The sequence below is a fragment of the Arvicanthis niloticus genome, chromosome 23 (genome assembly GCF_011762505.2).
Source record: "Arvicanthis niloticus isolate mArvNil1 chromosome 23, mArvNil1.pat.X, whole genome shotgun sequence".
In the NCBI taxonomy this organism is placed as follows: domain Eukaryota; kingdom Metazoa; phylum Chordata; class Mammalia; order Rodentia; family Muridae; genus Arvicanthis; species Arvicanthis niloticus.
Window position 1 is genome coordinate 30,933,215 of NC_133430.1, and position 70,957 is coordinate 31,004,171.

General features: G+C 46.7%; 1 protein-coding gene and 4 long non-coding RNA genes across 6 annotated transcripts; 1 reads left to right on the plus strand and 4 right to left on the minus strand.

Moving 5' to 3' along the window:
- Positions 1 to 5,176: 5,176 nt before the first annotated feature.
- On the minus strand, positions 5,177 to 9,387 carry LOC143436949 (uncharacterized). Of its 2 annotated transcripts, none has more exons than XR_013106686.1 (3): positions 9,185 to 9,387; positions 8,157 to 8,325; positions 5,177 to 7,379 (listed from the first exon to the last, which is right to left on the minus strand). It is a non-coding gene; the product is annotated as an uncharacterized LOC143436949 (long non-coding RNA). The 2 variants fall into 2 exon arrangements; XR_013106687.1 differs by lacking the exon at positions 9,185 to 9,387 and adding an exon at positions 8,744 to 8,834.
- Positions 9,388 to 18,457: 9,070 nt separating this feature from the next.
- On the minus strand, positions 18,458 to 20,435 carry LOC143436950 (uncharacterized). Its single transcript, XR_013106688.1, has 2 exons — positions 19,704 to 20,435; positions 18,458 to 18,878 (listed from the first exon to the last, which is right to left on the minus strand). It is a non-coding gene; the product is annotated as an uncharacterized LOC143436950 (long non-coding RNA).
- Positions 20,436 to 20,598: 163 nt separating this feature from the next.
- On the plus strand, positions 20,599 to 28,018 carry LOC143436952 (uncharacterized). Its single transcript, XR_013106689.1, has 3 exons — positions 20,599 to 20,995; positions 24,915 to 25,042; positions 27,853 to 28,018. It is a non-coding gene; the product is annotated as an uncharacterized LOC143436952 (long non-coding RNA).
- Positions 28,019 to 30,054: 2,036 nt separating this feature from the next.
- On the minus strand, positions 30,055 to 33,434 carry Fos (Fos proto-oncogene, AP-1 transcription factor subunit). The gene is made up of 4 exons (XM_076921630.1): positions 33,144 to 33,434; positions 32,149 to 32,400; positions 31,632 to 31,739; positions 30,055 to 31,514 (listed from the first exon to the last, which is right to left on the minus strand). The coding sequence occupies exons 1-4, from the start codon at positions 33,282 to 33,284 to the stop codon at positions 30,873 to 30,875; spliced, it is 1,143 nt and encodes a 380-aa protein (XP_076777745.1). The 5' UTR covers positions 33,285 to 33,434; the 3' UTR covers positions 30,055 to 30,872.
- A 1,744-nt stretch (positions 33,435 to 35,178) lies between these two features.
- On the minus strand, positions 35,179 to 48,559 carry LOC143436953 (uncharacterized). The gene is made up of 3 exons (XR_013106690.1): positions 46,943 to 48,559; positions 43,521 to 43,600; positions 35,179 to 35,518 (listed from the first exon to the last, which is right to left on the minus strand). It is a non-coding gene; the product is annotated as an uncharacterized LOC143436953 (long non-coding RNA).
- Positions 48,560 to 70,957: the final 22,398 nt, after the last annotated feature.

The window sequence follows — 70,957 nt, forward strand, 5'->3', positions numbered from 1 at the left end:
AAGCTTGCTATTTTTACACTTTTTTTGTTAGTTTTTACTGGGTATATGTGTGTGTGTTACTGGGTGTTACCAGGGTCTGGTGTATGCTAGGTAAGGACCCATCTTCTGAGCCAACTGACTCTTTTTGTCTTTGTTTATTTCAGTTTGTTTGTTTGTTTGTTTGAGACAGGGTCTCACTGGCTAGCCTGGAACTACCTACGTAAGCCAGGCTGGCCTCAAACTCATAGAGATCCATCCGCCTGTCTCTGCTTTCCAAGCACTGGGATTAAAGCTGAGCGCCACCTGGCCTGTAGAGCACAACAAGCCTTCCGCAAATGCACAGTTCGGAGCCAATACACACATTCACAATCACGATATTGTCTGTCACCGCCTCCGTCGACCTGTAGAACAAACACAAACTTCACATTCATTAAGCACTGACTCCCCCGGGACCCACATATGGTCCCTGATCCCATTCCACTTTCTCCGTCTTCAGACGTGACCCTGAGGAACCGTTGGAAGTGAAGACATGGCATGTGTGTCCTTTCGAGTGACAGACACTTCTGTAGCACAGTGTTTACAGGAAGCACCAAGATGATCTCCTCTGATGCACTGCTTTTGATTGACAGTCTGCAGGGGCCGGAAGGCACATCTCACGTTTGTCCTAAAGTAACCTTTCCCCCACAGACATGAATATTCAAAAGGTCATTCGATGAATTTGTGATCATCATCATAATAAAAATACACATTGGGCATGGTGGCTCATGACCTAGCACCTGGGAGCTGAGGCAGGAGGGCGGTAAGTCTAAGGCCAGCCTCTGGTACATATAGTAAGTCCCAGGCCAGTCCAGGCTACATAGAGAAGCTTTGCCTTAAATAACCACAGACAGACAGACAGACAGACAGACAGACAGACAGACAGAGACTCCTAAAGGGCATAAGGCATTCTGCATTCCACCTCACAGATTCTAAAGTCCACTCTTTCTCTCCCCTATTGGTGTTGTGTATACAGATGTTTTAGTTTTTAAAAATTATTGTGTTCCCACACACATGCACCTGTACACACACACACACACACACACACACACACCCCTTCTGTGATCTACTTCAGTTCATCTTTTGCCCAGAAAGCCAACACAGCTGTGAACCCTTTCTACTAGGAAGGCCTTCCAGCTTCTCCACACGCCTCCTTGGTTCAGTAGCTGCTTCTGGCTCTCCTGCAGGGCCTCCCTCAACCTCCAACCCCTAGGCTTCCCGCCAGCTCCTGTAAGAAGAAGGTGCACTCTCTGAAAGCAGCCAAGCCCTCCCTGTGGTTTCTATTACTTAAAGAAACCCAGTCTCCCCTGGGCACCAGCGCCCCCCCCCAAACTCCCGGGGTTCCCCCAACTGGCTCAGCTGTTCGCTGGTAAACGAACAAACTATCACCAGGCAACAGCCTGGCCTGCAGCCGGATGACGACATGCCTGATGCTCTGCTCAGCCTCACCCAAGTCTGTTTGTTTGGGCTCAGCTGCGTCTGTGAGATTTTCTTTTGCTTGTCAGTTTGTAGGAGATCTTTTGTTGATTGGCTGCAGTAGGGGCGGGGTGGGGCGCTGAGGTCAGAAGCCCTGGATTCTGGGAAGGCAGCTCCCTGCCTGGGCAGGAATTTTTTTGGCACCCTGGAGTATTTCCTCAGCATGGTAATAATATCTCCAAGAGCCCAGTGTGATGACACATGGTAACCCCTCGGGCAAAGTAGAAGCCACGAAGACAGTGAAGCATCAAATAATTGACTAACGGTCTGACCCCACACTCAGCTCCAATCCAGAACCCTACTTACTACTAAGCTGTGTGAGCTTCAAGGATGCCAAAGGCATGACTAAGGACCAAACTGCTGTTTAATTAAACTAAAGAAGCATTTCAGAATTTGGTGAGGGGAATGATGGGTACCAAAGGCTGGAAGAGAAGGGTGATGAACTCTGGCCAACGGAAACTGGGTGAGAGCAAAGAACAGGAAGTTCTGGTGTGCTTGGTTACACAGGACGGAGACTATAGGGAACAGTGGTATTGTGGGACTGGGGATGTAGCTCAGTGGTAGAGCACTTGCTTAACATGCACAAAATTCGCTCCCCAGCGGCATAAATAAATAATAAATAAGTAAATAAAAATTTATAACAAAAAATAAGAATGTAATATAAATGTAATGTAAAATATAATGAAATAAAATACATTTCAAAAGGCTGGAAGAACCTTGAAGATTCTTAACATGAAGAAACGATCAGTGGACCTGACTAGACAGCTCAGCAGGTAAGGGTGCTTGCCACCAAGCCTGACAACTCGAGTTGGAGCCCCAGAACCCACACAATGGAAGGAGCACAAAGCAGATAGCAGGGTTCCTGTCAATCCTTGTCTCGCTGAAGAGCGCCCTCTGCTGGTAATATTTTCCCAGGCAGGTGCCTGCTACCACTTGCAGTTTGTAACTGCAAGATTTGTAGATTTCTGGGGGTTTGCTCTCCATTACAGGCATTCTGAGGGACCTGGCCCTAGAATGGCTGCCTGAATAGACACATGTCTCCCCACTAATGCTGAGTTGACAGACATTTGAACATTTGAGTGCATCAGGGAGAGCTATAAACTGTCTACTGAAGTGACAGGGCGAGATTGCACAGCTCAGGGAAAAGAAGACACCCCCACCCCCCACCCCCCCCACCCCACCCCCCAAAAAAACACTGGCTTAAGCCCAAATACCACACCCTGTCCCCTGCCCTCTGCTTCCAGCCTTGAGTCTCTTCCCTTGGGGTATCTCCTGGTCTCCTAGACAAGCTGTTGTCATCCACACATACAAACCTTATAGTTCCCAAAGTTTTTCCCTAATGATTCATCTCTGCTTGTTACCCTCTCTTCAGAACATTCTCCCCGTCTCCCCTCCCTCCTCCCCAAGACGGGCCAGCCTCCCTGACATCCTGCCCAGCAGGCAGTCCTCATATGGAAGATCACAACACACACCTTAGAACCCAGTGAATCACACTTCCTGTCATAGGACATAGCCTTTGGAAAGATGGGACATGCCACGGGGTCAAGTCTCTGATTTGCCACTACCAGTTGTGGAAAGTGACGTTAACCTCTCAGCTCACAGAGATCGCGGTGCTCTGCAGTTCACAGAACATGTGGGGAGCATGGAATGCATAGAACACCTTCAGCTCACTTAGGTCTTGGTTGTTTACCTGACAGAATGTGGGCGGGGCTTACAGAGCAGACTGTACTCAAAGCATTCAAAGCAGTCTTGGGTGAAGATCGAGGACTTTTTTCAGGAAATTTATACAATAATTGTTTTTATTTCTTTTTAAAATCACAAGAAAAAAAAAACCCAAACTTGTAGTTTTTCTGCCTGTGTGGTGGTGGTGCACACCTTTAATCCCAGCACACCTGAGGCAGAGGCAGGTGGATCTCTGTGAGTTTGAGGCCAGCCTGGTCTACAGAGTGAGTTCCAAGACAGCCAGAGCTACACAGAGAAACCCTGTCTCAATAAATAAATAAATAAATAAATAAATAAATAAATAAATAAATAAATAAAAGAGAAAAATATTTAGCATAGGGCTGGCAAGATGGCTCATTTGTTTAAAAAGCCCTGTGGCCTGCTTTCTGTCTCTGGATGCATGTACAGAGGGAAGAGAATCCACTCCATAAAGTGTCCCCAAGGGCATGCATACCCATACACTACTAACAAGAGTAGTAGTAATGAATTAATTTTAAGAAAAAGCTATTTATTATATAGTATCAACATTTGCCTCTTTATAATAATGTAGACATAAACTATAATTTCAATGTCAAATGCTCTTTGACAAGAGTGATCAGTACACTTGATACAAAGAACAGTCTTACATTGCCCTCACTGGGGAGATAATCCTCCAGGCTGTTATACCTAAAATCTGGAAACTGGGTCAACAACTCAACCCTGTGCTCTCAGGATTCCTTAAGTAGTTAATATGCTTTTTAAAAATATTCTGTATTTTAACAAATGAAAGTCTTTGTAACAATTGGCTCTAGCAAGACAGGATATCCTCATGCAAAGAGCCAAGTTGGACCTTTCTCTAACACTGTATCCTAGGTTAATTCAAAATGGTGTTCTGAATGTAACCCAGTGGAAACACGTGTTTATCATTTGTGAGCCCTGGGTTCAATTCCCAGTACCAAAAGTTTAAAAAAAAAAAAATCACAAAAGAACAAAGACTTAAGCTTAAGACCTAAAACTATATTAGAAGCAAACATAAGGCCAAAGTTGACATTGGGCCCAGCATGGTGGTGCACGCCGTTAGTCCCCAGCACTCAGGAAGCAGATGGATCTCTGTGAGTTTGAAGCCAGCCTGGTTTACCTAGTGAGTTCCAGGCCAGCCAAGGCTACATAGAGACCTACATAGAATTAACTTAGGATATAGTGTTAGAGAAAGGTCCAACTTTGTTTCTGTCTTAAAAACAAAATGACATTCTTAGGACACATGTGTTGCTCCCTGGTAGAGTGTTTGCCAAGCATGTACAAGGTCCTGGGTTTGAGCCCCAGCATTGGGGGGGGGGGGACAAAATAAGATAATAACAAACAGAATGAGAGAAAATATTTAAAAATCACATATGTATCTGCCAAAGGATTAATATCCAAAATATATAAAGAACTAATTAAAAATAACCAGCCAGGTGATAGTGGTACACACCCACGGGGCAAGTGTACCATGTCATCAGACAGAAAAACTGGTAAGGTTGAACCAGCCTAAACCCAGGAAAATCTCAGAATTGAGAATAGTAGGCATGAGGCCAGCTCCCTCTCCTCAAACTACCTGATATGAAACATGTAACCATGATACCCTACTGAGAGGACCATAACAATTGGTCACATAGCATAAAAACCTGGAGTTCTCCATGCTAACGTGGTGTCTAGCTAGGCCCTGAGTGTTTAGTCAATGAGCTTTCCTTCCTGGGCATCCCTTCCTGCAAAAGGTATTTAATCCATGGTTCATTGCACATAAGATGTATGCATTCACATCTGCCATCAAATAAAACAGTTTGGACAAGCAAGGAGCATCTCCATTCATCGAGGATTGCCACTGTGGGCAGTGGAGGAAGGCCTTCATCATAAACCTGAATCTCCAGGAGAGGCCTTCTCTTGTTGGACTCTAAGATCCAAAACCAGGGGACGAGCTCCCCCAGAGACACACACGAACAGAGGATTCGCTGCAACAACATGAGGTTTAGTGATTCTGGTGCACTGGGGCTCTCTTGCATGCAGGCAAGAGAACCCCGAACAAAAGCTGGGAGCAGTTCTTATACAGAGCTTATAAGGGCAACTGCAAAGGACCACAAAGGCTGACCTTCTCAGGCCCAGTCTATAGATGACTCAGATTCACACATTACTTTTATGACAGTGAGTGTCTTCCATTTGCCCAGGTTTATTACATTAAGGGCTCAGTTTCCTGACCCCCTCCCATCCTGGGCCCCTCTCCTGAAATATGTCTCTGTGCTCTGGGCCTTCCCCACCTGCAGGTGTGTTCCCTTCCCTGTGGTCTGAGGAATGTTAATCAGCTCTCTCTTCCTCTTCTGAATGTTAATCCAGCAAGTGTTCTCTGACTAAGGAGTGTACTCTTCCCAGAATGAGTCCTGGGGCAGTGAATTCTAAGTTCAAACCGAGACCTGAATATCTCACATTTGGTTCCTACATTCCCCACTTTTTCTTGTGGGTGATTCCAATCCTGGAATCACAAGCTGTCATTTAACTTTGAGTGTACGAAACCTAAGCCCCACCCTCTAAGGCTGCATGTGGGACACGGTTTAGATTCAAAAGTCTCTTATCTCCAACATTTGGGTAATCTCTATCTCTGTGTTTCTAGGGTGGGGATATCTCAGGAGTCAAGGCCTGCTGCTACTTGGTCTTGCGGAACAGCAGGTGATCTTGAGCTTGAGGGGGTTGTTCAGGTGTCTGGCTGCTCTCCAGTTGGCATCAGGCACAGGTGCTGGTCTGAGTTATGTGAAGTCAGGCAGTTACTCCATCTACTTCAACGGAGGTCAAGATGGTCAGCAGCACCAGGAACAGCCTCTTATTAGTCTGAAAAGTCATTTCTGGGGGGGTGGGGGTAAGTCAAGAGCTGGGGTCGAGAGAGTGGGGGGTCTCACACAAGAGGGGTATTCCGGGCTAGGAACAGGGACAACCACCCAGCCAACACCAGTTTCCAAGGGCAATGTAGTTAAGGTCTCTTTTTAGGGTTCTGTTCATTTTCTCTACCTGCCCTGAGCTCTGGGGACAGTATGAACAATGGAGCTTCCAATTCGTCCCCAATATCTCTGACAATCTCTGACATACCTTAGAAACAAAAGCAGGATCGTCATCTGATTTAATTACCTCGGACACTCCAAACCTCGGGAAGATTTTTTTCTAATATCTTCTTGGTTATCACAGTAGCTGTTTCCTGTTTGGTGGGGAAAGCCCCAACCCATCTAGAGATAGTATCTACAAATATTAGATGGTGTCTATATTTTCCTGGCCTAACTTCTGCAAAATTGGTCTCTCAATATACTCTAGGTTGTTCTCTCTTAGGTATTTTTCCTATTTACTCTAAGCCTCATAAGCCTTTGCTTGCTGGCATACCTTATACTGTTTTATTATCTCTCTGGCCCAAAACCTGAGGTCCATTATATACTTTAGGTCTCCTGACTGTTTGGATGCACTTATCTCTCAAGAGTCCACCTGTGCATTTAGCCTAGTAAGTCTTTTGTTTGCTTTCTGGTAGCATAGTTCTCCCTTCTTGTGTACACCATAGTCTTTTTTTTTTTTTTTTTTCAGGTAATAGTTGGTAGGGTGGCTAGCAATCTGAGTCTTTTCGTTTTCTGTGTGTTTTAAATGAGGCCATCTCTTAATCTAGTACCATTTCTTAGTGGGTGTCTCTTGCAGGCCCATAACCGGGCTAGGCTCCTGCATAGCCATTTCTCAAGCCGCTTGGTCGGTCTGGGTATTGCCTCGGGCCACTGAGTCTCCTCCCTTCTGGTGACCTGGACAACAAATAGTACTCACAGTTCCTGGCTTTATCAGGGCGCCCAAGAGATCTAAGATTTCTTTTGATTCGAGCAGTCTTCTCTCTTGGTATAGAGCCCTGTGGACATGGGCTGTGACAAAGATATACCTGCTGTCCATGTAGATGTTGATTTTCTTGTAAGGATGCTTTCTGCACTGACGAGCCCGGGGGTGGAAAGTAGAAGTTCAGCCCAGATGACATTTGTGCCGTCCACCACAGCAGCACCAGCTTGTCTCTGACCAGCATGGAGAAAACTGCTCCCGTCTGTAAAGCAGGTTGCCTTGGCTCCTGGCAGGGGTCAGTAGGCTTTGGGGGCCAGTTCTTTCCTCCACCTGTGGGTTCTCTTTTTGGGCCAGTTAGTTGTAGCCTGTTGGGCAGAAAGTGTATCTGGGTCCCCATCCTGGGGAATAAGTCTTGACCCAACAGAGGGTAGGGGAAGAGGGTATGGGATGACCATAAATGAATGGGATACCCAGCCCATCTCTTGGTCCACCAATTTTCAGGTCGGCTTGGAGGAGGACCGAGTATTGAGTCCCTGTGACTACCAAGAGTTGGGTGGGTCCAAGCCCCATCCACCCCAATTGCTGTCTTTACTCAGAGCTAATACCTTCACCATTTGGGGGTGTTTTTCCCAAGGCCTAGGACTTCCTGACTCCAGCTTCCATTTGTTAGGGCACTCTCAGTAGCTGGCTCCTTCACTTGCAATGTACACACTGGTCCTTTTCAAGGAGTTTTCTATCTCCCTTTGATTGGAATCTCCTTTCTCTGCTCTCTCTTAGCTACTATAGCCAAGTTTCTCTGGAAATTTTTTCCTGTCACCTGTCTTTTTCTCATCTCTCTTTTATCTTTTTCTTTTCTCTTCCTATGTCTACCTGATATGGTACACCACCTCAGCAACCTACACTAAACCTTTTAATGACTTATTCTGTAGTCCCTCTAGCCTCTGGAGCTTTTTCCTGGTGTCTAATAGCCTTGTCTATACTGACAGAATGCCTCTGTGAGCTAGTCTAGAAAGGCTGTGGGCAACTCATCTGATCCCTGCTTAATCTCACATCCCTTGGTCAAAATTAGGGGGGGGGGGCCTCATGTAGCTTCCTTAAGACCTGCCAATGGAATCTGGCATGGGCTTTCAGGTGTCCCTTACCTTCTGACATGAAGGTGTCAGTCAGATCTGGTCAGAAGCAACCCACTGTTGACCACAGCCTGGCCAATTGATGGTGTCCCCATGTCTGAGGGAACATTCTTTCTTTTCCGGATCTTCTCTTTCTCTTCGGACCTGAAGAGCAGTCCTGACAGCCCGAACCTACAAGGGTCTTGGGGAAGAAAGGCTTTTATAGGGTAAGGGTGTTCTTTTGCTAGATTTATTCGGGTAACTATATAGGGCACTTGGTCTGGGTGCCCGAGGGATCCTGGCCTAAAGACCCTTTCTTCTACTGTTTTGATCACCTGTAGGAAGGTCTCTGTGGGTGGCTACCCTAAGCAGAGGGTAACTAACTTACTCTTTTTTACTATAAATTACTGTCTGTACCAAAACGGAGACCTATTCTTTTGGCTCTCTGACTCAGGACAGCCTGTAAACTTTTACAACAGGCGATCTGCCTGCAAGCAGTTTTGTTGTTTCAGAGTTCTGAAGCTGGAGTCATGTGACTTGTCTCAGCCCTACTCACTTATCATATTTAAAAATAAATAAATAAAAATATATAACTATAACTCTCAGGTGAATAATCTCACCAGGACTGTTTTGTCCAGCTGCCATGGCTCAGGGAAGTTGCCCTTTTCCTCTGCCGGGTTCTTAATCACCTGGGCCCTGCCTATTTTTTTTGTAGATGCCCTCGGATCCCTCAGCACTAGCCTCAAAGGGGGGGGGGGAGCAGTAGCTGCAGTCACTGTGCTCCTCCCCTCCACTGCTGGCAGCCACCAGAAGGGGCCAGAGACCAAGGTCCCCACAGGCGGCAGGTGAGAAGCCACCGGGCTGTTACAGCAGTGATGCCCGAGGTCCCCAGCCCAGCCATGCACACCAGGTTAGGCAGTAGCATGCTGTCCTGCCACCAACAGCAGAGGGACAGAGCTTTCTTTTCTTGGTGGCCAACTTGCATGGCCAGGTGGTTCAAGGGCGCAGCGCTAGGAGAGCTGTGAGCTGTCACCCGCCAAGCGCCCTCCATGCAGTGCTACCTGGAGAACACCCTCCATGCGGTGGGCGGGCTGCCCGAACCTAAACTGGGGTGCCCATACGTCAAAGGACCTGCCTCTTTGCTCTACAGCAACTCTCTTGCACCGGCAGCTCTATCTCCTTCTCTGCCGGTGGCCATGTTACCTCTTTTTAACTCAGGATGTTTAACACAGTAGATTCAGTCCAAAATAACGTCAGTCAAAGTCCAAGAACACAAAGAACAACAACCAACACACAGTTCGCCAAGAAAACAGATAAACAACACAGACAGCTCACCCCTTTCATGGGTGGTGCACAAACCAGGTTATACAAACAGTTTTTGCCCCTGCCACAGGCACAGAAGCCAGGTTACACAATCAAGACATAAAAAAACTGCCCGTGGAATACTCCAATAACCAGACGATGTGGCCAGTCTACACTGGACCTAATTTGACAAATTCAGACGACTTGGCCAGCTTATGCTGGACCAAATCTAACAGATTTCTAACACCACCAGCAATGAACAACTCAAACAGAATTAGACACGGACACACTGCCACGAGAGCACAACAAGCACAGCCCCAGATGGTGGTGGCCAAAGACCACCTTCAAACGGAGAAGGGTCATTCCTGACCCTATCTCCCATACAAACGAACCCCAGGGCATCCCCCAGGGGACCGTGGCCTGCAGTGTGCCTACACATCTGTCCCACTGCTTCCACTACCCAGGAATTCCCTCTCAGAACTCATAACCTGACCCTTATCCCAGGGTTCTGACCCTATCCCAGGGTCCTACTCTCCATGGCTTGCCCAGTTCTTTCCCCTGCCACGAGCACAGAAACCAGGCAACACAGACGGTTGCCCTTGCCACGGGTGCACAGACACTTCATAAACACAGACAGTTGCCCCTGCCATGGGCACAGACACAAACCTGCTCAAGCGAGTGGACCTCCAATCCCTGGAGCTGTGGGGTCTGAGAGAGCAAATCTTGGTGGAACCTCCAAAATGTTGGACTCTAAGATCCAAAACCAGGGGACGAGCTCCCCCAGAGACACACACGGACAGAGGATTCGCTGCAACAACATGAGGTTTAATGATTCCAGTGCACTGGGGCTCTATTGCATGCAGGCAAGAGAACCCCAAACAAAAGCTGGGAGCAGTTCTTATACAGAGCTCACGAGGGCAACCACAAAGGCTGACCTTCTCAGGCCCAGTCTATAGATGACTCAGATCCGCACATTACTTTTATGACAATGAGTGTCTTCCGTTTGCCCAGATTTATTACATTAAGGGCTCAGTTTCCTGACCCCCTCCCATCCTGGGCCCCTCTCCTGGAATGTGTCTCTGTGCTCTGGGCCTTCCTCACCTGCAGGTGGGTTCCCTTCCCTGTGGTCTGAGGAATGTTAATCAGCCTCTCTCTTCCTCTTCTGAATGTTAATCCAGCAAGTGTCCTCTAACTAAGGAGGGTACTCTTCCCAGAATGAGTCCTGGGACAGTGAATTCTAAGTTCAGACTGAGACCTGAATATCTCACATTTGGTTCCTACACTCTGTTCTAGCCCTTCTGTACTCTCAGAACCAAACTGGATTCAGCCCCATTCCAGGCTCTGGCTCGGTCATCCCCAGAGGGCAGGGGAAGCTCAAACCCTCAGACCCTCGTTCCCAACTCCTCTTTGTCCGCAGCAACATATGGATACACAGGAAGCTGGGAACCACAACATCTGTCCCTGATCCTGCTCTTTTTCATCCAGAGAAACACAGTCTGGGACCACTGTTGGTATCCAGAGCCAGCTTGGCAAATCAAACTCAGGAATATCACACATAGGTGACATCTGTTGCCATGACAACCCCACACACTCCCAGAGCCTACTTCTCACACTCACCTGCAAACAGGCTACATCACAGCCTAAATAAAAGGCAGACCTATCCTCACCCTAAACCCTTTTTTCCTTTGTCTTTTCTCTCCTTCCCTGACAGAATGCTAAAAACTGCTATCACAGACTGTGTGTGTTCTGCCTCCCCTGAGTGAAGCCAGCAGCACTCAGGCACCCCAGAGACACACACCTTAGATCCCAGCACTTGGGAGGCAAAGGCAGGTGGATTTCTGAGTTCAAGGCCAGCCTGGTCTACAGAGTGAGTTCCAGGACAGCCAGGGCTACACAGAGAAACCCTGTTTCAAAAAACAGAAAAGGAAAGAAAGAAAGAAAGAAAGAAAGAAAGAAAGAACCAAAACCCATACAAACCAGTTCAAAAATGGCAAGAGGGGGTTTCAAAGAAGACTAGGAGTGTAATCCAACAATTATACTTGCCTAGCTTGTGCCAGGCTCTGGGTTTTAATGTTCAGCCCCACAAAAGCAAAACGAAGGAAAAGAAAAAACCCCAAACACTAATGAAAAATGTGCAGAGAACTGAATGGGACCATCTCCAATGAAAGCTTTTGAAAAAATCCTCAATGTTACTGGGCACCAAGGCCACCTCAAATCCATCAAAATGTTATCAACCAGTCTATTAAGGCCCTTAAGAGTGAGGACCCTGCATCAGCTCTGGAAAGCAGTGTGGTCATTCCTCAAATAAATAAATAAACAATAAAAATAATATATGATCCAGAAATTCTACTTCTGAATATATACTCAAACGATCTGAGGCAGATCACCTGGCAACTTATCTATATGCACCCCAGTAAATGTTAGCATTATTCACAAGGGAAAAAAAAAGAAGCAACCCAAGTGTCCATCAACAACAGAAATAAGATGGTAAATACTATTCGTGTGCCTTACCGTGACTTTTTTAAATGGGGGGGGGGGGGGGAACAGCTACAAAAACTAATGTCATGAAAGTCATAATTCATTCCTGACTAAAAAAAAAATTTCCGCAGGCAGTGGAGGCACATGCTTTTAATCCACCACTTGGGAGGCAAAGGCAGGCGGATTTCTGAGTTCGAGGCCAGCCTGGTCTACAGAGTGAGTTCCAGGACAGCCAGAGATACACAGAGAAGCCCTGTCTCGAAAAACAAAACAAACAAACAAAAGAAAAATCCAACCTTAAAAGGGGGTGTGCAACGCAAAACAGCAGAGGCAGCTGGGGGAAAAAAAGGCTCCGTAGCTGAGGGTAGTTTCCAGCCCCAGGATCCTTCGGTTCCAGCAGTTCCTCTCCTGAAGGCAGAGGTCCTTAACAGGGTGAGTTCCTAACAGGGCTTGCTCATCCGAGCTTTTCTGTCCTTGTCACATCCCATAATGGCCATAAGGGGGCGCAGCGACCCAATATTAAGGTGGAAATCACAACCCGGCAGCATAAGCCGCAAGAGGACGATGATCCTGGAACTGGCTAAGTATATCCCACAGCTCCCTGCTCCAATCAGCTCCTTAGTCAGCTGGCATCCATCAAGATAGAATTAAAGCTCTTCTGAAGTGGGGTAGGGGATATTTTACAGGTCTCGAATGAACTGGTTTGTTCCCTTTCCTTAAATGCCCCCTGGGTACCTACAGCACACCAACAGTGAACTAAAACAGATTTTTTTTTTCCCCCACAGAGAGCTTTGGGGCTAGTACCATACAGAGGGAGAATCCTGAGATTATCAAGGAGGGAGGGGAATCCTGAGCGTCTGGTTTCTAGGGAATAATCTGGAAGGCCTGGCTGAGGAAGTGAACTTCAAACTTGAGGGCTGAGGGATGCCTAGGAGTTGGCTGAGAGAACAGTAGGAGTTCCTGCAGGGGAACAGAATGCACAAAGGTCACACACGCAAGAGCAGGGGAGTGCCCAAGGAAGAAAGGATAGGCATAGCATGGGGCAAGAAGGGGGGCAAGGGGAAACAAAGCGGCTGGCTCCAGAACCAGGCTCCCTCTGACCTATGAGGGTGGTCTCTCAGGGCCTTAGGTCTCTGTGTTTGACTGTTTCCCAGGCTGCCTGCTCCCAGTGACCAAGGTGGACACATTTCTCAGGGTTGGTTAAGTTTTCCCTGGCAACTGGCTGGTTCCTCTCCTCACCCATCCCTCACACGGTCAACACAAGCCCCCCACACTTACCTCTTACCTTCCTCCCTTGACTCAAACCTTCACATACACTGCTTACCTTCAGCCACAAACCCAGTTCTCACCATGACAAAACAAAGAAGGAAAGGAAGAAAAAATAACAACAAGACAACTGTATTAGATAGTTCCTACCCTATTTCAATTTTGTAGTTGAGGGAAGGAGTTTACTTCTTTCAACTGTAAAGAACACTTAGTCCCAGGCAGTGGTGGCGCACGCCTTTAATCCCAGCACTTGGGAGGCAGAGGCAGACAGATCTCTGAGTTCGAGGCCAGCCTGGTCTACAAAGTGAGTTCCAGGACAGCCAGGGCTACACAGACAAACCCTGTCTCAAAACAAACCAACAAAATAACGGAAGAGGAGGAGGAAGAGGAGGAGGAAGAGGATGAAGAAGAGGAGGAGGAAGAGGAGGAAGAGAGGAGGAGGAAGTTGTGGAAGGTGGAATACTTATTATTCAAGGTGCTGGAGAGCTGACTAGGTGGAACCACATCTAAATGTGAAATGCCTTTTGTTTCCTGTGTGAAGCAGCATACTTCAGAAACTGAGGGGCTTGAGATGGGAAGGGGTCCTCCCTCCCCTCTCTCCTGATTGGGATTGCTAGCTCTCACTGGCTGACAGCCAGGAGTTTTCTACATAACTGACCAAACCTCCTATAAAACAATTTACTCTGCTTTCTGAGAAAGTTCACAAATGAGGTTTTTTTTGTTTTTTTTTTTGTTTTTTTTTTTAATGGCTCGTGAACTCTGGCTTAAGTCCAGTCTCCTTGTGACCTAGGTATACATAAGGATCCCTCTGAGAGATGTGTCCTCTGTAGGACACTCCCTTCTCCAGCACAATGCTCCCCCACCCCACCCCACCCCAGGAAGCGGGGGAGTGTCCTCTTCAAGAACAAAACTCTGTGGATAAGAAAAGGGAACAGACCCAACACATACTTTCCCTAATACCTAAACTTAATTATGTTTTGTACCTTAAATGGGGGCTTGGAGACACATGCCTACAATCTTAGCAGTCAAGAGGCTGAAGCAGGTGGTCTGAGTCTCCCTGTGGCTCGGAAGTGGACTCCACAGGCCAGCACCACACTATATTCATGGTCTTGAGATCATTTTTGTTGAGATATCACTATGTAGCTCTGGCTGGCCTCAAATTCACAGAGCTGCCTGCCTCCTGCGTCCTGGAAAGAAAGGCGTATACCACGATGCTTAGCCCCTGAAGGTGATTGCAAACAATATTTTAGTGTACCTGTGTTATGCCTGCGTCCTGTCTTGGGGTCCGATGTAGAATTTTGCATTGAGGCCTTGATGTTTTGGTGGTTTGGGTGCTGGATGTGATGGTGATGGTTTTTCGGTTGGTTAGTTGGTTGGTTGGTTGGTTGGTTGATTTGGCTATTTTGTTTGTAAATCAGGCTAGTTTGAAACTTACCTTATAGTTGAGAGGAGCCTTGAACTTGTGATCCTCTTCCTGCCTCCAACTCTTCAGTTCTCGGATTTCAGGCACATACATGCCTGTGCCACCAGACCTGGTTTTATTCAGAGTTCACTTCAAGCCTCCATCACTAGAAGAAAAAGCAAAACTGAAGAAGGAAGGAAGGAAGGAAGGAAGAGAGGGAGGGAGGGAGGGAGGGATGAGAAAGGAAAGAAAGAAAGAAAGAAAGAAAGAAAGAAAGAAAGAAAGAAAGAAAGGAAGGAAGACAGACCACTCCGGGCTGTTGTGGTGCTCACCTTTAATCCCAGCACTCAGGAAGCAGAGGCAGGCAGATCTCTGTGTTCAGGGCCATCCTGGTCTACAGAGTGAGTTCCAGGACAGCCAAGGCTACACAGAGAAACCCTGTCTCGAAAAACAAAACACTCAAGTAGTCAGTGAAAAGTCAGAGTGAAAACTGTTGATGGTGGTTTTCCTTGTGAAAGAATTACAATCATTTTTAATTTTCTGTATATATTCACTATTAAAGTTTCAAAGGTGTGTGTGTGTGTGTGTGTGTGTGTGTGTGTGTGTGTGTGTTTAACCAAGAATATCTATTTCTTTTGGAAAGAAAGGGCAAGGCAAATTATGCTGTCGTCTATCTAAAAAAAAAAAAAAATACTGCTTTGCTGAGAACATTTTAAAATATCTTCTTACAAAAGCAGTATGTGCTCACCAGAAACAACCAAAAACCAGTCGTGAAGAACAGACCAGCAAAGAGAAGAAAAAAACCGCCTCATTTCTCCTCCAGGGCACAACCAGTATTTTCACCCAGATGGCTTTGCAAGCTGGGTGGTTTTGTTTGTTTGGTTTTGTTTCTGTGGGTTTTGCTTGTTTGTTTGTTTGTCTCTTTCCTACCGAGCTGCTTCGGAGGCTGCTCAGCGGGATCCACCCTATAGCTGTTACTAGAAATTGGAAGGAGATTTCCAGTTCTTCTGTGCTTCCCAAACAGCAGCTCCAAAGAGCTCAAACTGTGTCTGGGATCCCTAAAGAATAGATTGCTTAACGGGAGACCCCTAGCCTTTATCGGTTTTACAAGACACCCCAGTATATTACAGGGGGCAAGAGCTGTCAAGTGTGGGGTCCATATTATGATTTCCAACTCACTGGAGTTGCAACACTCTAACACTGTATGATTTTGCAACCAGCTTCCTTCTTCAAAAAGAACTGAAAGAAAGATCCAGCCATTTGCATAGCCCAGTTAGTACTTTTCCGTGCATGTAGCTGAAGGGAATTGAGCTGAATGTGACTCCCACAACCCTCCTTCCCCCACCTCTCCTATAATTGCTGGCACTCAATCCCAGGGTGCTCTCAGTTAAGGCTTGGAACTGCAGCTCCCTGGGAGCTGTGCAGGCAGGTTCTTAGCTTAGTAGGCCCAAGAGTCCCTGTCCTGGGCCAAGATGTCCCTGGGCCATTCCCACACACATGCCACAACAATAGGTTGCCAAGGCCCACCCAACACACACACACCCTCAGATGCTAAAGCCCCACTCCCTGGAAGGAGGGCAGGAGAACCTATGGATCTTGGCACCCAGCCTCACTAGGTCCACACCCTCAGCTTAGCCGCCGGGCTGAACAGTTCCTAGAGCAAGCGAAGGGCTAAGTGGCTCACACCTTGTGAGGCCGGATCATTTCTGGTTGCTTGAGAAATGACAAATGCGCATGGCCCAGCCCGGCCTCTCCTCCCCTGCAAGCTGGTGAGCCTGTCTCATTCTGAGTCCATGAATTCTGTCTTTCTTAAAACTTCTAGGATTTTTGGAACCCTGTTCATCTTTACAAGGCTTCCTCTCATTCTTAATGCTGACACTCGACTTTAAGCTCCTGGTAACACCAGGCAATTTATAAGGCTGAATTACACAGCAGTCTTTGGAGGCAGATATAATTAGGCAGACCTCACACAGGAGAAACAGACGAGCCCAGGACATAGACTTGCTCACGATCCACAACTACAGACAGACAAGAGGCAACCTAGACCTTGAGGGAGGCCAGAAAGGATGGGAACCTCATTCGTAGTCACCTAGTGCCCTGTACTTGTCTGGTGTGTTTATACATGGCAACTCAGCTTGCACCCTGGCACAGCCATGAGTTGGGCACGTATTTATGTAAAAGAAAGCTGGGACAGCAGAGTAAACCACCCAAGGTCGCACAGCAAAAGGAGTCTGGACTTGGAGCTAGCTCTAAAGCCTGTGCTGTCTCTCCAAACCCAGCCACGGACAACCCCTATCTTTGTGCTTCCTCCCTTCCTGGTTGCCACCCTCCTCCTCGTTCTCCTCGTTCCGTGTCTACTGTAGGCTTCCAGCTTCCTCTTCTCACTCTGGGTGGTGTTTCTCTTGTGAAACTATGCATTGTGCAAAGCCACCTTTGATTAGATCACCCTCTACACCGCACCACCACCGAGAACTAAGAGTTCTAGAAGGCTTATCTCTGCAAAGGTCCAGAGTGTGTCTGTAGAAATGACCAGTTAGTAAGCAATGACTTATTGGAGGCTCTTTTTTTGTCCTCAGCCCTATGGATGGCCCTATTGGGGGACAATCTATAAACACAAAAGACAATATATGTTTCCCCAAGGAAACAGTGAAGAAGCCAGCATATAGGCTCCAAGTGGTGGTACATACCCCTCCCAGCCCCACGTGGTGGTATGTACCCATACTCTGAACACTCAAGAGACTGACACAGGAGGATCATGAATTTAAGGCTAGTATGCACTACATAGACAGACTCAAGTCTCTAAAAGTAAATGTTGATTGAATTAATGAATGAACAAATGAATGAAAGAAAAGGAAGGAGGCTGGGCAAATAGTCCACTAAAGGTCAATGGCCTGAATTCCATCCCATTCATAAAGATGGACCAGGAAGGGCCTGGAGAGATGGCTCAATGGTTACGAGCATTGGCTGCTCTTCCAGAGGTCAAGGGTTTCATTCCCAGCAGCTAAATGGCAGCTCACAACTACCTATACCTGTATGGGATCCAATTTCCTCTTCTGGAGTGTAGACAGTCATGCAGACAAAACCCATATACACAATATAAATAGATAAACCTTTTTAAAAAGATAAATGGGAAAAAATAAATAAATAAATGGAAAGCCAGGCAGTGGTGGCGCACGCCTTTAATCCCAGCACTTGGGAGGCAGAGGCAGACAGATCTCTGAGTTCGAGGCCAGCCTGGTCTACAGAGTGAGTTCCAGGACAGCCAAAGATACACAGAGAAACCCTGTCTCAAAAAACTAACTAAATAAATAAGTAAATGGAAGGAGAGAACCACCCCCACACAGTTGTCCTTTGACCTCCACAGGTACTCCACTGTGGCACATACAACCACACAGGTACACTGTGGCACACACAAACACACAGGTACACTGTGGCACATACAGACACACAGGTACACTGTGGCACATACATACAAATGTACACTGTGGCACATACAACCATACATGTATACTGTGGCACATACAGACACACATGTACACTGTGGCACATACAACTGCACAAGTACACACACCATGCACACACATACCAAAACAACAAATTAAAATATTTGAAAGAAGGAAACCTATAAGTACTCTGTGTGTCCCTGTCCCTCTCAGTGCAGCTAAATTACAAAAGGGGAGAGGGAGAAGGAGAGAGAGAGAGAGAGAGAGAGAGAGAGAGAGAGAGAGAGAGAGAGACTTATTTCAAAGATGGGAGTTGAAATCTGGTTGGAAAGAGAAGAAGGAGTGGGTTTTGAAAAGCAGCCCTGGAGAGAGAAATTACAAAACTGTTTTCCTACATCCACATGAAACAAGCGCTCAGAAATACACCACAGAGAGAAAACAGCTAGAGTTATTTGGTGTTTTATTTTGGTTTTGGTTTCATCTGCCAGATTGGCTCTTCCCATCAGAGTGGGCCCTCAATATGGCTCAGTAGGTAGAGGTGCTTGCTGCCAAGCATGACAAACTGGGTTTGCTCCCACACACACAGTTTGGAGGAGGAGACACAACTCTCACATTTTGTCCTCTGGCCTCCTCGCTGGGAGCCCCCTCACCACAGTGATGATGCCTATGGGACTGGAGGAGGGCACGCTTGGCTTCCATAACCACCAGGTGGCAGAGACGCTGTTCTGTCTGAGGCTACCGCTCCACTAGCAGTCAGGGGGAAGAGGACCGATCCCAGACCACTCCTCAAATCAGCTGGGGGTGAGGAGGCGCCAGTCAACTCGGGGGACACCTAACTCCGCGTGAGCTGTCTTCGAAGCCAGCCTGGAGGTTAGAGAAAAGCGGTTGTGAGGAGAATCTGGGTGAAGCTGAAAAAGAATTTTGAATGACACATCCCTGCAGTCAGACTCCTAAGAATCAAGAAACCCTTCCTGGCATCAGGAAGGGCCGGTCCTGTAGGTTACGCTCCAGCTGCAGTCTGAGCGGTCTGCCTATGGCTTGGGTATGAATGGAAACAAAAGCCAGTCTAACGCGGGTTTCTGCACAGCTGACTACAGTTCTGACCCTTCCCTGGACAAAGCTCCAGCCATGCTAAAGAGGAACGCTAGTGGCTTAGACAGTAAACACTCTCATCCCATTCTGTTGTTGAGCTGTGACAGTGGGTGACGTTAGATCCTCTAAATGTAATATTAAGCTCAACTGTACATAGCTAAACCAAGAAGTACGGTCACCTGAGCTCAGGTTTAGGGACACCTCGATACCCTCTAAGGAGAGAGAAGGACACAATTTGATGCCAGAAATCCGACTTTTATCTATTTCTGGCTATCTGTTCAAACTTGATTGGGAGAGTCAACTTCTACGCGCGTTTGTGTCCTTGTTTATGAAATAACAAGTTTAATCACTGAAGTCCCTTTCGGTATTGAAATTCTAGAAAAGAAAAAAAAAAAAAACCCACACTTCTATAGCCAAAAGGAGTGGGGGGCGTGGGCGACCAACAGGGTAGGAGAGTGGAGTATATTGGGTTTGGGGGAGGATAAACCTCATAAAGAATTAGCCCCACACATCTCGCTAATTGCTACGGAGTGCCCAGCGGTAGCCACTGCGGCACTGCCCGCCCCATTCCCGCCCCCACGGCCCCGCTGCACACACCCACGGCTCCTCAGAGACTTCTGGAATCTCGATGGATCCCTTTACATCCGCATGTTTATTGCCCTTTACATCCGCAAATCCCTTTACATCAGCAACCCTGCCGCGCGATTATTAATCATCTCAATATTCCCTCCGCCTGGAAAAGGAATTGCGGGGTCCGGACTTATGAAGGTGAAACCTGTCTCAGATCCATTCATTCAGCAGTTAACTAAAGTTAATTAAGCGTCTAAAATGAGCAAGTCCCAGGAGACGCACAGACACAACTAGTGCAGGCAGTAAGAACTGCAGGGGTCCTCAAGAACTTCACCCACTTTCAATTATGTCACCAAGAAGGGGTCAGTTAGAGGGCGATGGAATACCTCGCCAGGTAGATGATAGGGTTGGGAAAAAAAAAAACAAAAAACAAAAAAAACGGCCGCAGACAGAAGTGGCCTTCCCAAGGTCACTTATGTCCCAAGGGAAAACAGACCCCAGAATGTCTGTCCTCAAAGCTTTCCACTGCGCAAATGGCGAGAATCTGAAATCAAAGAGAGGGAGGGGAGGGTTAGACCAGGATTGCTTCCAGGATTTCCGGGCACAGAAAGAGAAAATCGTGATCCCGGATCGTCCACCGGGAACAGAGAAGCCAGGGCCTAAGCTTTGACTGCAGCCTCCATTTGCCCAAGGATGCTGGCGACCCGAGCCCCCGCCCGCCTCCGCAGGGTCGGGGTAGGAGGAGGGGTGCGCAGCGCAGGGCTCCGCAGGCCCGCGCGGGGGCGGAGCCCGGCAGGGGGCGGGGCGCCGCGGGAGTCCGGGCTCCCAACCCCTCCCTGCCCGCGGCGCCTTTCCAAATATGGGCAGAACGGAAGCAGCGGGCAGACGTCACGGCGCCGGGTGGGGGCCGTTGACGGGAGGCACTGACGGCGCCTACGTGTCACCGTGGAAACCAAACAGTAAATAGAGGACTGGCGGGCTCCTGGTGCCCGAGCGAGCTGACCTGGAGCAAAGGGCCGGAAGCTGGGAAGGGTTAGGTGACACCTTGGCCTTGGCAGAGCAGAGTTAGGGCGCCGGGAGAGTACCGAGAAGAAGGGTGCAGGGACGCCGAGACCCTCGGGAGGATCCTGGAAAGCCCGCAGAGAGGAGCCTTCCTATCCATCCGAGCGTTTCATCGGCCTGCAAGGTTGTTGCGGACTTGGTTTTCCATACCAGCCGCTGAACATGCAGGCGTTGGGGACACTTTACACTGGGCTCAGATTCTAGGGCCGCCACTCCAGGCCACAAGTCTTTCTGTGACCTAGACTGTCATCTATAAAGTAAGCATAATAGCAGGACTTACATTAGAGGGAACTTGTGTCTATTTTGTGTATGTATGAGGTGGTCATGCCTTCATTGTGTAGCTGAGAAATGGACCTTTAACTTCTGATTCTTTTGCCTCCTGTTCCCAAATGGTGACATGACAGGTATGAGCCATCCTACCCTGTACAAACAAACAGTTCTGGCGCTCAAACCCAGCACTTCTTTAATAATTAGGCAAGCGTTCTAGCCACAAAAGCACAGCCCCAGACCTGGTAACTATTTTTAATAAAATCTATATTATTTTTTATGTATATGTCTGTGCACATTAGATGTGCCGGATGTAGGTATGTGCTGAGAACCAGATTCAGGTCTGCTGCAAGAGCAGTGTACACTATTCACCACTGAGCCATCTCAACAGTTGTCATCCCCCGCCACACACACACACACAAAGAAATTTAAAAGCTGTATAGTTTAGAGCAACGTTTAGCGCGCTGTGAGTCCAAGTTATTGCTGACTGCCTATCCCTTGGAAGCAGGACAGCAGCTTAATTTGTACCACAACTATAACATACAGCCAGTGTCATGTTTTCCTAATTGTCCTTCAGTTTCAAAGCAAACAATTTAAAACAAATCTTTCATTTTAAAGAGCACACTAAGAAGATAACAGCAAATAAGAATACTTAAATAAATGTGTCTGCAATTCACTTGCCAGTAAGCATGCCTACACTGCTTCACAATAACCTGCCAACACACATCAAACCCCAGGTGCTCGCACACAGTGACAGAGCTAACTGAAGTGACTCAAGCTCAGTTTGCCTTCACAGTCGCTCTGTTAGGTCAGTTTGGTTTTGCCTATTTTTGGTTTTTTTTTTTTTTTTTTTTTCCCAGAAAGGTTTTGTACCGTTCATGCTAGTCTCAAACTCTGTATGCAGCCAAAGATAGCCTTGAACTATCTTTCAGAGGTGAACCTCCTATATCCACTCCTCGATTTGGGGGTTACATGGAGAGAACACCATAACTAGCTACTTCATGTCAAATCTGTTTAGGGGATAGGGGGCATGGTAGCACTCAGGAGGCAGAGGTAGTAGGATCTCTATAGTTCAAGGCCAGTCTGGTCCACTACCAGTTTCCGGACCAGGCAAGGCTAAATGATAAGACCCTTTATCAACAAATGAAACTGGTTTAAAGGGACCAGCAAGACAGCTTGACTAGGGGCAGGGGTTGTGGGGGCTGGAGAGATAGCTCAGTGGTTAAGAGCACTCTGTTCTTCTGAAGGTCCAGGGTTCAAGTCCCAGCATTCTGTCTGATGCTACCTTCTGGGGTGCAGCTGTACATGCAGACAAGGTACCTATATACATAAAATGCATAAATAATACATCTTTTAAAAAAAATTTATCAGCCAGTAAAGTCCTTGTAGACCAAATCTAATGACATGAGTTTGATCCCTGGAAGCCATGTAGAAATGGAAAAAGAGGATTGACTCCCAAAAGTTGCCCTCTGACCTCCATACCACCATGACACAAGTGCACACACATAAATAAATAAATAAATAAATAAATAAATAAATACAGAGATCTGCCTGCTTCAGTCTCAAGAATGCATGTATTTGCTTGTTTGTTTGTTTGTTTGTTTACATTGTGTGTATGTAGCAGTCAAAAGAATCTGTACCGTTTCTTTTTTCTTTCTATTGTATGTCTTTGGGATCAGACTCAGGTCGTCAGGCTTGGCAGCAAGCACTTTACTTGCTATCTCTCCAGCCCTGGCTTAGAGATATTTTAATCCCACCACCCCTAATGGTCATAAAAAATAATCTCAGAAGAGTAGATCATATAACTAGAGTCAAATTCTAATGACCAGGTAATGCGGTTAAGCAATTTGGGCTGTAGATTCACCAAGTGTGTATTCAAACCTCAAGTCTGCTACTTATCAGTTGTGGGCCCTTGGCCAATGATTTTACTATTTCCTGGATCATGTTTCATTCCCATGAAATGAAGACACTGATAGCTACCTCGTTGGACTGTTGTGTTGAGAGGACCAAATGAGGCAACCATCTGACATGAGAATGATTGTGTGCCTTTCAAGTGCCAGTTGTCAGAGGCACACTGACTAGCAGAACAATCCCTAAACCAGTACTCCAGTACTTCCACTAAAGTATAAAGCAGAACCTGCCACGAATGGGTTCATGTGAAACCTTACCCCAGGGCCACAGGTTCTGTGCCAACCTTGTGCTCTGAATAAACCCTATCAACTCTTTCCGTTTACTACTGGGTTATTGGGACTAACCTCCATCTCCCCCTAGACGGATCCTCTAGGCATTGCAAGCTAACTTGTTCCACAGGCAAGGTAACATCCACATACCCTAAACCCATGCTTCTTTCTACAGACACAAAGTCCCTGGGGGAACCATAAGCTTCCCTGTGTGTCAAGCTTGGCAAACCTAGCAATGAGCATAGATTGCTCCCTCTCCCTCACAACCCACATCTACCCCATCACCAAGCTGGGCAATCCTTCCTCCTAGTCATCACTTCTTCCTCTCCATCTCAGCCTCCACTGCCTAACTAAGCCTTCGAACAGACTGCTCTAATTAAATACCAGGCTTGGAGCAATCAGGGCAAAGTTATCTTTCTTGACCTACCTTTAACTTCCTTGACTTTTGATGCTGCAGTATTTTATTGTTGTAAATGTTAGACTCCCCACCCTCCCCTCCGCTTACCTCCACCCTGTGCATTTTATAGACTTAGCCTTGCAAATTCAAACTCAGTTGTTTTATGAGTCTGTGCCTTTAGAGTGGTTCAACACCTTGATCTTCCACCTCCAAAGTCCAACTCAGAGGTTACCTAGAGACGCCCCCCTTCCAATAAGAATATCTTATTCCCCTTTCCTTTCATCCCTCAGGTTTATTTCTGGTATTACTGTATATTATGGTGTATGTATTTATATGTCTTTTGCCTTTCTTGAATTCCAAACTCTGAAAATATAACTGTGTCTTGCTCACTTCTGAATCCAAGGTATAATGCAGCGGGCATCCAGAACCTTATTATTCTATATAACATAGTCCTATGTGTTTCTCTGACTGACCACTGTCTCCTGAAGTTGTAATAACAACCAACTGTTCTACCATATTTTTCACACCTAGGAGCTGTAATAAGCCCTCTTCACATGCCGATTTGCTTTGCCAAATGCTCATAACAGTCTCAATAGGCAGGCACAATTACCCTCTCCGTTTTACCACTGAGGAAACTGAGTACAGACTGCTTAATTTGTCTGAGGTCAAGGAGCCAGGATTCAGAACTAAGTCTATGCTCTGGGACATTTTACAATATTGGATACAGACTACATTATTACACTGTCATGATAAATTTATTTGTCATGGCAGTCATATAATCCATTAACCCGGTAAATTTCTCCCCCAAATAAACATGGCAACTGGACCCTCGGTGACCTGCAGTCAGATTAAAGGTGCTTTTTGTCCCAGGCCTTTTAAACTGTGTCCTTTCCAAACAGGCTTACTGTAATGTTTGTTCATTTTGCATTGCTGGGGAGCCAAGCCAGGGCCTCACACAGGCTAGTAAGCCCTATACCACTACATCCCGAGCCTCTGGGCCTGTTTCTAGAACAAAGAGTTTCTAACATAACCAACAATTAGACACCTGTGGGTCTCCAAACTTCTAGTCACCTGCTTTTACCAAACCCAAGCACCAGGGCTGAAGTTAGAAAGGGATTATGAAGTAAAGCTGACAACCAGACTAGGAGAATAGTCAGAACCCTTTCTACTCTGCATCGTCTTCAGTAACAGGACAATGCTTTTTGGACAAAGGGAATGCATTTCAACTTAGTCCACAAGTGGGTCTGTGGAACTCTGGAACTGTGAAACGGTGGAACTGTATTGCAACTAAACTGGTTAAATTTCTGTCGCATTTTTTTTCTGTGTACAAAGACAAGGGAAACCTACCTGACTGGCTGCTTCCAGAGACCAAAGTCACTCGACAGCGTCTAGTACATCTTATCCACAGCAGGTGTGGACCTTCTCTTGGCTGACGATAGTGATATTGATAACGGGAACAGGTAACCCTTATGCTTCTATTCTAATGCAGACTAAATTACAGGTTGTGTCCTCCAGAACCCTGAATGAACCCAGACTTGCATTAGACTCCGAACGTTTTGCACCAAAGTGAAAACATTTTGATTTTTGTGTGTGTGTGTTGTTTAAAAACAAAACAAACAAACAAAACAGGGTCATACCCAGGCTGGCCTGGAATTCACTCTGTAGTCTATGCTATCCTCAAATTCATGTTCTAGCTTTAGCCTCTCCAGTGCTAGAATTGTTGATGTGAATCACTGTCCTTAGAGCAACATAAATTTCTTTTAAAATGGGTGTGGGTGCACAAAGGTTGGGGGTCAGAGGACAACTTTGTGGCATCGAGTCTTTGCTTTCACCTTTACATGGTCTCTAGGGATGAATATGGCTCACCAGGCTCTCTTGTCTACTGAGACACCTGGAGAGCCTGCTATTTGTTGTTGCTTACATTGTGTTTATTTTACTCTTCACTTACATGTATGTGTATGCATGAGTCAGTGATGGAGCCCACCAGAGCCGGGGATGTTGGTTCCCCCTCCCCCATAGCAGGAGTGATAGGCAGTTATGCGCCACTCATTGTGGATGCTAGGAACTGAATCTGGGTTCTCTGGAAGAGCGGCAGGTGTTAGCAGCTGAGCTATCTCTCCAGCCTGGAATTTGTATTTAATAAAGGGCCATGTTCTTCAACCCTTGAAGAAGTCTATGAAGGTAATCTTCCCTCCTAAGGTCCAGCTCTCTTACGACGTTCTCATAATTGTCATCTGCATTCATTCATTCATCCATTTGCAGTCAATCAACAAACCTAAGAGACACGGTTCTGATCAAGATATGAAAGGTACTTACTTGTTCTCATGGGAAGAGACATTTATTATTTTAAGTAAAAGAAAACCAAGATTGGATGTTGAAGCTAATGAGATCCAGTCTTGAGAAAGTCATGTAGAGAGTGTGCACAGAAGACACCCTAGGTAGAGTGACCAGGGGAGGTGTCTGGAAGGAGACTTGCTTTGAGTTGAGCCCTGAATATGTTTGCCAGTTTGGACAAAGAGGCCCAGTTAGAGTCTCAATAGCACAAACCAAACAAACAAACAAACACCCATCTTCACTAGATGTGTGTAGAATGGAGGGGAGTCCTGTGCCCTGTGTGTTTATAGGAATGGGGACTTGAGGGCACAGGAAGAATCAACAGTCAACTCCTTAATGTTAACAGCAAAGCCAACACCATTTAAATCGTTCAGCATTCAGATGTCACTCTATCTCTCCCTTGCCCTTCGAGGAACTGTTTCAGAGGAAACTTGTGCACAGTTCAAAGGTTGCTTTTACTTTTGTTTCTTCTTTTACTTCAGACACATTGAAACTTGGGGTCATTTGCTTAGGGTAACCATCTTAGAGTTCTTACTGTGACTGAGACCACTGTCCCTTAGTTAAACATAGCATGATTGGTTTACTTGGGAAGCACTTGGGAGGCCGAGGCAGGCGGATTTCTGAGTTCGAGGCCAGCCTGGTCTACAGAGTGAGTTCCAGGACAGCCAGGGCTACACAGAGAAACCCTGTCTCGAAAAACCGGAAGAAAAAAAAAAAACCAGAACCAAAACACAAAAAACAAAACAAACAAGAACAACAACAAAAAAACAACCTGTAACTAGAGCAAAAAGTACTCCTCTTTAGTTTGATAACTGCATGAGCTCTGGGGGGTGTGCAAAGGTGTTGGGAGACCTGACATCCACTGTTCCACAAAGATGAGTGTTTTTTTCCTCCATTATCTAACATTAATTTCAGTCTTTGCACAATCATTCACTTTGCTGAAATGGCAGACGGAATCCAGGGGACTCAATGAAGGAATTCCAGGAATGAAGGGCAGAAGTGGCTGTGTGTCTGCAGACGGATGTAAAAGATGTAACATTCCTGTTGCCTAACATGTTAAAGGGGGACAGGAACAGAAGCTACAGAACATGCACAGACTACTTTCTAGAGTAGAATGTATTCATCACCCACTGAGCAGAATGTTTGTTAATCCTGTACTAAAGCTCTGAACTAGGTCTTAGAGTCCATTGGTGGGTCAAGCTTGACATGGTCCCCAAAGGGAAATGACCCCTGGGCTTTAGCCCTTTCTGTTGTGTGTTCAGGACTTGTATCAGTGTTAGTGGCACTGAAGACATGCAGATAATTGTTCCACTGAAACTAGTTTGAGGCTGCTTTGTCTTCTGAGAAGGGATGGAAGTGTCCCCAAAAGAAAGGTGACATTCCCAGTGTCAGTCATGCTCAGGAGTTTTTGAATCCAGAGTTTCTAGTGAGGGGGGATTTGGAAAGAGTCCTTTGGCCAGACAGGGAAGATACTCCTTTCTTTTGTCTAGACCATGGAGGTAGCTGGCAGAGACCTTAGAAGGTGTCAATAATATGGGGGATCTGATGAACTCAGAGAAACCTTTCAGAGATTCTGTCTTCCTAGAGTTTCAGTGTTTGCCTGTGGATGGGGTGTAGCCTGGGCTGTGGTGAGATGGAGGAAGACTTTGTGTCAGACCTGTCAAAGAAAAGGGGATGCTCCTCTTCCATAGCAAGTTTGCAGCTGCCAGGGTCATTAGTGAGGCCCCAGGGCAAGCTTGCTGCTCTCTCCAATCTGGGAAATTCCTCTCATGTCGTCATCACCATATATTTAAAGGAGCTCCCTGGGTCCTTATAAATGTTACATTAATTCTAAAGTTAGATATCATATTTAAAGGCGATTTACCCTTTTAAACAGCAGATAATGAACCTAAACCTAAACATTTATTCATTTATTTATTTTTACTTTTTTTCCCAGCATTTTATTTAATTTATATAGGATCATACAGTGAAGCCCAGAACTCTAGCCTCTCTCTTCAGCTCTGGGATTATTGGTGTACCAACAAGACCTCTCATAACTCAGGACTGGCAAAAATCAGTGTGCGAGTGGAGTGTGCTGTAAAGAATGTTCTAGAGAGACTTGGGTGAGTTGCTTTGAAGTGTCAATCATTGTGGCAGGAGCAGGCAGCTCATAGGTTAGCAGCTCACGTGTAATGGACCTGTCATTTGAAATTGAAACATAACTCGATGGAGTATGAGGCCCACTGTGACCACAGAGTGATTTTCATTACCACTTGTGACCTGAAGGCTCCCCTTCCACCCAGCATGCGTGGAAAGTCTCTGGTTTTTAGGTACCAGAGAGCAAGAGTAGGGGATCTGTCTCCTTTCTTTTTGGTTTGCACTGGTATGCACGTATGCAAGCAAGAGCAGCAGTCATTACCTAAGGTGTTCCAGACAAAGGTCGTGTTCTTCTTTGAGATGATAAACTTTCTAAGCTAAGCTTATCCGGAGTCTCCTGACCCTTCCCTACTGAGCTATTATGTAACTTCTTATTTACAGACTGGTCGATCAGCCATTATTTATGCTGCTCAAGATCTCTGAATCGGCAATTCCTTTTCCCCTACTGTACTGGGAATTACACCCAGTGTTAAAGTCGCTTAGGAAGTTGGAATTTGTTTTTCATGGCGGCATAGGATGATAGCCTGCTCTCTTTGGAGAATAAAAAAGGTTGATTAAATGTCAGGGTAAAGAACCGAAGACAGGTATGATGGTGCACACCTATTATGTCAGCACTTGGGAGATACGAACAGAAAGATCAGGAGTTTAAGGCCAGCCTCAGCTACATAGTAGCAAGTTTGAGGTCAGACTAAATTATGTTAGACCTATCTCAAAAATAAATAAACAATTGAAAATTTGTTTTTGTTTTTAACCAAGGGAAAACTTTTAAGGCTAAGTATGAAGAGGCAGTTTAGGAGGGCTGGGGAGATGGCTGAGCAGTTAAAAGCAGTTGTTAGTCTTGCAGAAAACCCAGATTTAGGTTCCTAACACTTGCTTGGGTAGCCACCATTGTCGCAGAACTCCAGTTCCATATTCCAGCTTCTGCATATGCATATGGTGCATAGACATACATGCAAGCAAAACACCCTTACACAGAAAATAGAAATAAATACATTTTAAAGGAGGAGCTGGCAAGATTGGTTTGGTGGGTAAAGATGCCTGATAACCTGAGTTCAATTCCCTGCCAAAGCTTGTGTTCTTGAGATGCTTCTGGAAGTTGTCCTGTGACCTCAAGGGCTGTAGTACACGAATGCCCTCTCCACATAAATATATTTTTAAGTTATTGTTTTGTTGTTGTTTTTTTTGTTTTTTTTTTTTTTTTTTTTTTTTTTTGGTTTTTCGAGACGGGGTTTCTCTGTGTAGCCCTGGCTGTCCTGAAGCTCACTCTGTAGACCAGGCTGGCCTCAAACTCAGAAATCCACCTGCTTCTGCCTCCCAGGTGCTGGGATTAAAGGCGTGTGCCACCACTGCCTGGCTAAGTTATTGTTCTTAAGAAGGCAGTTCAGCCTAATGGAGGACAGGATGGGGAAGTGGCGATTTGGTTTGCAGTGTGGAAGGTTGCTTATTTCACCTATTCTTCAGTTCACTCACTTTGAAGGTAAAAGCAAATCTTCACCTGATTTCATGGGAATAAAATGATAAACTTGGTTGTCTGTAATAATAACCACCACTGGCAGGGGCTGAGGGAAGAGGATTACTGTGAGTTGGAGGCCAGCCTGGGCTACCTTGCAATATCCTATCTTGAACCGCCCCCCCCCACACACACACACAAAGTTTGTATAAAACTCTGTTCAAAGGATTCCTTTCCCATGAAAATCACTAGGGTGAAAATAAGCACATAAATTTAAGAATGCTCCCTCAAGAGAAGCAGGAAAGCACGTTCTTGCACAAGCTGTTACAGGCAACTTTCAGCCCCCAGGGCAAGTAGGTAGAAAATCTTAGCAATGTAATATGAACGCACATATCAGTCAGTAAAATACCCTGAACTAGCATTTCCTCTGAGTGATAAGGGAACACAGAGGGCGTGTCTCCCTCCAGGACCCACCCATCTTGACAAACTGGTCTCTCTCTGAGGCCTTCCCGAAACCAAACAAAACTCTCCGAATTAAGAGCAACAAGGTGGTCGCATTCAACTTAAATGCTTTTATTGACAATGTCTTGGAACAATAAGCAAACAATGCTTAAATTTTTCATTCAAATTCACTTTCCACATGTCGAAAGACCTCAGGGTAGAAAAAAATAAAATAAAAATATAAATATCTGAGAATCCATCTTAATAAATAAATTGAAAACACAATAAAACGTTTTCATGGAAAACTGTTAATGTCAGAACATTCAGACCACCTCAACAATGCATGATCAATAACATGACAGTGAACATTGACGTTGAAGAACTACAGTACATGGATATATAGCTATTTATTTCTATCTACTGGAAAATAAAGTTCTTTTTCTTAGTTTAATATTGGTCATTTCTAATTGGAACACGCTATTGCCAGGAACACAGTAGGTATTGTTAAAATCAGCTGCACTAGATACAATCTGAAAATATCCAGCACCAGGTTAATTCCAATAATGAACCCAACAGATTAGTTAATGCTATGAGAAGACTAAGGAGAAAGAGAAAAGAGACACAGACCCAGGCCTGGCTCACATGCTACTAACTACCAGCTCTCAAGTGTCACTAGGAACGATACACTCCATGCGGTTTGTTTTTGTTTTGTTTTGTTTTGCTACATCTCCGGAAGAGGTGAGGACTGGAGTCCAGATGCGGATGCTTGCAAGTCCTTGAGGCCCACAGCCTGGTGTGTTTCACGAACAGGTAAGGTCCTCCCTAGGTCTACGGGAACCCTCGAGGGAAGACGTGTTTCTCCTCTCTGTAATGCACCAGCTCAGGCAGTGGCATCTTCGGATGCCAGCTGCCTCACCTTCTCTGACTGCTCACAGGGCCAGCAGTGTGGGTGAGCTCAGTGAGTCAGAGGAGGGCTCGTTGCTGCTACTGCCCTTTCGGTGGGCAGCTGCACAGCTGGGGAAGGAGTCAGCCTCAGGGTAGGTGAAGACAAAGGAAGACGTATAAGTAGTGCAGCTGGGAGTACAGGTGACCACGGGAGTGCACAGGGGCTCCAGCTCTGTGACCATGGGCCCCATCCCCAGGGAACTGCTGTGCAGAGGCTCCCAGTCTGCTGCATAGAAGGAACCGGACAGGTCCACATCTGGCACAGAGCGAGCGGTCTCCGAGCCACTGGGCCTAGATGATGCCGGAAACAAGAAGTCATCAAAGGGTTCGGCCTTCAGCTCCATGTTGCTGATGCTCTTAACTGGCTCCAAGGATGGCTTGGGCTCAGGGTCGTTGAGAAGGGGCAGGGTGAAGGCCTCCTCAGACTCTGGGGTGGTAGCCTCTGGCAGACCCCCAGTCAAATCCAGGGAGGCCACAGACATCTCCTCTGGGAAGCCCAGATCATCCGGGATCTTGCAGGCAGGTCGGTGAGCTGCCAAAATAAACTCCAGTTTTTCTTTCTCTTTGAGCAGATTGGCAATCTCGGTCTGCAACGCAGACTTCTCGTCTTCAAGTTGATCTGTCTCCTGCACAGGGAGAGATGTAAGAAAGCATAAGACACGGGCTTGCTCAAGGACCCTGGGCCCATAGTCCCGAGCTCCAACTTTAATAAAGTTTCAGGAGTAGCAGCTGGTTCAACCTACCGCTTGGAGCGTGTCTGTCAGCTCCCTCCTTCGATTCCGGCACTTGGCTGCTGCCATCTTATTCCTTTCTCTTCGGATTCTACGTTTTTCTTCCTCTTCAGGAGATAGCTATAAGAAGAAAAGGACCAATATTCAATAAGGTTGTCTGTTGTCACCTCCGTTCAGTCACCCCAGTGAAACTGGCTCCTACAGCACCCGCACCTCTTGGTGAAGTAGTTTTTCTAACCTGCAGTTGGCAGGCTGAGTGTGATTTGCATTTAAAGTGAGATCTTTAGCAGGGGAACAAAGACGCTTCCAGGCTAGAGAAAGAGGTAGGAAGCAGTCAGGGGAACTAGGGTATTTCTTGGGACCAACTGTCAGAATCTGACAAGGGAGGGTAGGGCTTGCAACCATGGCTCCTGGTCAGGAAGTGCAGTCAGTAGCATTGAGGTTTCACCCTCCGGTGTTTCGTGTGTGCGTCCCCGCCCCCTCCTCCCCCCCACCCCCACCCCCGCGCAGGTCCAGAATCGCTGCTCACCTGCTCTACTTTGCCCCTTCTGCCGATGCTCTGAGCTCTGCCGCCTGACATGGTCTTCACCATTCCCGCTCTGCCGTAAGCTCCAGTCGACTGAGTGGGGAGTCCGTAAGGATGGGGCGCTCTGGTTTGCGATGGGGCCACGGAAGAGACCAGAGTGGGCTGCACCAGCCACTGCAGGTCTGGGCTGGTGGAGATGGCTGTCACCGTGGGAATAAAGTTGGCACTAGAGACGGACAGATCTGCGCAAAAGTCCTGAAACAAAACAAAAAGAAGAAAGCGGAGGTGAGCGAGGAGGTTCCGGACACAGGTGGAGCAAGTGGCCCTAGTGTCGCATGAAGCAGGGAGAGAGAAGCATTCCGGTCAGAGACTGCTTGTGTCTTCCTGTATGCACCTCATTCGAGATAAAAGCTCTCCCAATATCCTCCCATGAATTCCGCAGCGCAGCCTTTCTCCTCCATCCTACTGCTGCGTTCCCGTTATCCCTTCAGCATCACTCGCTCGAAAGGGGGTTTGTTATAAATATCCCTGACGTCTGCGCTGACGCAGGCGCTGCTCCGGAGTCTCCAGAATGAACTCGCTTTTTATCAATGAAACTGCCTTACACACCCGCCCGCAGAACCCTCCTCCCTCCCCCCTGCTCCAGGCTGCCCCAGGAGGGGGGATTGCCGCCGTTTGCCGCCTCCCAGGCTCTAGTTAGCGAGTCTTTGCTCGAGACTTGTTGGTCCCGGCTGATCTCAGAAACAAGTCACCGAGAGAAGAGCGCAGGCCATCCAGAATAAACCTGCCGCGCGGGAAGGGGTCACTAAGTCTTACTATGACAAGTATGCACGCGCTCAGACAAGTCCTGGGTTTCCAGGTTAGGTCTGCTCTGACCGCGCCAGTCTCCCTCCGGAGCGAAGGAAGATTCCTCCACCTCCCTGAGAGTCACACTCCAGTGTCCCCTCCTCGGAGACCCCCCCGGCCCGGACCTGGCGGCTGCACAAAGCCAAACTCACCTGTGTGTTGACAGGAGAGCCCATGCTGGAGAAGGAGTCGGCTGGGGAATGGTAGTAGGAAAGGCTGTCCCCAGCCGGGGAGGCGCTACTGCAACGGGAGGATGACGCCTCGTAGTCGGCGTTGAAACCCGAAAACATCATAGTCGAAGTTTGGGGAAAGCCCGGCGAGGGGTCCAGGGGTAGACACTGGTGGGAGCTGCAGAGCAGAGCTGGGTGGGAGCGCGGTCACTGCTCGTTCGCGGAACCGCCGGCTCTATCCAGTCTTCTCAGTTGCTCGCTGCAGTCGCGGTTGGAGTAGTAGGCGCCTCAGCTGGCGCCTTTATAGAAGCGCTTGTCAATGGACTTACGTCACTGGGCGGAGCGTGGCACTGGAAGGGGGGGAGGGCGCCCCAAGGCCCTCTGCGGGCGCGCTATCGTCAACTCCGCGCCCCAGGCTTCCAACCCCCGTCTCGTCATTTAACTTTCATCTATGAGTGTTCACAATTGGGATCTTAGGGGGTCTCCTGGACCCTCCTCCTGTAGGATTTTGGAGATGGTCTCCCCTAGGACAACAGGGACCGGCCGTGGAAACCTGCTGACGCAGATGTCCTAATATGGACATCCTGTGTAAAGGAGGGAGGGATTGACGGGAACAGCTCTCCGGCTGCAGCCAACTCTGAGGGTGCAGCGCAGGGGGGAGCGGGGGGCCGCGGCCGGGGGAGGGGAGGCGGCAAAGGCAGAGAAGGCGAGCGAACATTCGCATCTGATTCAATGTAGACCTGGTTCCCAGGGTCAGGGGATGAGACCGGGGTCACCTCCTTTCTATTCTGGAACTTTTTTTTTTTTTGAGTCTCTTTTATTAGGAGAAGCAGGTACGCAGCCCTAAAGGCTCGAAGCCTACGTTCCCAAAGGAAATCTCGCCCACATCAGCCCCCACCCCATCTCAAATCAGTGCAAAAAAAGGGGGTGGGGGGAATCAGCTTCTCAGACCCTCGCTCCAGCCCCTGGCCTGGAGAAACTTTAGGACTGAAGTTGGAAGCAGCAAGTGAAGGATTCTAAATTCGTGCACAATAAACTGCTTTACCTACAATGCTGAGTTCATTCATTAATTCGTCTTTTAAAGGACGACAGCACCCACTCCCCGACCCTGCCACTTAGAGCTATCAGGGTGACTGTCCCCGGAGACACTGACGGATAAACATTGTGCAAAACCACCCTGCAAGGATGCCTGAAGGGGTCATGTGCTTAGTTTTGAGCTGAGGCCTCCGGAGGGCTAGTGGGGGCAGGGGGCAGCTCAGAATTACAAAATGAGGTGAGCTCCTGGGGAGAAGGCACGTAGGTGCTGGGGAGGTAGGGGCCTGAATCCGTGTAGCCTGGGAACTGCGCTTGCAAGGAACCCGCAGCGGGTGATTTTCCAGTTCGGATTTGGGGGGGGGGGGGAGCTTGAAGCACGGCTCCCAGCTGTGCGGAGATTTTGGCGTCTGGGACCTGAGCACAGCTTTGAGCCTTGAAAGATGGAACTTTGGAGAGACCAGGTGCTTCAGTGTAGAACAAACACACCCCTACGTGCCCTCAGCCTCCTCCTGTCCTTCCGTAGAGGACAAGCCGGGTTAGACTGACTGGGCTCGGCCCCAGAGCGCCGGTCACCTCTGGGATAGGAAACCGCAGATCCTCGCAGAACTCATGTGTCTCCTCATCTCCATTCTGTGGGTCCCAAGGGTCAAGCCAACCGGTGGGCATTCCAAGACGGACTAGAGAGGATTAGGACAGCGGATGGATTTTTAGGGGCGCAAGGGGTGCAGAACCACAAACCTGCCTCGGGCCGCCGCACCCGGGAGCTAAGCGATCTTGCTATAGATAGTAACAGCGAAGCGGCTGTTTACAGCAACACAGCGCCGCCAGGGCCGTCTCCAGGCGACGCCGCGCGGCCGGGCTCATGGTCCGCCCATCCAGGCCACCCGCCCTCCCTGCGCCCCAGCAGCCGCGGCCTCCCAGGCCAGGCTGCGGCCGCTCCCGCCGACTGACATCACCCTCGGGTTCGGGGGCTGATCCCGGCTGGCTCCAGCCTGTGCGTTAGCCTCCATTCTTAGAGATCCAAACCCAGCGGGAGCGGGGAGGGCAGGGAGGCGGGGATTCGTGGAAATAGGCCACTTGCTATTTTTGCATTCCCTGTCACAGGCAGAGGTGAAAACAGAATTTCATCATTGTATGTCATTAGTTTATGTTGGTGGGAATTTAGGCGCTTATTTTTTTTCTCACACGAGGTGGGGGCGGGGAGGGAAAGAGAACAACACGATACAGAAACACAGGCTTCCTGTAGCTGCTCAATCCTGAAGTGATTTTGTGGCCTTCAGCTCTGTGAATTCTAGTCTGTCATGTGCTTCCACTGTTCTTTACTATGAAAGGAAGAGACAGAAAGATTATGCAGACATCTTCCTTCTTATTAGTTTCGACAAAGTAGGTCAACCTTTGAATTCCTGGGTCTGTCTGGCCTTGCCTTCCACTCATAACCGCAGCTCAGGGGCTCTTAGAGAAAAACGACAGTGATTTGATTTATTTCCTTTTCAGGTTTGAAGCAGCTCTGGCCAACACCTTAAAGATGTGTCAAGATTTTATATCCAGGATTTATCTCATACATCACTTACTTTAGCAATTAAAAAAAAAAGAGGTCTTTGGGTGAGCCTTCCTCCTCCAAATAGCTTTCCCCCCCCCCCCCCTTCTTGGCAACATTATGGCCAGAGAGTTAGGCATCTAATACATCTGTCCTCTGAAAAGGACAAGCCAGAGACTGGAGAGATGGCTCAGTGGTTATGAGTGCTGGCTGCTTTTCCAGAGGAACCAAGTTCAAGTCCCTTAGGCACATGGTACCCCATAGCCTGTGAGTCCAGTTCTAAGGAATCCAGTGCCCTCATCTGGTGTCCCTGGACATCAGGCACACATACATGGCATAGACATACAGAAGGAGAGGGAAAGTTAGTGGACAAGTACAAAGATACAGTTAGGCAGGAAGGATAGGTTGTGGTCTTCTACTGAGTAGACCAAAGATACAGTTAGGCAGGAAGGATAGGTTGTGGTCTTCTACTGAGTAGACCATACACATGCACGTGCACACACACACATGCACACGCATACATGCATACTCACACATGCATACATACATGCACACAAATACATAGATGTGCATGCACATGCACATACACACATGTACACGCATGCACATTCACAACCACATCCACACATGCAGAGGCACACACATGCACAACCACACACATTTTCATGTTTCAAGACAGGGCCTCAAAGCTAGCCAACACTCACTAGGTAGCTGAGGATAACCTTGACCTCCTGACCTCCTCCCTCCACCTCCCAAGTGCTAGGATTTCAGATACATGTTACTAAACCTGGCTAATAACATATGTTTCAAAATATCTATAAACAGAAGAAAGGATTTTGGATACTTTTCTCCACAAAGAAATTATAAACATTTGAGATGGTAGGGTTTGATGATTACAAAATATATAAACGTATTAAAACACCCTCCCACAAATCCATACAACAATCTGCCAATTAAAAATAAAGCTTTTAAAAAAATAAAGCTTTTCTAAAAATGGAGCTCATACAATGTAGCCTAATAATAAAGACAAATCATGGCCTGCCTGTGAAATTATCTTTGCCATTTGCAAAGGTCAGAGAAACTTTGAGACAGGTGTGTGTGTGTGTGTGTGTGTGTGTGTGTGTGTGCGCGCTCCAAATTGCGTAGTGCTGTCTCCCAGTAGGGCAAGGATTCTGTGTCCTGGACAAGCCCTAGCATGAAGCACAACTTTGGCAATGAATGCTTATCTGTGTGCTGAGTTCCTCTCACTGGAAATCAACAGTTAAAGGCTACAGAATCTCTAGACTGATTTCAACCCAAATAAAAAACAAATTCGCCGGGCGGTGGTGGCGCACGCCTTTAATCCCAGCGCTTGGGAGGCAGAGGCAGGCGGATTTCTGAGTTCAAGGCCAGCCTGGTCTACCAAGTGAGTTCCAGGACAGCCAAGGCTACACAGAGAAACCCTGCCTCGAAAAACAAAACAAAACAAAACAAAACAAAACAAAACAAATTCAATGTAGGTATAGTAACTCCTGCCTGTAGCCCCAGTACTCAGGGAGCTGAGGAAAGAGGATGACTTTGAATCTGGGCTACATAGGAAGTTCCAGGCCAGCCTTGGTTACATAGTGAAACTGGCCTTGACTTATAAAAACAAAATGAAAAGAAACAGCCAAGCCAAAGCCAGGAGCCAAGGAGCCAGGCATGGTATCCCATACCTGTAATGCCTGTACTTAGGTGTGGATGTAGGAGGATCAGAAGTTCAAAGTCATCCTTGGCTACACAGGGAATGTTGGGTTATCTGGAGCTAAAGGAAGAAATGAAAGGAAAGAAGAAAGAGGGGGAGGAGAAAAGGAGGAAGGAAGGAAACTCATTTTTCTCAGCAGATTTTTCTTATCCCATGCAGGCTCTTCTGATTTTGCTCTGTTGTGTGGTGGGACGGAAGAGAAAGCTGACCAGCGTCAAGACGTTCAGTAACTTTTTGAAGTTGGGTGTGCATTGTTTAGCCTGTGTTATTGCAACATTAAGTGAAAGGCTGTCGTCTGCGCCACCTACGTAAGCGCTGCCGCACATGCCCTGTCCCCGGCATGCAGAAGTAGTTATTTATTTAGGGAAGTGTGGTCTAGTGGTAAAGGGCTGTGGTCAGAGCACGAGACCCGTAGTCAGGCAGTTGTGCACACCAGAATCAACTCTTGGTGACTTGGGAAAGCCATTTTTTGTACTTCTTTGGTTGTGTTTATGTTTCCTCCACCCCTTTTTTGAGACAAGGCTACATAGTAAGTTCAAGGCCAGATTGGATTAAATGAGACTCTATTTCAAAAAGCCAAAGGGGAAGGGGGAAGGACAAGACTTAACATTCTTGGGTATGAATAGTCAAAAACTGGGGAAGATAAAATACATAACATGTTTGAGCTATCTTTCAGCTGGTGCAGCCTATGTGGTGTAACGTGCTAGTGGTTCATGGTGGATGAAAGATCAAAGGATCAGACTCCTACTGCAATGCTACCCTATGAGAAGGGCTGTAGTGCCCATACATAGACACTATATAGTCTACAATGATAGTTACTGTTCAAAGTATTCTAAATGTGTTCATTCTGAATGTCTGGATCCGACAAGAAGTGTCTCACAATCTCTGTGGGACTCACACGAATGTGAGCCCAACACAGGGTCTTAGGGGATCAAGGCTCGTCATCGTATGCCTCTGCTTGTGAACAAAGCCCAAGTTGTCCTTATTTAGAAGAGCACAGGCACAGATTTGCCACTAGCACCACCCCCACGCACCCGCCACCAGTGCGACTAATTAGCGCAAGTGATTTAGCCTCTTTGGGAAGAATTCTGTTTTCATTCTGAGCAACTCTTGGCTTTCTGACAAGAGATGATGCTTCAATAGGAACCCCATCCTGCTGCTAATGCGAGCACTTAAACAAGGCGGTGTAATGCCAGAAGCAGATCCATCTGGAGCTGAGGAAACGGGACCACTCTGGTGCTGAAGACCAACTCGCTTCAGCCCAAGCTTGCCACACCCTCCACCACCAGCGGCAGAGTCCCACACCCGTCTGTCTGCCATGCTGAGCCACACTTCAGAAACAAGAACACACTATCAGACAACAAGGGAGGTCTTCTTTGGATTCTCAGCTGCTCAAGTGTCCTGAGCTGACCTTCTGTGGTTCTGGTCAGCTTAGTTGCTGGGATTCCAAAGGAACCTCACCTATGTCACTAAACCTATAGGACAGCAACACACCCTGAGAAACCTTAACTGCAGGGCTCCCATCCAACGAGAAAATCTCACCATCACCATGGGCAGGGCCGAGGGTGGCTAGAAAGGGCTGGCACATGACGTGCTTCAAGGCGTTGAGACATCTTATCCATCATCTTACTTAACAGAAGCTGAAAGAAGCATTGATCACTGTAGCGCCAAAGAAATCCTTTCCCAACTGGGAAAAATGCAGCCCAGTCTCTGGGAACGCAGAGTGAAGCTGCTCTCTGGTCCATCAGAGTTTCAGCTTAGACGTAGCAACTTTTTTCGTCTTAGTATTTGATGATGTCCTGTAAGAAAACTTCCAGTGACAGCTTCCTGCCAGCTAGGGTCTGGTTTTCTTTTGCTGCCCTGTTTACCTGCATGGTTAGAGATCACTGGTGAAATTCTAAAAGGGACTCACCTAAGAATTTCATCCTCAAGACTGGAAGCAGGGGCCTCCCTTGCCTAGAGTGCAAAAGGCCATGGGTTCAAGACACCAGAACACGTTTTTACCTTTGGATTCTGAGCTACTCTGGATATGAAGTCATCAGTTAAGACAGGGGCAAATGGAGACAGATCACCCACCAGCAAATTCTGCTTCCTCATTTAAGGGTGAATTAAATCATGACTCTGAACAGACCTGTTGTCCTACACAACCCACCCTGCTGAAAATTTGATTTTTAAAAATCAAACATACAAGCAAAATGCCACTCCTCCTGGCATCCCCTCCACCCAGGCCTTTGCCCAACCTCTCACCTCAGCTTGTACCTCTTGCCCTCCCTCCACTCCAGCCACGATGCTGTGTTTTTTCCTTCTCTGAATGACCCCGGCTGGTTCTGTTACTGGACCATCCCTCTCCTTGCTTCCTTTTGCCCCAGACACTGAGCTGTTGACTCTTCCTCTAGCAATGTCTGCTCACATGTCACCTTCTCCAGGAAGCCTATCATGGCCCTCCTCCGGCACTGTACACTCGTCACCTGTCACTTTCTGTTATGCCCCTTGGTTTTCCTTTTACCGAGCATTTACCACTACAATGCTGACACTGTCCGTTTATCCATGCACATTTTCATTGTCTTCTCCAAGTAGACCCTAAGCTCCTCAAGACTGGGGACCTTACCTGGTTTACAAAGTATCCACCTTGACTAGGCATTTGGTAAACACTTGTGAAATGGAAGGTCTTTAAAGAGAAAGCTAGTGAGCCTTGTGGCCAAGGAAACAGCATGGATTTCCTTATATAGATAAGAAACTTGTTTGGTTTGGGGGACAAGACTTTACTGGTTAGTTCAGGTTGATCTCAAACTCATGGTGATCCTCCTGCCTCTGCCTCTTAAATGTTAGAATTAGTACAAAGAGTTATAATGGACATTTCCTCTTATTATAACCTTCCTCAGCAAAACCAAAGCCCTGGTTAGCATATTCATGATCAATATAATTCAAAGACTTATCAACCCAAGGCATACACACACCCGTTCTTGGGACTGTACATACCCAGCATCCCTGCTCTCTCGATGTTTCTGGCATCTGGTACACAGAAGGAAAGATCTGAGGTACTTTCATTTTAAAGCCATAACCATTCCACCCATGAATAATCAGTGAGACCTATCATACATGACACCCTTACAACACACACGTACACACACATGCCCACAAACACACACGCAAGTGCACAAACATACATGAACACACACACATACACACACACACACACACACACACACACACACACTTTACCGTCTACTGAGATCGTACCAGGACATTGAGTTCCACAGAGGAGGAAGGAGAGCTGCTTCCGCAGCACCAGGAACAGCATCTAATACAACAGGATAAAGGACCTGAACAGGCGGATTTCTGAGTTCAAGGCCAGCCTGGTCTACAGAGTGAGTGAGTTCCAGGACAGCCAGAGATACACAGAGAAACCCTGTCTCAAAAAAAAAAAAAAAAAAAAAAAAAAAAAAAAAAAAAAAAAAAGGATCCAAGACTCTTGCTTCTTGGTGACTAGCCCTATCCCCTGTTCCAGTTACTGGCTTCTGGGAGCAATCTGGCTGTGACTGAGCACACACAGGGAGACTGTACATTGACTTGTTTGAACTACACAGAATAAATCCACACACGCAGGGTCAATGAGGCCACAGATGTATCCAGTACATCAGCCCCATGGAGCCCGTCTGATCTCAACTGTTGTAAACATCACCTTGTGCTCCTGCCTGGGTCACACACATGTAGCATGAAGGCATGGCCCTTCTAGCCCTCCATCCATATTCATAAAGTGGTTTGGAATAAGTCCTGGGACACATGCCCTGGGACTGTCTGTGGGTTAACAGTCTTTGCTTTTGCCCAGACTCTGCTTGCTGCAGATAGGAACTGTGTGTGTTTGTGTCCAGTACTTGACATCCAAGTCAAGTTGATTCGAACTCTGGGCTTCATCTGGCAGATGGCCGTCTGAATTTAGGACTTGGAAAGAGATAAGCAAAGGGTAGTGACATAGTCTGGAGGATAGAAAAGAATAGAAAAGAAATAATAAAAAAAATCTCTGATGTTCGCGCCATTTTCCCCACATCGGTCCACGGAAACAGCTCACCAAAAGATAATTCTGAACCATGCCAGCCAGTAATTCTCATGGCCCTAAGCCATTTCTCCAGACAATGCCTTCTCTTCCTCCTCCTCTTCCCCTTCTTCCTGTTTTGTTCTGTGTTTTCTGTGTTTCTAAGTCAGGGTCTTTCTATGTAGCCATAGCTCACCTGTTACTCACTTATATAACCTCCGGTGGTCCTGAACTCCTGGAAATCCTCCTGTCTCCGCTCTCTGAATGCTGGAACTATTATAGGCCTATATCACTATGCTTGGCTCTTCCTAACCCCTTTATGACTGGCACAGTAAAGCAACCATATGAAGATATGAAGGGTTTCACATTAAATGTCTGAGTCTGTGTGTTTGGATAAAGGCAGCTCTGGGGTATTTATATCATATATCTAGTTTGAGATAATTTAGTTGTATTTTTATCAGATGACCCTGGTTTGTTTTCTATTTCCCAACGGTTTCAGAATTCCCTGCAGGGAAGAAAGGGGTTTTTGCGTTCTTCAAAATATCATTTCCTTGTATATGAGCCAGAAGGTACTGAGACAGGGCGGGCCTCTGCGGTTAATCCTTCCTTAATTCAGACTGTGCAGACTCTAGTATCCTGCTCTTTGCAGTCACTTAGCACCTTTGGTAAGCACCTACTATGTGTAGGTCATTGGGATCCATAGAGAATAAGCAAGCTTTGTAAGATAAGGCTTACTGTCTGACAACAAATAAACGAGAAACAAAACACAAAATAAAACAAAAATCAGATAAAAGTAAATACTAAGGTGCTAATGACATCTCATCAGAGGGTATAGGTGCATATCACTCAAACCTGACTACCTGAATTTGATCCCTGGGACCTAAAGGGTGGGAGAAGAGAATTTACCCTACAAGGAGAGCTGTCTGGCTTTTCCATATCTCTCTGTCTCTGTCTCTCTGTCCATGTCTCTCCCTCTCTCTCTTTCAAACACATGTGGGAGAAGAGAAACTTTTGTTTGTTTGTTTTTAGAGGCAAGTTTTCTCTGTGTAGCCCTGGCAGTCCTGGAGCTCACTCTGTAGACCAGGCTGGCCTCAAACTCAGAAATCCTCCTACCTCTGCCTCCCAAGTGCTGGGATTAAAGGTGTGTGCTACCACTGCCTGGTTGAGAAACTTTTTTTTTTTAAAGTAATGTAGAGTTTAATTAAAAAATGGAAGACTATGTTGTGTTGTAACTGTGTAGCTATTTTGTGAAGGGTAGGGGGAGGTGACAGGCATAGAGTAAATGACTACGTGGAACTAGCCTGAGGTATGGCAGTGCACACCTGCAATGCCAGACCACAGGACTCAGAGCAGGACTGCTGTGAACGGGAGGTCAGCCTGGGCTTTAAAAGATTCTGTCTCTTACAGGGCAGTGGTGGCGCACGCCTTTAATCTCAGCACTTGGGAGGCAGAGGCAGGCGGATTTCTGAGTTCAAGGCCAGCCTGGTCTACAGAGTGAGTTCCAGGACAGCCGGGGCTACACAGAGAAACCCTATCTCGAAACACAGAGAGAGAGAGAGAGAGGGAGGGAGGGAGGGAGGGAAGAGAAGAGAAGAGAAGAGAAGAGAAGAGAAGAGAAGAGAAGAGAAGAGAAGAGAAGAGAAGAGAAGAGAAGAGAAAAGAGAAGAGAGGAAAGGGAGATAGATAGGACAGTCCCTTCACCCCCATCCTGCCAAGCTGCCGTGGGACACCCGCCCCTGCTGTCTGGTGACTCTCTCTTTCCTAGACCTTAAATGCCAACCTTTTGGATCCAGGTTACCAAATTTGGAAAATTCCCAGCTCCTTCCTCGCTTCATTTCCTCCCTAGCTGCCCCTCCACTTCAAACAGGATACAGACAGTTTCATTTCATTTTCATGCTAACACAAGCCCTCCAGATCTTTCTCAGAGACAGCATCACACTCCACACTCGGTTGTGTTGATGGTATGGTGGTTGGTGCCCTCTTTCTCTGTAGCTGAGAGGGTCTTCAAAACAATGAAGTCAGTCACTCTACCTCAGGCTTTGAGGTCTCCCAGGGCTGTTTTTCCAGGAATGTGGAAACAGACAAATTCCACTTCGCCCTTTGTTGGAAAGCTATTGACAACAAACAGAGTTCTGCTTAGAATCTGTGCTGTAAAACAGCAAAATCAAGCTTTCTCACCCAGGGCATGACGTCCCTGGATTCTTACTCAAAGTTTGATCTAGTGTGTGTTGGGGGTGGGAAGTGGGGTTTCTTGGGAAATTATTGCAAATATCTGCTTCTTGATTTTTTTAACTGTGCTGAAGGCTTTTCCACAAGCCACTATCAAATCCACCCATCTTCAGTTCCTGTAAATATTATGTCTTCACTGTGCTATGTGAACTATTTCACGACTGGAATCTGAACCCGAGGAGGAAAGCCTGCTAATGGGAATGACATAAGCAAAGCATTAAAAGTGCAAAGAGAGAAAAGTCGGTAGCAAAGGGCTGGGGGAGGGGGGATGAGTGCTGGGCGAAGAGGGGAGCTCCAGTCCCAGGCGGATTATCCAAACCACATTCTATTATTTAAATCCAGCCGCAAATGTATGCTGACACATTCCTGGGGGCACGCGGGTGACTTTCATTACAGCAAGGACAAGAAGTAGTGTTCAGTTCCCAGAGAGGTCGTTTCTATCATAGCGAGGTACTGATGGTTCCAGACAGTGGAGACCCCAGGAAGCCGAGGCAGGGGCGGCTGTGTCCTGTCAGCTGTCAGTGAGTCCCCCGAAGAAGGAAGAGTCTAGGCAGTTGCTTCGGTGCAAGGAGCTGAGAGGCCTGAATTCAACGCTAGCTCACGGCTAGCTCATGGCTGGGATGTAAAAAGCATTCCGTGTCTTTGGGCAACCCCGAATGTGAGGACAGTTGGGGAAAGGCCTGAAGAGTTAACACGCGCCGCACCGCGCCCTAGTGCTGTGCTTACGCCCTCCCCGCTCCTCCATCCCCTTGCCTAGATCTCAGACTTCAAGAATCAACTTCACATGTACTCCACGAGTACCCAGGCTGAGTTGCGGAAGTTTTTAGAATTCCTCATCCTGTCCGAGGTTTTCCACTGGCTGCCCTCACACACCATGTATCTACATATATACTTATGTGTGAAGGGATCAGCCTAAAATCTACAGCATGAACTCCATGACGGGATCTTTGTAAAGTAGAGGTAGTTTGTTTGTTTGCTTTGTTGTACCAGATTCATGCGGCAAGCTGGGCAAGGGCGCTACCACGAAGATACACTCACCCCCAGCCCTGTCTTCCCTTTTTATTTTGAGACAGGATCTCATTAAGTTGTCCCTAGAAATTAGCCTTAAAATCACTCTGAAGCCCGGGATGAATTTGGAGTCCTCCTGCCTCAGTCTTCCAAGCAGATGAGATGATAGGTGTGAATCACCAGGCCTGACTGATGGTTGTTTTTGTTTACAGATGTACCCTCAAACACTTCGAGAGGCCAGGTTCTAGGAACTAGTAATTGTTGGGTACATGTGTTTGGTTTCTATTGCCCAACTCCAGAAAGGCAGACACGCCACTGGGGTTTCATTCATCACAGACTCTCTCCAGCCCAATATAGTAGCTACCACATAATGCCCAGAAATATTTTTTTCAGGGCTGGGAGAGAAGGCTGGGGCAGTTAAGAGCACTTGCTGCTTTTTCCAGACTATATAATATTCCCAATCCCCACATTGGGAGGCTCACAACAGCTTGTAACCCCAGCTCCAGGGGACCCAACACCCTCTCCTGGCCTCCTTGGAAAGCTGTATATACATGGTATACACACATAGGCACAAAAATAAAAGTTTTGGAAACTCTTTGAGTCCGTGGAAATGTTATTAATAAGCTGGGGCTCACTGAGCTAGACTCTTGGTAGGACAGTTACTGAGATTCTTTAATATTTTTCTCAATTTGGTGATGAGCTTCGTCACCTGTGTTGTTGAGGCTGCTGGGCAGGTTCAATTATTTTGGCTAAGACAAAATCAACGTGAAGCCCACCATGGCTCAAACTCCATCCTTGCACCTCTGCCTCCCCGGCATTATCAACTTGTATCCCCATTCATCTCTTAGGTTCATTCCTGGCGTGTTTTTTTTAATACTGATGTTATAATTGCCAAACCCACAGAGGATAATTGGTCTAAATACTCTCCTCTTCTTGCCATTGTAGTGGAAAAGTGCCCTTGTGACCTAAGTGAATTTGTTTCCCTGAGGGACCTACCAGGGAGAGTCTGATAAGAGAAACCCAGGCTCATGGGCCTTAATTATATTTATATTGCAAAGAACTAAATGATAGCCTCATCTTCTAGATACATTTAACAACACTTATAATTACAAGTATTTATAATTATACATGTTTATTTACAAAGAAATTGGTCTAATATCAAAAAGATAAGCTTCACACAGAGATTTTTGTAGGGTTCAGTTTGCTTGTTTTAGGGTGCCTGAAATTGAATCCAAGCCCTCTTATATGCTAGACAAGACAAGCACTCCATAGAATTGTATCTATCTTTGTGTGTGTGTGTGTGTGTGTCTGTCTGTCTGTCTGTCTGTGTGTCTATGTCTGTGTGTCTGTCTCTGGGTATATCTGTGTCTGGGTGTGTGTCTATGTGTCTGTGTGTGTCTGTGTGTCTGTGTGTGTCTCTGTGTGTGTGTCTGTCTGTGTGTGTCTGTGTATGTCTGCGTATGTCTCTGTGTGTGTCTGTGTGTGTGTGTCTGTGTGTGTGTGTCTGTGTGTGTATCTGTGTGTGTCTGTGTGTGTATCTGTGTGTGTCTGTGTGTGTCTCTGTGTGTGTCTGTGTATGTCTGTGTGTGTGTCTGTGTATGTCTGTGTGTGTCTCTGTGTTTGTTTGTGTGTGTGTGTGTGTTAGGGGAGCGGGTTTTTTTTTTTTTTTTTTTTTTCTGGTTCCAGTGAGTTCATATGCAATCACAGAACATGTAAAATGCTTCTTCTAAGAAAGAAAACTAGAAGCAGGAAAAATGGGTTGAGCTTTCCACAAGGTGCTGGTTAAACTGGCTCTGCCGGTATCTGTGCTGTCCTGGGACACTAGGTAGAAGACAGGCATGCTCCCTATTCTGGGAACTCTGCCTGTTCCTGTAGTTCAGCTCCATCAGATCTGGCTGAGCCACACATAGTACAATCAGTAATTCCACCTCCTGGAGGTTAGACCCTTAGTGTTAGGTAGGTGGGAAATAGTGGGAAAGCAAGAACTGAACCCACTAAAACCAGATCCGTCTGCCCCCAAAGTGGAAATAATTCCAAGAGAATTAGTCATAATATTGTGTTCTGTGCTTTGTGACATGGGGAGATCAACACTCATTGACCACCCCAAACAGGGAGCCCACCACACACCAGAGTATGAGTACCACCAAAGTCCAGCTTGGTGAGCCAATGAGTCTTGTCAGGGTTATTTACAGGAATATAGGTGAAAGGTTACTTACAGGAGCAGCAATGACTCAAAGACAGCTGCATTGCCAAAGCCCACCCCAGAATGGGTCACAGGTCACACAAAGCTGGGAACCTGCACTGCATAGCCTGCAGGCAGCTCAGCAGGTTGGAGAGTGGAGATCTGCTGGCTTCTGTTTCTTCCAGGCAACTGGTCTGAGACCTTTTCGTTTGTTTGTTTTTCAAAACAGGGTTTCTCTGTGTGGCCCTGGCTGTCCTGGAATTTGCTCTGTAGACCAGGTTGGACTCAGAGCTGTCTCTGCCTCTGGGATGCTGGGACTAATGCATGCACCACCACCATCTGGCTTCTCAGAGTGTTTTTTGTTGTTGTTTGGTTTTTGTTTTGTTTTGTTTGCAGCTTTTCTCCTTTCAGCCACTTCTTTGTAGCTCAGTTTGTCTGAGAGTCTTTCTGGAAGTTCCGTTCCACTTGTCTCAGAGGGACTCCCACTTTTATTGCTTACTCTGGCAGGGAGAGGCCCGGTGAATCTGGTGAGTTTCAGGGACTTCCTGAAGCTATTTCTGGTTGTTCACTCCTGCTTACGGAGCTTCCCTGCAGGATAGAATGTTCCAGTTTGGAGTCTACTATATCCTCATGGTGGGAAACTGACCTAGTAGGGTTATGTGACTCTCTTTCATTGGTGATCCAAAGATTCTAGCCCAAGAAAGAGATTGCCTTTGTTTTTTGAGATAGAGTCTCACTGTGTAGCCCAGGCTGGGTACAAACTCACAGAGGTCCAACTGCCTTGCCTTGCCAGTGCTGGGATTGAAGGTACAAGCCACTCTGCCCCTCCAAGAAGTTGTTTGACCCTCTTCATTTGTTTGTTTGTTTGTTACTTTTGAGACGGGGTCTCATGCTGTAGCCTGGAGTCAGCCATCCTAGGCCTCTTGACCTCCCCAGTGCTGGGACTCCAGGTGTGAGCCACCACACAAGGCCACACACAGTTACTGAGTTTTGTCCATTGTGAGCCCCATGGACACCAGAATCAAACAGTCAGAAGAAAGATGGGAAAGTAAAGACGGAGGGGCAGTATTCACTGAGAATCATGTGTTTGACTCTGAAGAGTTGTTCTTTAAAATTATTTGATTGTTTTCTTCCTTAAGACAGGGTCTCATATATCCCAGAATGGCCTCAAACTCACCATGTAATGTAGGATGACCTCACAGTTCTGATCTTACTTTTCATCTCTTGAATGCTAGAATCATCTCTGTGTACCACCATGTCCAGTTTATGCAGTATTGGGGATCGAAGCTAGAACTTCACGCATGCTATGCAACCCACACATTCTACCAAATGAGTTACATGCCTAGACCCTGGCCTTGAACACTTACAAAATATTTTTAAACTTGAAAATTATTCTGCTTCATGGTTTCAGCCACCCCTGTAAGAATTACTAGGGGGACTCATCAGATCTGAGGGGCGGGCAAAGCTGACAGCGACACATCTACCTTTATATCTGAGGGAAGTCATCGTGAAAAGCACAAGCAGAGGAGTGACTCTTTATCCCAGCTGAGATGTGGAAGAGGTTCAAGGTCAAGCAGGTTATTCTTCCCACACAACATGGCCTTGGACAAAACCTTTGCTCTGGAAATCTGGCAGGTAGAGGTTCCACTCAGCGCTGGGACAGAGAGGTGCTGTGGGAGAGTGTGCCCAATCATAACAGCCAGCAGTCGGTCTTTCCACAGTGCCAACAAAGAATCACTCCCTTCATATAGCCCTCTTCAGTCAAAGCAAACACAGGGAGTGCCCAGGTCCCATGTTACAGAGCAGGAAATACACCGGGGAAATTAATTGTCCTGTGGTTTAAGAAAGTCGGCAACATGGAAGGTCATCGTGGTCCTTTTGTTGAACTGGAAAAGGGAAAACAAATCAGCAGCTGGGGGTTGGAGCGCTGACGGTTCGGTCGTTAAGAGTGAGTACTGCCCTTGGGAGATGCGTGCACACATCTGCAGAGACACACATACAGACACACGATACCAAAAACCAAAGCTTACAAAGAAAAAGTGGCACGACCAAAATGCAGAAGCAAGAGAAAGAGTTTATATCAGTATGTGTGTGGGTGTGTGTGTGCAAGCGAGTATAAGAGCACATACTCTTATAATATCATTAAATTGTAATCCACTTAAGACTTGCTGAAATGAAGATTCTTTGGTCCACATATGCCCGTGTCATGTTTGGGTCGAACAAAAAGAGAACTCAAATGTGGAAGCTAATGGATGACCTTGGAAAGGGTCATAAATCTGCTTCCTGAGCCGAAGTTAAATCTAGACACTTAGAGACCGTGCGCCGCCACCCTCCTCCTCATGTTCTCATCTGACACAGAGAACACCCCTCACCACTTCCATCTCTTCAGGTCATCCTTAGCATGCAGTGTAAATACCACCCCATGACTCCCCCTTTGGTATAACCCAGATATTTTGTCTCTTAGAAACCACAACATTTCTTTATTCCTGGAAATGTAGAAAGAAACAATAGCATTAGAAAGCAATGGATGATGGTCCAGAAATGATCTTATCTCAGACTTTCAAATACCGGCTGGCAGTGTCAGGACAGGAGGGAGACTTGCAGGCCTCTTTAATACATTTACTGGGTAAATAGTAAATGCTTACAGTTCCTGACTTAATCAGAATGAAGTTCATTGGGATAAAGAGCTGTGCCCTTTGGTCCTATTTGCATTAAGCAAGCTCTTAATTTCATTTAATTTCACTCACATCTCTGAAAGGAATTATAGGCTGTAAGGCAGGCCAAGAAGGGGGCAAGGGAGATTTAGCAAAGATATTCACCAGGGCAGATAAAGGGGAGAGGAAGTGGTAGGTTCTCATTAGAGGCAAGGGATGGATATTTTCTTATCCTCCCAAGACTAGGCCAGCCATTTAACTTCTTGTTTTTAACTTTTAACTGTGTCAGTCTCTCCCTGGGTCTGAAAACACGTTATCGGGTCATGGAAACCTTTTGTGAAACATCTCAGACTTGTATGTGCAGGAGCTGGTGAAGGTGCATTCTATTGGACTTGGGAGTGAAGATTTTAAGGCTTTTTTTTTTTTTCTTTTTCTTTTTTTTAATAGCAGGACTTGCCTGAAAGCCCTGAGGAGAGATTGTTATCTCTAGGCAGATGCTAACTTGGTTTCACTGATGGGAGTCCAGGGTAAAGTTAAAACTGCTTTCAGTTTTAAAGCAGCTGGGAATGCGTGGCTCTGGTAGAGTGTTCACCTAATATGCCCAAGGCCATGGGCCCTGGCTTCAATCCTCAACTGAGGAGGCAGGTAGAAAGGTTTCTGTAGATATTACTTATGTCTTGGAATGTTAACTCCATCGGTATGGTAGTATTATTTATCAAATATCTGGCATTTTAATATGTAAAAGGTGACTGTGTCCTCTTTCTTTAATTTGGTTTTTGTTCATTTGGAGAAATCAAGTGTAACATCGCTACATCTCACCCCCATTTGCCACTGCAGGCTGCAACCGGACAGAGAGAAAAATAATAAAAGTCCTTAACCAGAAGTACCCACCCAAGGTCATTTGGATTTTTTTTTTGATGTTCGCCGACTAGAAGAAATCTGGGCATCTCGGTGGGAATGTGGGTAAATGATGTCATTGCACAGAATTAGGACCAGACGGAGGAAATGGAGCCAGATCCTGCAGGGGGTAGCGCTGAATCCAGGAATTGGGTATGAAAGGCTCTGACTGCTCTTGAGAACATGAAAAGCATTAACTGGGAAGCCAACCCATTTCTAGGACTTGGCTGAGAAGATAATGGCATTGCTGAGTGGAGATGCGGGCTGGGAGCCTACGTTCTGACACTAAAATACTGAGCTGTAGCAGACACTGGGCATGAGGAGCAAGACTCCCACAGGAGACTTAGTGTGACTGCGGAGCGATGTCATCTGTGGGGCTGTAATCAGTAGGAGCAAAGCTGCACGTTGAGCACGTTTTCTCGTGGATCTCATCCTTGGCGACGGATCCAGACCGCAGCCTCCAAGATCTGTTACAGAAATAAACAGCTGGGAGACAACAACCAAAACAGCAACACGGGCAGAACGGGCGGGAGCCGAAGCTCCGCCCCTGCTAGACTCCAACCAATCAGAAGCCTGTTGCCGGGGTCCTGTGTTGGGCAGCCTGACGTTCCCATAGAGACCAAAGAACATTACACACTAAACACCGGCGGCGTTGACGTCTATGCGTTTTATCCATGGAGACGACAGAGCAAACGTCATCCCTCCCTCCTCCTCGGCTCCCCGCCCTCCCTCTGCGCCAGGGGCAGAGGAGCGTCGCCATCACGTGTTGCCAGCTGGGCGGGCGGCCGGGGGGCGGGGCCTGTTGTCATGACTGCCGAGGCTGCTGTTGTTGTTTGGAGCTGTAATTAGAAAGTGCTGAGGCGGCAGTGGAGCCAGAACAGATTCTGGAACAGTGTCTACCGCCCCCGGGCCAGCGAGGGTTCCCCAGCCCTGGGAAAGCCAGGACACCCCCTAGGCTGTCCCAGCACGCCTCAGCCTCGGGTCCTGAGCCAAGATCTGTCTGTGAGCCTGGGACTCCAGACTGAGGCTAAACGCAGACCACTCCCTTCACCCTCAGTGGACCATAACTGTCTGGGTGACCTCCCTAACCACTTCTCCTCAGACAGTAGACCACAGAACAGCCACTAGCCAAACTACCTTGCCCAGGAGGCTAAAATCAAACCCAGCTTAGAGAACTCCCACTGTTGGAATCAACCCCAGAGTCAAGGAAAATCAGGAGGGGAAAAATTTAAATTTTGCCTTTCATATAGCAGGACTTGAAGCATTCATTCCGTGGAACTGTGGGTGAAGGCCTGGGAGAATGGATGCCTAAATGACTCCACTTGAAGGGAGAGGACACCCAGAAGTCCCTGAGAACTGTGATTTGCAAAGTTGAGGAAGTCCTGAAAATTTTAGGTTTAATGAGACAGGCGAGCCAAACATGAGGAATTTTTGTGCTCTGGCTTTCTTTTTTTTTTTCCCCTTGTCCCAGCTCTGGAAACAGTTGTAGAAAGATTGAAGCAGCAAAGAAAGGAAAGAAACAGAGCGAAGGGTTGAGCTGACCACCTTAAGGCAATCCCTAAACGGAATGCAAGTTCTGGGTGGTAAGACGTGGCTGAAGCGCTCAGGACTCTACATAATCACAATCTAGATTTAAACTGTGCCTTATGAGGTTGGGGAGTCAAAAGGGAGATTACTCATTGGAATTCAAAACAATCATTGTAGGGCATGGGGTGCCCTTCTGGGATCGCAGCAGGTAAATGGAGCAGGCACATTTCCAGTCTAAGGATCCCGGGCAATACAGCAAGACTCAACACTCAAACCAACACCCAAAATGTAAGCCGCTGGGTGAGTGTAGTAGAGTGTGCTTTAGGGGCTGAAGACATAAAGAAGGAGTTCGCAAAAATAAATGGCGTTTGGAAATGGCCTGGAATTCTTCCGTTCCTCCTCCAACACGTGTCCCATTTTCGATCTTTGACCAATCACACCTCAGGGTTTCCTCAGGGTTTCCTGTTACTCCACCATAGCCCTTCGATGGGCTTCCAATTGACATTTAAGCACCTATCCATAAAGGGAGCCCATCCCCCACCCTCACCATGCAGTGGACGGTGTTTCCTCCCATCCTGTTGCTCTGACCCACCTTTTTCTCACTTCCTTGGCACCCTTCTCTAAATAGCTCTCCTTCTCTTCCCTTCCTATTCTACTGACTCTCTCCAGGTCTCTACTCATCAGCCAGCACTCTCTTGACTCTTGTCCTATCTACCCATCCCCAAGAATAAAAAAAAAAAAAAAAAAAAAAAGTCTCTGCTTTAATCCTCCAAGGCAGTATTTTGGAATTCTTGTCCTGTTCCAAACAGAGGAAAAGTATAGTCAACGGAACAAACCTAGCCTTGTACTTAAACCCGCAGACAGTATTAAGATGCGTCCAGATGAAGACTGTTTCTTATAGGAATCTAGGTAAGGCAGCAACTGCCCATTCTGTCTGCGCCGGTCATTTCTACTTTATTGAACCAGGGATCAGGCTAGACCTCCCTGAATGGCATTTGCCACGTTGCCCTCAATGTTCCACCTAGAACATAAGGCAGAAGCAAGACAGAACCACAAGTTCAGGTCTGTGGAAAGGCCTGGCTTGTAGGTAGATTAGATTGAGTCACTTCTGGGCTTGGAAGTAAAGTATTTGTGCTTTGTTCCCTGTGAGAAAGAGCAGATGAGACTCCCCTGTAGGCAACAAAAAGCCCATCTGGCAATCATTATTATCCCAAGAAAATCGTGGCTAAGTTAGAATAGCAGTTTCCTGAAAGATTCTTTCTCAAAAGCTCTCCTCTAATTCTTCGTGCCAATCAAGGACTTAGCAAGGCACTGACAAAGTGTCAGGAGATATAGTTAGTATTTTTCATGTGATAGGACAGTGTATTCTTCCGTTGTCACATTGTATCCCCCTGAAGAGACCCTTTGTTGTCTACTTTGACAAGGGAAGAAACTGAGCTTTGGGTAGTTAAGCAACATACCAAGGATTCAGTATTTGCGAAGAATCAGGCTCGCAGGCCAGATGTTCATTTTTCAGACCCTTTGCCCAACCATCCCTCATCCTAATCATGCAGTGAAAGGTGCTTCCTCCGGGATCATTCATTCTGTATGTGTTCCTCTCCACTGGGAAGTTCTAAGCACTAGCCCAAACTTACTAAAATGAAATGGGGGTGGGGTGGGGGTGGGGCAGGCGTTTGAAGATCATTTGTGAGATTTGCTAGACGATCTGGAAAAGGTGCTGACATCAGGAAGTAAGAAGGAGCATCCATCCTTGCCCTTGGAACTAACCTACATTTCCTCCTTGGCTCAGGATCCAAGAAAGCAAAGAGAGACATGCCCCAGAGCACACAGCAGAAAGGCTTGGGCGGTTTGAGGAGTCTGACCTGCTCTGGGCTAGGCAGGGCACTACCCGAGTTCAGAGCTACTCTACTCTCATTTATCTGAAGCTGTCATTTTAGGACTGGTCCCTCCTCCTTCTCCCCATGCCTGACCCCACAGAGAAGCACGTCTAGTACTGATGCCTCCTAACCTCAGATGCCTTTAGGATTTGAGTGTGTTTGAAGAGTTCTCTCCTCGACAACAAGCTGTATTTGTCAAGTGGGTCTGGTGAGAAGGGCATTTCCTAGTGATCCAGGACTTAGAGGAAGAGGAGACCCTTCTCCCTTCTCCTTCACCTTGGCAAGGAGCTCCTTTGAGCAAGGCATGTAGGTGGCAATAAGTACAGACAAGCTGCGGGATTTCTTGCTGGGCAGGAATGCCCAAGGGCCACACCTTCTTCAGCCCTCAGAGCCCTTCTCATGTCTGGACCTGTGATGGGGGTGGCTGTGCCAGGGAGTGGGTTGTCCGGTGTCTGGCTCCAACAACCGGTTTACTGTGATGATTCTATTTGTGTTCCCAGTGTTCTGTTTGACTTGGTAGCGGGGCAGGGACGGGGGAGGCAGCAGGTTCACTCCAGTTTGTACTGGGTGGTTCCTGCAGCCACACCCAGGCATTAAAGCAGGTCCAGGCACTGGTGCTGGGGATGCCTTTCCTGGGGGCCCTCATGTGCAAAAGCAAGGTGTGGGAAGGATTTCCTTTTGCTGGGTTAGCTAGGCGTGGCTGGCATTTCACCTATTCCTGTATTACTAACATCACTCAGATTCGGGCCAAAGGGCAGACCTACCAGATTCATGACACTCTGAGATCCGGGATTAGGGAATGGGTGGTCAAATTTATCTGGGCTAGATTTTCCTATATTATTACCCAGAGGCACCTTATTAGTCCTTGCTTCTAAAATAACAAAAAAACCAAAAACCAAACAAAAAAACTCCAAAGCCAAAAAACAAACAACAACAACAACAACAAAAACTCCACATAGTGACACACTTGTAATCGAACAGTGGAAAGGAAGGAGGCTGAGGCAGGAAGATTACCACAAGTTCAAAACCAGCCTGGGCTACATGAGACAATGTCTCAAAAACCAAAATAGAAAAAATTAATTAATTAATTAAAGTCAAGTCAAATAAAACAAAACTAACATCTGACTTTTGTACTCTGTTTGGGGGAATGGTTGTCCCCCAATAAGTGTGGGTTTTGCATATATTCTTCTCAGACAAGATAAAGGTATTCAAAGAGAGCAACCTTCAAGGTCAATTAGACTGAGGATGTCCCTCCTTCTTTAAGAGCCGCTCTGTCTAGAATGGAAATATCTGGCCTATGGGGAAACAACAACTCATCCATATACTACTATAGTCAATGAAACTGTTCCTTTGCTGTTCTATCTCTCTGGGTGTTCGATTTTAAAGACAGGGTTTCTAGCTCAGGCTGGCTCCAAGCTCATTGTGTAGCCAAAAATATTGAAGCCTTGCTCTGTCTCCCAGGTGTATCTATCTTACAAACATGAACCACTATCCCCAACTAACCAGGCAGGATTCTAGACATTTTTATAAAAATTCACTGATACCGAAAACAACCTAAAGAGGTGAGTAGTAAACACTGTTCTCATCATCACATTATGTAGATGAGAAATAGAGACAGAGAAGTCAAGAAAATTGTCAAGTTTCCCACACTTCTATGCGGCTACAGCTGTCTTGGACAGAGGGCGTTTGGTCTAGGATTCGTGGCTTGTCAGTTGTGTTCCTGCAGGGTGTTCCTGCAGGGCCATATTGTGCTAGTGTAGCTACACTGATCCAGACATTATTTCCCACTCCATCAGACCCACAAGTCATTTCTCAGGCTCCAAGGTCAATTTTGGAAAGAACCTTTTTGCTGTGAGCCCTGGAGTAACCTTTCTGAAATGCAAGAATTTCCTGGCTGAAGGTGACAGTCCTGGCCATCGGGTGAACAAAAGGACCTGATTGAAGAGCATCAGCTCAAATGAGTTTCTCACCTGTGTCACAAAGACAGGAACAAAGCCCACACAATGACACTCAGGCATGTCATGAATGAACATTTTGCCCAAGAGGTGGGTGTGTAATTCCCAGGGGATCCTCGACACACCAGGGACTGGCTGGGCCAGGTTGGTGGTACCTGGCATAACCCAGAATGTTGAGCTGGCAAGACTGCAGAGAGCCCTTCCCTGAAGAAAGTAGCCCCGACTCAGACACCTGGGTGATGAAACCACTTCCTTTCCAAGAGCGTCTGGCAGGGGTACAGGCTTCGTTCCTGAGGTCACTCCCTACCCGGATGTGATGTGTGTTGTGGGTTTGAGACAGCTAGAATCTTCTCAAAGAGAGTCCAGGGTAGGTAATTACATCACCTACATTAACCAAGCTGTGGAGTCCTTAAGGTGGCTGATATCGATTCAAAGACTTAATTCTTAAGTAATCTATGAGGTATGTTTGCTTAAAATCCCCTTTGACTGGGGAAGAAGTACAAACTGAGAATATAACCTTCCAAAGTCAATACAAGCAAGGGCAGAGTCTAAACTCACTTTGACTTCCTGGAGTATACTCAACTTCCCTCAGAGTCGAGGAAGATGACCTGGAGCCAAGGGAGAGTCTGCCAACATATCTATACTGACTTGAGGATTCAAGGCCTCAAAGTCCAGTTGACTGGGGATCCTTGGGACCCATGCCTGCAGAATGCCACCTGACAGGCACCCAGACTCCAAGTGGCCACTTTAGAAGTCCATGGGTTAGAGGTGGCTCCAGTAAGCCCACAGTCTACTAAAAGTCTCAGAATGGCTTGGGGCTTAACTGACCCAACAGAGTGAAAAAAGGTTGAGACAGACAGCTGGTATACTAAGCCGGTGATCTTATCTCTGCACATTTGTCTGGACATTTTGTCCATCTTGGCTTCCATTGATTCTATTCTATAGCTGGGCAAGCACCTTTCAAGACTAAAGACTATGGCCTTACCTTTCTTCTTTATCATCCATTCCTTCCTTGTCCCATCATGACCAAGTCTTACTATATTTTGCTGGCTATACTGGAACTTCTTGTGTGGACCAGGATGGCTTTTAACTCACCGAAATCATTCTCCTTTCTATTTCCTAGACTTCTCCTCTGCCCTGTCTCTCACCCCCTGGGTTCAAATCCTAGCTCAAAGAACCAGAGATATAACAACCCACCACCACAGTACTGGTGCCTGATCTCTGTGGAGTACCAACCTCTATATCCACTAAAAAGAAGGCACTATGGTATAATGATTAGCACTGTCAAGTTGACAGAATCTAGAACTACCCTCAAACAGGAATCTGTGGGAGATTATCTTCATTGTTAGTTAATGTAGGGAGACTCAGTTTAATTGTCCTTTAGGCTCTTTAAAGAAGCATAGTCCTGGCTGTCCTGGAACTCACTCTGTAGACCAGGCTGGCCTCGGACTCAGAAATCTGCCTGCCTCTGCCTCCCAAGTGCTGGGATTAAAGGCGTGCGCCACCATTGCCCGGCAAGATATATATATCTTAATCTTTTTCTTGTACTATGACTTAAAAAATCTTTTTTCAACTCTTACCAAAACAACTTAGGAAGGAATGGTTTATTTTGACTCATAGTTCAAGGTTGTAGTCTTTCATGGTAGGGGAAGTTAGGAAGGCAGGAGCTTAAGACAGCTAATGAATTACATTTCATCTGCAATCAGGACTGGAGAGATGGCTCAGTGGTTAAGAGCACTGACCCCTCTTCCAGGGGAATCTGGGTTCAATTCCCAGCGCCCACATAGAATCTCATGGTTATCCAGTTGCAGGGAATCTGACATTTCATCTATAATCAAGAAGCAGTGGACAATGAATGCAGGTGTTCAGCTGGTTTTCTCTCTTTTTTGTTCAGTCCAGGACTCCAGGCATAAGGAATAGCCTCACCCACAACTGAATGAATCTCTCTGCATTAATTTAGACAATCAAGATAATCTCTCACAGATTCTTGCTTCAGAGTGGTTCTAGATACTGTCAAGTTGACAACACTAGCCATTATCTCATGGTGTCTTCTTTTTGAGATTTGTAGGAATAGAGCACAAGCACTCCACAGAGATCAGGAACCAGTACTGAGGTGTTGGCTTGTCACATCTTTGGGTTTTTGTTTTGTTGTTGTTATGTTAAGATGAGCTATCGCCTACTGGACTAGTGTTCACAGTCACTGTGCCATGTCCTGTCTTCGTCTCTTCAATTAGTCCTTTCCGAAGAGACTTAGCAACAAGCACTCTTAGAATTGGACAGTGGACTTATTTGATTAGTCGAGGGGGGTCTTGAGAAATTCCTCAAGGCTAGTTTTCCTGATAATTTTCATATGTCAGTTTGGGGAGGCAGCCAGAGCTGTTCTTTTGTAACAGCTGCTGAGAAATCATGTCAACACCTTGGGATAGATTCTCTCTGTTGGGCACAGAGGTTAGGTTGAAAGTCATGAAACCTAAAATAATTATTGGGTAACAGCACAGTATGGGATTACAGGCACAAAATAAACAACCTTTAAAAAATCCACATGCCTTGGCTGGCTTCGCTCATGCTAGCTGTCCTCACCTCCTTTTCTTAGACTGTCGTCTCAGCCTGATGGTTGAGCACATCTTCATAGATTTAACTGTCCTCATTTGTAACATAAAGGCAATTCAAACCCACATGTGAACTAAATATAATTTGATGATGATCCAGCCTGGGATAGAAAGTGATCAACATCACGGGGTGAGTTCCTACCACAAAGAGGGTCAAGGTGAAAGGCTGTTTTATCTCAAATCTGAACAGAGGAGTAGATTTCCTGTGAAGTCAGATGAGAAAAAGAAGAAGAAGAAGAAAAAAAAAAATGTGGTTTGACTCCATTGCATGAAGTAATTTACAGCGGGTCCTGCCCTCTCAGAGAACTTCAAACACCTAGGCGGCATATTTGTGGTTTGCTTGTGTTATCCGATTCTGGGGTTGACACATGTTGCTTTAGTTCACGGCTACAGTTTCCAGTCCTCTGGGCTCTTACGTTATGGTTTCACATACGTCTCTCCGCTGTTCTAGTGGAACAGCGAACTGCAGGGATACCCCCACAAACAGACCAAGGAGGATGGGCACAGCTCTATATCATATCTGATTCTGCCCAATTGGCAGGTTGAGAAACCAAGGCTTAGTACAGTGAAATACTTGATCTAGGGTCACATGAGTAGGAAGGTGCAGAGCCTGGTTTCTGGCTGCTACAAATAAGGGCTCCTTTGTCAAATTATGCATACACTTTCCTCTTTTTACACACTTTTTGGGCTATGATTTGCCCCTTTTCTGCTGGATGCCTACCTCCAATATTATTTGTGATCTGCCTAACCCTTGCACACACTCAGGTATGGGCAAGAGTGTATACACCCCCCCCCCCCACACACACACACATTTTTGTTGTTTAGCCGCTCCAACCATTCCAGCCTAGAATAGTCATTCTATCACCCTTCTGGGAAAAAAAAAAAGGAGATTATTTTTTGAGGCAAGGTCTCAAATGCCCCCAGGCTGATCTCAAATTTACCAGGAAGCTAACAATGGCCTTGAATTCTTGATTCTCTTGCTCCACCCCCAAAGTTCTGGGACTATGGTCTTGTGGCACCAGGCCTGGCAAAACCACTCTGAATTTTGTCTGGATCACTGACCTTGGTGGGCAAGCATCTTGAACTGTGGGCTTTGCTACAGAGACTGCCTTCTAACTAAGCACCAAGTCCTAAGGAGTCAAGGCAGCTCTGCATCACCTAGTGTCCCCCTAGCCTCAGCCTAGAATCATGCACACAATAGGTGCTAATTAAGAGTATGATTAGGGCAGGAGAGATGGCTCAGCCATCAAGAGCACTTGCTTTAGGGTTAGGGTTAGGGTTAGGGTTAGGGTTAGGGTTAGGGTTAGAGCTAGGGTTAGGTTTAGGGCTGGGGTAGGGGTAAGGTTAGGGTTGGAGTTAAAGTTAGGGTTCGAGTTTGCTGCTCTTGCAGAAAGGATTCAAGTTCAGTCCCCAGAACTCGTATAGAGCATCTCACACTAGCCGTAATTCTAGCTCCAGGGGACCAGATGCCCTCTTTCAACCTCTAAGGTCACTCCACATGTGTAGTGCACATATGAATACTCAGATGCACACACATGTGCATGACAGAAGTAAATGAATTTCTAAAAGGAACCTTAATAAATGAAGAGAAACTCTAGAGATTTATGCCAAACATGGACTCTCACAGGCTGTTTTCAGCTAGCAGGATTCAATCTTAGCACAGGTACCCTGTATGGAACCCTTTTGGTAATGCCTTCCCAACAAATAAGTGACCAATGAGAATTCAATGAATGGAAGAATGAACTGCCAGCTCCATCACCTGAGAGGTTGGTGCTCTAGTCTCTTTCATTGCTATGATAACACACTCTGACAGCAAGTAACCTGTTAGGGGAAAGGTTTCTTTCATTGAATACTTTCAGGCCATCATTGAGGGAACTCCAGTCAGGAACCTGGAGGCAAGAATGAAAGAGTAATGTGGCTTGCCCCGTTGAATCATACCCAACTAGCTTGGTTTTACAGCCTGGGAACACATGTATAGGAAGTGGCGTTACTCACAGTGAGCTGGACCCTCTGGAAATCAATCAACAATCAAGAGAGTCCCCCTCACCACCACCATCCCCTCTTCCCCGAGACAGCCCCAGAAGCCAATCTGATTTAGCCAATTCCTCTTGAGGCTCTCCTGTCTGATGACTCTGGGCTGTGTTAAGCAGACAGTTAAAGCTAAGTGTGACAGTTGGGCAAATTATCACAGCACCTCCATGCCTCTGTTCCTTTGTGCATAGAGCAGAAGTGCCTCTTAGAGTGGCTGTGCTAGAACTCTAGACAGTCCCTGAAACGGGATAGCTACCGAAACTACCCCAACTACCATGTCCCCATCAGTACATTCTAAACCTTCGTGGGAAATAGTTCCAGCATCTCAGAAACAGAGAGTCGATGGCCGCAAGTCTGATGGGTGAGCGTAGGGTGGAAACTTGCTGCCAGAGCAGATGAAAACAATGATAGCCCCTGCCTCTCCCCACCCCCACCCTTCCACGTCCTGCTCTTTGCTGGGTTTTAGGTTTTGTTTTGTATTTGCTTGTGGCCAACTCGGAACCCCCATGGTGTCTCCCTTTGGAACCCTAAGAACAGTTGCTGCAGGGGCCCACTTTTCCTTTCTTTATTAAGAAAAGGAAACAGGAAATTGAATGTAAAAACCCTCCAACGGTTAGAGTCACACCGAGGTTGTGAATGTAACCACACCCCCGCCAGGAAATGAAAGTACAGTTCTCACTATAATGTTCCTTGCCTTTCGTGGCTCACTTGGTGTTTTTCAGATTTGAGTTAGATAGTGGAGATGAAAGGACTGGACTTTGGGCAGGAGGGCTATCACTGGGCAATTGTGGACTGGAGCACAGATTTGATACTCTGTAAAAAGAGAAGGGCTTTCTGTTTGCTCTGTGTCAACGTGGTTCTTTCAGATGTCACCTACTGGAGGGAAGAGGGTACCTGGCAGATTCTGACCCATTGATATGTGTGTTTGGTTTGGTTCATGTAGTGTGTTTTTAAACCACTCGGCGTTTAAAAACAGAGATTGCATGCACATGCATGCAAAGACTTGGAGTCTGGATTCACACAAGGGAAAAACAGCTGCCTAGCAGTCATATGGGGCGGGGCTGGGGGCTAATGCAGGAATCTACTCTATTCCTTTGTGTTATCTGCCTGAAGTCAGGGGGTGTTTGCGATTTAAGGCTCCTATCATGCATAAATGAAAGGCAGACACAAAGCTGCCATTCCCCAGGACTGAGGTAGAAGCTCTTGACACCCGGAGTCTGTGTACTTCATCCCTCGTTCTGATTTATTCTTTCCTACGTTGTTCCTCTGATTCCAAGTCATTAGTCTGCTACCCTAAAGACAACTATGTACACATTTTCCTAGCCTGAGCATAACGAAAACTATGACATTTTCTTTGTTGTTATAGTTTAAATTCTATCTATCTATCTATCTATCTATCTATCTATCTATCTATCTATCTATCTATCTATAGTGTGTGTGTGTGTGTGTGTGTGTGTGTGTGTGTGTGTATGTGTGTTTGTGTGTGTGAGATATGCATATAAAAGTCAGAGGAAAACTTGCAATAGTTGGTTCTTACACTATGTGAGTCCTGGATTAAAATCTGGATGCCAGGCTTGTTGATAGTAAGCCGTATTGCTGGTCCTTGTTTGTTTCTTTACTTTTAAAAGATTCTTTTATTTTATGTGTATGAGTGTTTTGCCTACATGGACGTACACACACAGACATATACACATATGCGCACGCACACTCACACCCCACATATGTGCTTGGCGTCTATAGTTGTCAGGAGATGGTTTTGCATCTCCTAGAAGTAGAGTTACAGATCATTGTGAGTCTCCATGTGATGTGGGTGATGGGAATTGAACCTGGGTCTTCTTAACCCAGGTTCTGAACAAATGCTCTTAACCACTAAGCCATCTCTCCAGAGACTCATTTGTTTATTTTAATTATAACAGTCTTGCTATAGAGCCCAGGTTGACCTTGAACTCTCCATCCATTTGGGTGCTGGGATTATGGGTATTTGCCACCATGTTTGGCTGTATCAGACCTCTTGCTTTGCCACCCAACACTCATTCCTGCTTCTTCTGCAACAGGACTCCAGTTCTCTTTCAGTCAATCACCCACTTTCCACTTTGTCTCTGCATTACATCAAGGATTACTTATGGATCACCTTCCCCATAGCTGAACAACAAAGGTATGACCAATCAGATCCTTGCTCAATTTTCCAACCATAGTGATTGGTTTAGATATGAGCCCATGACCTTGGTGAGACCTATTGATACGTTGTGTGGAGAGAGGAGGTGGTACTGTTCTTACCCTAGCCTAGAATAGAGGAAGTGGTGCTGTTCTTACCTGGAACATGAAGCCTTAGAGCTGCCATCGGTCACCTAACAGGAGGAGGCTGAGGAGACTTGCCAAGGAGACTTGCTGAGAAATAAAGACAGGCCCTGGATCTCCTTGATGCAGTCTGTCCTGGACTATTCAATTCTATGAGGGGCTTCTTAGAGAAACTATGCTGCCCCTTTGTAAGTCTCCTACCTGAAGTCACCCTGGGATACAGATGTAGGTGGAAGCAGGTAGACAGGACACACTTATGTACCTCCCAGATGACCCATTTAATTTCAACCAAACCCTCCAGAGAGCAGAAAGACCCCTCTGTTATTTTTCCTTTGTTTTTTTTAATTATAAAATTCATTCCTATTTTAATTGCAATAATAAAATATCAAATTACACAAACAAAAAGGTAAAGTCCTCCTCTTTTTCCCCCTTCAAGCCTCTCTAGAGGTTTGCTATGTAAACCAGGGTTACTAATAATATTGTTTTAAAAATTACCACTTCTGCAAAAAGAAAACCTTGGCACTTACACCTACTTACTGTGTTCTAGCACCATCCTAAGGACCCACAACTTCTCAATCGGGCTTTGCTGTGGCTTGCACGGACTGTTTGCTATCCATGCAGAAAGAACATGCAGCATAGAAAGGGTCAAGTTGAGACTCTAATGGGAATAAAATCATCCGACCTCAGAGCCCAGGTTCCCTCCGAGTGACTAGGCCCCAGTGGATGGTTATATGTTTAGCTGAAGATGCCTGTCCCGTGTCTTCTAAACCACTGTGGGCTGATGTTACACATTCTGTTCACAGTTATCTCTCATCTGACCATCATCTTTGTCATCACCTCATATCACTTTCTAGATGAGACAGTCAAGCTCTTGAATGGCAAAGTGGTACATGCCTCGAGGAGGCGGAGGTTCGGAGAAGAAAAAGAGTTCAATGATAGCCTTAGCTACATAGCAAGTTTGAGGTTGGTCTGGGCTACACGAGACCCTGGAGACCCTGCCAAGGTCTCCTACCTCCTCTTCACCCCCCCAGTCACTGAGGAAAAACAAAAGGACACCTCAAGCTGTTGTCTGAAAAACATTTGCAGACAAAGGTGGCTTGCAGGCATGACAGCCCAGTAAGTTAGTGACCAAGCCATCCCAAGATGTGTAGAAAACAATAGCATCCTCAGAGGATGAAGAGACAGTGAGGGGATGACATCAGCCTGAGCGTGTTGCTAAGCTTCAAGCCCATTGGTCGTTGGTTGAAGGTACTTACCCTCACCTCTCTTGACATGTAGGGGAGGGACTATGTAGCAGGCCCAGTTTTATTTCCGGAGCCTAGTATGGCTTGCCTGGCTCAGGCTAAGTGCTCAGGGCACATTTACTGAGTGAACACATAAAGGGAATACGTGTTGACTGTTCAAGGGCAGGGCCTCCAGAAGTGAGACTCATCCCCAGTGCTGTGTGGAGAGGCTGTGAAGCTTTGCAGGTGACACAGCTGACCTGGATTCATAAGTGTTCATCCCCAATGACGTCATGCTGACATCCAAACACAGGATTTCCACACATCTGCTCTCATCTGCCACACTGAGTTTGAACCCACACCCTGCATACCACCGACACTCACGGTTTTATCGTTGTTGTAGCTGTTTTGTTTTGTTTTTATGTTTATTGGCTACTTCAGGGGCAGTACAGAGTGACGGTTATCGATTTCGGATCTGGAGCCAGACTGCCTTGGTTCAAAACCTAGCTCTACCATACACTAACTCTGTGACCTTAGGCATGTTACTTAACTTCACAGTGGGTGCCCAGCAGTAAAAGAGGAACACTTACCTACTAGAGGCTTGTGTGAGGTGACAGGTATAAAGCATTCAGAAGGACAAGTAGAAAGCCAACAATTACCCTGAAAGTAAAGAGCCCAGTTATTTGACCTTTTAAAAACAGCTCAGGTAGCAAGGTAGGTTGCACCTTTACTCCCAGCACTTCCAAAGCAGACAGACACAGATTCTGTGAGTTTGAGCTAGCCTGGTATACATAGCAATTTCTAGGCTAGCTGAGGCTACATAGTAAGATTCTATCTTAAAAAAAAAAAATCAAGATGAGATTTCTCAGTGTTGGGGCACATACCTTTAAAATCCCAGAACTTGTGAGGCTGAGGTAGGATGATCAGGAGGTCAAGGCCAGTGTGGGATACACAGCAAATTCAAAAACAACTACTTGAGACTCTCCCCCATCCTAAACCAAAATAAGCACACAAATTAAAAAGAAAGTCTTTACATAACAACACAGGATTCTATATTGGTTTTCACCCATTGTGGCCCACAAAGCCAGTGAACTGCTGACTTTGAAATAGCGCACAGGTTAAGCACAGGATTTATTGTTTTAACTTGCGCTCATCCCTGGATGGTGTTCCAATTCATTATTAGTTTCTTGGCAGTTGAAGTGCATGCCTTTCTGGGTGATGGTAACGCGGCCTAAAACACATAATCCTTTAATACCCACCCTCTCTGTGTCCCGAGTCCCTTCTCTGCCTTGTGGTCATCATCTGTCTTCGGATCTTCTCTCTTTCCCCTAAGTGGACCAGTGTCATCTCATTTAAGGTGAGCTATTCCAGCCTCTGCAGCTGTTGTAAAGCCGTTGACTAGGGTATCAGTCCTCTTCTGTCCTCTCTGCTACAGGCTCCCAATCACACGGCTGCTCTCTCCTCCCCTCTGTCAAAGCAGGATAGCTGTCAAGATTCATAAGCCTCAAAAAGAGCTGTTTAAAATTTTGAAAATTTTTCCCAGATGCCAGTTCTAGGCCCACCTTCTGATAGCCAGTCTACTCCTGGGATACTCTCGCTCTACTTCTACCTTCACTGGGAGTCTCTGAGTGTGAGAGGAAAGGATTTAGAGTAATATTTATGTGTATATACATGCACATTGATAATATGACATCACAAAATTATTCCCAGGGCTATATCAGAGGTTAAATTAAGTAACCTAAATTAAATAATGCATTTACAAACATTTGTAGTTTGGAGTTTCCTCTGGTCTTTTCTTGGCTTTCTTAGATATATACATCTTAGGTGTCCCTAGAATTGCTGAGGTCTTTGACCCCTGGTTTGGTGTAATTGGGTCAAGAATTGGGTGCTCCACACTTTCTCCCGTGCCTTAGTCCCTGACGCCAGCATCATTAGGGTGTGACCTGGGCAGAGATGGCAGCCAGCCCAGTGATGGAGCTATGACGTTCTTAGCACCACCATCTACCCACATCCTGGGACTCAAACCTAACCTCGCTCATGCTAGGCAAGCTCTACTGCTGAGTTTCAGCCCTGCTGGTCCCTCCCTTTACTTTTTATTTTGGGACAGTCCTGCTAAACCACTCAGGTAGGCCTTACGCTTGCAATCATCCTGTTTCAGCTTCCTGAATCCCTGAGATCACAGACATGCACCACCAGATCTCATTGGCTGGAAGTTCTGATGCTCATGGTAAAGTCACAGCTGGCTAGGTAGATCCTTGGTGGGACTGGAGTATGGCATGGTGGGGGTCTGGCGCTCTCTGGGAAGGACAGTGAGATCCACGTGCAGGTTATACACTCTACTCCATGAGTTCGTTAGGACAGGGCACAGAAAAGGCAGACACTGATTGGTCACATGGGCCGTCCCTCTCAGCATCGCACCTGTGTGGTACAGAAATTGTCCAGCTCTGTTTTTGTTCCTCGGCTTAGGTTTTGGAGGCAGATAACTCAGGCTATCTCATATTACTGTCAGTTTTCCCAGGACTTGGCCTTTTCTCTTCAAGCACACTGATATCACCCGAAAGTTCAGTCTCTAACCCCTGTGACACAGAGGAAGATTTAGTGCTGAAATGTGGCTTCTGCCCGGGGCAGTCATTCATTCAACAGACACTTGCTAGGCAGCCTGAATTCCTCTAGATGCCCATGGTCCAGGTGAACTGCAGAGCAGCTAAGCACTCAAGCAAAAAGGTGAGCAAACATGCCAGAGGAGAGCTCCTGACCCAGGGCAGGAGAAGTTAAAACAACTTGTTTGAGTCAACATCAGAAGGAAAAATGGGAATTTTCCAGGAAAAACAAAATGATAGCTCACGCCTTACTTCTAATATGTGGGAGGCTGAGTCAAAGGATGACAAGTTTGAAGCTAGTCTTGGCTACATTGCACACACACACATACACACACACACACAAATACCACTACCAACAATAATAGGGAGGGCATTCCAGACAGATGGAACAGTCCCTGCAAACACACAAAAGACAAGAGAGTTGAGAACATTCAGAGTAAGGAGCGACCTGGAGACTTTCACAGGGAGGAGTTGGGAAGGTGGCTATAAAATTAAGCCAGAGCCAAGTATGATGGCATGCATGTTTTAATCTCAGCACGCAGGGGCAGGGGCAGGGGCAGGGGCAGGGGCAGGGGCAGGGGCAGGGGCAGGGGCAGGGGCAGGGGCAGGGGCAGGGGCAGGGGCAGGGGCAGGGGCAGGGGCAGGGGCAGGGGCAGGGGCAGGGGCAGGGGCAGGGGCAGGGGCAGGGGCAGGGGCAGGGGCAGAGGCAGGCAGAGTTCTGTGAATTTGGAGCCAACTTGGTCTACATAGCAAGCTCCAGGTTAGCCAAGGATACATAGAGTGAGACTCGAATAAATAAATACATACATACATACATACATACATACATACATAAATAAATACATAAATGTATGTCAGAGACTTAGGCTGCAGGCCTCGGAGCTCCATGTCTGATGTCAATGTACTCAGGCCTGCTCCTGAGGGAAATGAAGTAATGAGAAGCTGAGGCAGGAATATTATAAATTTGAGACTAGTCTGGGTTGAATAATGAGAAAGAGACAGACAGAGACAGACAGAGACAGACAGAGGCAAAGAAACAGACTCAGACAGAGACAGAGACACAGAGAGACAGAGGCAGACAGACACAGAGACAAAGACACAGAAAAAGAGACACACAGAGAAAAACATACACACAGACACAGAAACAGAGAGATACTGAGATTGGCTAACGGTCAGGGGTAGATCAAAGGCATTAAGTAGCCCACCAAGGTGAGCTGCCACCTCCCAGACTGGAAGAAGGGGTAAAGGAGGGCACAAGTGTCTAAATTCCACCCAAGTCCATTATTAATAAGCCACGCAGTGATTCATCTGTACCTTCCCCATTCCTGGCTTCATTTCCCCATCCGGCCCCTGCAAACCCTGTCTTTGATTCTGGTTCATTTCCCTTTCCTCCTTGTCTTAGCGGCTCCCTGCACTAGAACTCTCTCTGGGGCCCAACTTCTTTCTGCCTTTCAGCCAAAGATTCCCCTGGCTTGCTTTGTGGAAAGCTCCATGTTTTTCTTTCCAAAAATCCCTTAGAAGCACTTTGGCCAATGGGAGAGGACGATCAACTCCTTTCAAAGGGCAGCTGAGAAATAGTGCATCCGTACTTATGGGAACTCCATGGCCACAGCCGCTGCCAATGACGGGAACCAAATCAACAGCGGGAGCCCTGGCCCTGGGCCTCCCCTTCTGGCAGCTTCCACAGCCAAGATTTGAACCTGCCAAGTCTGCCTGCCCCTGGGCAATACCGTATGGGTTCCGTCATGTCACTCAGAACATACCCACGAAGATTACATACGGGAAGGGCGTGGCTCACTGAGAACGGTCATCTCCTCAATCGCCCTGCTAGAAATGAGGAGCAGGACAGATGGGGAGATGCTCCTTAAACCTTCTCACTCTAACTTTGTGGGAATAACACACAGTTTGAGGATCCTAGTACTTTCAAGGGTGTTCTAGTAAGATTCTGTTGTACATTCATCTATCAAAATGTATACGTCTAGGCCGGGCGGTGGTGGCGCACGCCTTTAATCCCAGCACTTGGGAGGCAGAGGCAGGCGGATTTCTGAGTTCGAGGCCAGCCTGGTCTACAGAGTGAGTTCCAGGACAGCCAGGGCTACACAGAGAAACCCTGTCTCGAAAAACCAAAAAAAAAAAAAAAAAAAAAAAAAAAATGTATACGTCTAAAGAAAATCCAGAGACAGTTCGTCTAAAGAACGTGATTGAGTCTAGCGAGCGGGGAACCTTTAAGAAGGTGGGCATATTCCCAGCAGTTCAAGGGCCGTTTTGACCTATAAAGAAAAGCTTTCCAGGTGAGATTATTCCCATCGCTGTGGGCAAGGCAATTTTCTGTCAGGGCCCATCTCTAAAACAGACCATCACGTTTGTTCACGAAGCAGCAGCTGCTAATGTCAGATAAAAAAAAAAAAAAATCCTGCCATTCCAAAGCAGAACCGTTTGTGTAAAATTCACGAACCCCTTAGGTTCCTTTAAAATGAAAAGAGTTACCAAAATAGTAATTATTCTTATCACCATGCCAACAGCAGACCTACAAACAACATCAGCTCACAAAACACTCTGTCCTGAAGCTCAAAGCAGGACCCTCATGTTTCTCCAACAGAAAAAAAAGCTTTCCTATTTCCTCCCAGAACAAGCCTCCTTCACTTACAGTGCCCTCACCAGATAGTATAGACAAGCTGGCAGGAACACACACACACACACACTCCTCCTCAGCACATCAGTACACACCTCTCTCCTTATTCCCCCAAAGCCGTGTGTGTGTGTGTGTGTGTGTGTGTGTGTGTGTGTGTGTGTGTGTGTCTGAGCTGATGACATATTATGACAGCATGCTCAAGAGTGAGATTCAGCCTCAAAGCAATGCAGGTCACGGCAATAGGCTTTATATAACCCAGAGCTGCAGAGAGACCCAAAATAGCATCTTTCCCGCTGCTCAGTTAGTCTCCTCCATCAGCCAGGGATAAAATTAGAGCAGGCGCTGACGTTCACCTGCGTGTGCAGAGGGACTCCAGGGAGACAGAACAGACTCAACACTCTGCCATTAGCCGCTCAGGCTGCCAGATTTTTCAGACCCCAATCTGTCACCAGACGGAGCTGTGTGTGTATGTGTGTGAGTGTGGGTGTTCATTGGTGTAAATGCATGCCATGTAGAGACCTGCTCTGAGGACATCGTGTAAAGGACTGGCCTGGAAGCTGGTGGCGAGCTTGGCTGTGTGGGACTCTGCAGAAGATGCTTCAGGCTATTTGGAAGGAAGTCGGTTCCTGTACCAGTCTCAAGTTTACCTTGCAGTTTCTTTTCACGGACCCACACACTTCCCTCTGAGCTGTGAAGGGTGAAGGCTGGCCCCTTTGAAACATCATTCTGCAAACAGATAAGCAAATACAAAGTCTTACTGTGTTTTGTTTTGCTTTCAACTGAACCAAACACAAAGACTCTGGAGGTCAAAAGATTGCCAAGAAGTCAAGGGGAGACAGAGAAGGATGGGAAAGGAAGCTCGGCTGTTCTGTGGGCTTTGGGGCTTTGACCTTGTCTGGAAGCCATAAACACTGCTCATAGGTGTGGTGGGCAGAAATATCCAGCTAGAGCAGCGGTGTGATTTTTGCTCTGTCTGAGAGGAGGCAGGACAAAATCTTTTGGCCAAAAAATTTATATGAAATTTGTTACTGTGTCAGTGAATACCAACCAGGTACTAACTCCAGAGAGGAACATGGTTGACCCCAAAAACCAGAAAAAATAGTACAGTTTAGACAGGATGAGTGGGTGGTTGTTTATTTGTTGTTTTGTTTGTCTTGATTCCCAGGGACTGAAACTCAGTCTTTGTACAAGCCAACCATGCTCCCGGTCGATAGAAATCCAAGTCTGCGATTACACATTCATTTGGGGGGGACTTTCTTAATACCAGCTTTCAGAATCAAAGCAATAGACATATGATCAATAATATATATATTTTAGGCATGGTCTCATTATATGTCTCTGGCTGGTTTAAACTTACTATGTAGACCAGAATGGCCTGGAACTCAGAGCTATGCCTGTCTCTGCTTTCTGAGTGCTGGAATTAAGGATGTGTCACCACCACATCTGGTTGTCATTTTTGATTTTCCAAGGTGGCAGACTTACTATATATCCATGATCCTCCTGCCTCCAACTCTGCACTGCTGGGCTTACAGGTATGTACCGCTCCATCTAGCTTAAACAACTTTTTATAGAATCCCCTCTAAATTTTGGCTTACAGTTATTTAGCAGCCTCTCTCTCTCTCTCTCTCTCTCTCTCTCTCTCTCTCTCTCTCTCTCTCTCTGTGTGTGTGTGTGTGTGTGTGTGTGTGTGTGTGTGTGTGTGTGTAGTTCAGAAGACAACTGTGGGAATTGGCTTTCTTCTTTCAC

Bases quoted from the DNA above. Each gene is read 5' to 3' on its own strand.
- Fos (XM_076921630.1), bottom strand. From the start codon at position 33,284: ATGATGTTTTCGGGTTTCAACGCCGACTACGAGGCGTCATCCTCCCGT. The intron at 31,740-32,148 runs GTGAGCAGCGAT...TTCTTCTTATAG, and splicing joins GAAGGGGCAAAGTAGAGCAG to CTATCTCCTGAAGAGGAAGA. The intron at 31,515-31,631 runs GTAGGTTGAACC...CTCCCTGTGCAG, and splicing joins TGACAGACACGCTCCAAGCG to GAGACAGATCAACTTGAAGA.